This window comes from Lissotriton vulgaris, chromosome 6 (genome assembly GCF_964263255.1).
Source record: "Lissotriton vulgaris chromosome 6, aLisVul1.2, whole genome shotgun sequence".
Lineage (NCBI taxonomy): Eukaryota > Metazoa > Chordata > Amphibia > Caudata > Salamandridae > Lissotriton > Lissotriton vulgaris.
Window position 1 is genome coordinate 594899143 of NC_141694.1, and position 72089 is coordinate 594971231.

The following is a 72089-nucleotide window of genomic DNA, read 5'->3' on the forward strand; positions in this document are numbered from 1 at the left end:
TACTGGCAGTTTGATCAATCAGCGTCCATGTGTTGATGTAGCTATCCAGAAAGCTAAGGATAGAGCATGATTTACGTAGAAAAAAAGCAATAATGTGACTTTCATTGAAAAATAAACCACCATAGCAACAGTGAACTGCAAAATGCAACCAACCTTTGGTGTATGAGATTAAAGTCAAGACTTTAGTGCAAGAGACATCAAGAATTTACACTATCATGGTGCTGTGGTGCTGGTGAAAGAAAATTACAACACAAGGTAATGGGTTTTCGGCGAATGAATAGTCTACAGAATTTTTAGTTGCAACTTGAATGTTTAATAAGGAAGTACAGAGAATCATGTAGTTTCCTGAACATATAGAAGTTTCGCTGTTATGGAAGGGACTATTAGATACAGTGTACAATTTACTGGAAGTTACACTATCACTATAAGCGTGAACCACAGCAGAAATCTCCAGACTGCAAATGGCACTAGATTTTGATACACTTTACTTGTTACAGCTCTTTCTATCACTTTCAGATGTATTACAAATTCACCACAGTCCCCTGTCGCATATATGTAATAGCCAGTTTCTGGCTTCTTCGGGTGCAAAGCATTCTGGTTCAACTCGTGGGGCGAAAGATGTATCATATGTTGACTGATTCGTGCATATTATTGACAGGACCACTCGAAGTATGCGATTACGAGGGCGCAGCTTGTTCCGCATAAGTAGGGATTTGCCACAATTGCCACATAATCCATCATGTGCTGCATAATCTGCTGATTTTAACCCAAAAAAATGTGTTTCTAGATCAACCGGATACAAAGTTAGTAAAAACTTGGTGAAGTGGTTCGCGCAGGCCCTTTTCAAAGGTTAGTTGGTCATCTTTGGGTTGCTATTTTCTGTATTTTGTTGTTAAACTGGTACTAATGAGGAGAAATCTTTGCCCGGACAGTATTACCGTGTGTAAAAACTAGAAAATAATGAAGTAACAGTATCTAAAGAATGTGTTGCATTATGCTGCACAGTTTGCCTTTTCTTGCCTCATAATTTAGTATACCCTGGCACATAAATTGGTGCTCCCTGCTGCATAATTCCAGTGGGCCTGACTATAGATGGCCATATTATGAACATGCATTATTTGTTATGACATTGTTTTGGGTGAAAGAACGACTTTTTGTTTTTAGTTGTGCTTATATAATGTCAAAGCATTAATTGTTAGATATGACTTGATTGATCCACGCATTATAGTTGCAGACTTTGGTGTATACAGTTGGGGCGTTCTTCGAGGCGCACTTGCTAGGTCCCCAAGAGACAACACCCTGAAGCTGTCCGTTGCACTCCAGGGGTCCTCCTGAGTCTCCCTGCAAAAGAAACCCCAACATTTGCCATTAGAGACTGTAATTTGTGTTTCTTTATAAAACAGACATCCCCCGGTGTAAAAACATTTATTGCAGCCTCTTATCGAGGGAGGAATGGTCTAAGAGTGGACTTTTACATTAGAATTAGAATTTTTGGCAAGTTAATCCGTTTTTATAACAACCATTTTTGTTATGCAAAGATTTATGAAAAAATATTGCATTATCATTCAATAACCCACAGAAGGACCACTCAGTAAGGTCTGCAGCTGCCAGAAGATTCTCGCAACATGATAAAATAGCAATAGTTAAAGCATGAGTGGGTTGTATATGTCTCCAGAAGCCTGGGAAAGAAATGTCACACCACGATAAACATTAACTGTCCGTTTTTTTAAAAAACATTACATGTGAAATAAGAATCTAGGCTTCCCAGTGTTCCATAATCTGTTTTATGCCGGCGTGAAGAGTTTCATGTGAATTGTGAATTTTGGAACGCTTCTGTTTCAGCAAAGGGGCATTCCTGTGAGATTCCCTTCAGTAGTCTTGCTGTCGCAGTTCAAACCCAGCAGCTGCCAAGCAGTGCCCTCTCGCGCGCACCAAGCAGTGCCACCTCACGCGCACCAAGCAGTGCCCTCTCACGCGCACCAAGCACTGCCTTCTCACGCGCACCAAGCAGTGCCGCCTCACGCGCACCAAGCAGTGCCCTCTCACGCGCACCAAGCAGTGCCGCCTCACTCGCACCAAGCAGTGCTGCCTCACGCGCACCAAGCAGTGCCGCCTCACGCGCACCGAGCAGTGCCACCTCACGCGCACCAAGCAGTGCCCTCTCACGCGCACCAAGGAGTGCCGCCTCACGCGCCCACACCGTCAAGGAAGCCATAGGCGTTGTAAATCCAGTGGCCTCTGACCTTATGGGAGGGGCGGAAATGTGAAGGGTGTACACGCATTTCCTTGTCTTTCGGGGGAACCACATGAGTAAAGTAGAAGGTGCAACCACAGAATCAATAATAACATCAATAAATAAAACAATAACAACGACAATAATAATAGTAACAATAATAATACTAATAAATAATACCAAAAACATAATAATTATTATGGTTATAATAATAATACTTGACCTTATTATCATAAACATTATTATCCGTTATAAAAATAATAATGGTGCTGGACATATACACAAGTATGTCATAAATTATACACCTTCTGAAGGTGTGTATTATGAATGACTGTCTGTAAGGCAAGTGATATGCCCACTTGAAATACTTTACAGATTTTAGGGATTTGAAAAAGGAAGGCAGACCTGGATTGAAGAGACCTTTTGGGACCACTATTCAAAAAAAAAAAAAGGACCTGATTCACACAGGGTCTTAAAGCACAGACACTAGCCTTTCAAAGTAATTTGATTGTGTTTTGGAAGCTGATGAAGCATTTGCTGCGTCCTGATAGAGGTTGAGTACCTGGGGCCTCATTTATGAGAAATGACGCATCGCTGCGTGAAAGCAGCGATGCCTCACTTCTCAGTGCGCACTCCTTGCGTCATGATTGATGCGTCATATTTATAATATGACGCATCATGTCGCAAGGAGTTACAGATAAGTCAGTATTTCTGACGTATCTGTAGGCTCAAAAGTGACGCATTGCTGGAGTGTGTCACAAAAGTGACGCAACTCCAGCAATGTATACTTTCACATGGGCAAGTCCCATGTTGTTAGTGGCTGCGTCAGTCTTATGCCTGCCATGAAGCAGGCGTAAGATTTTGATGCATTAGTGGCAAGAAATGGCGCAGTGAAATCTTATAGATTTCACTGCATCACTTCCATGACCCTTTCTTGCGTCAAAACGCCCCCCTTGCATACATTATACCTGGCGCAGGTATAATGTGGCGCAGGGGTTTACAAAGTGACGCATCTACCTAGATGCATCACTTTGTAAATATGGCGCAACAAGGCGCATTTTTTACGCCACTGGTGCGTCACAAAAAGTGACGCACCGGTGGCGTAAAAGTGACGCACAGCTTCATAAATGAGGTCCCTGGCGTTTAAGCAAAAGCTGTGCTGCGGCATTCTGTCCCAGCTGTAGATGCTCAGGGGTGTCGGCGGAAAATCCTAAGTACAAAGCATCCGCATAATCTATCAGAGAGTCACCACCAGCAGCAAAAGGGGATAATGAGAGTCATCCGGTAGAAAAGGACACAATCTTATAGAGAATCTTCAGTTGGAGGAAATGATGTGACCTTTGCCAAGTATGTTCCGAAGGAGAGTTCATCATCAAACAAAGCCCCCAGATTTGTAACATTCTTAACAGGCAAAGGTCAAAGGCCCCAGAGAGTCAGGCCACGCTGGAGGAACAGATCTTAGGTGGACTGCTAGAACTATCACCTCGCTTTTATCTGAATTCAGTTTCAGACAGATTCACTCAGCCACACGCTAACAATTGGGGTGGCCGCATTGCGGTTGCCATCTAGCCTGAGAATGATATCACTATTATCTTCATAACACATCCAGGAGGGATGATGCTCCATAATCAGCCCTGCAAGAGGCGTTACATACATGTTGAATAGCATGGGGTTCAGTGGTGATCCCTGCAGAACTTTGCATAAAGTCTCCCTGGCTGAAGAGGAAATGTAAAACAGTCTTTGCTGTGGTCTACTAAAAATTACCAATCCAGTTCAAATCCTCCCACGCACTTCCATCCCTCCAAGTCTGTCAAGTAGTGTGACAAGACACAGTGCTGATGGCTGGATAGAGGGATAAAAGGATGAGCGCGACAACTCTGCCTTGATCCAGGATCAGACCTACTCCCTCTCTCGCTTTGAGGGCAAGCCTCCCTGATGCAATTCAAAACTTGGCTGTTCATGAACGTAGTCGAATAGGCTGCCGTATGTTCCAGGTTCGCTCCTACCGACTTAACAGTGTTCTATTTTTCTGCCTCTTCTTCTCTTTTCTTGCTCTCTCCTTTAGCGCTACGCCATGTATGTGAGCGCTTTATAAGATTATTTTCATTCATTCAAGATCAGTGCCTACTTTGAGCTGGTGATTGCCAGTGGGAGCCACCAGCACTAATTTATGGGGACTAGCACTTATTTTCATGCATCAGAAATTTACAGTGAGCAAGGGACGGAATGGTTGAAGAGAATGATGGAAAAAGCTTCACAAAATGAGAATGCAAGAACTGGCAAGAGCGAGATAAACGGGCAGCCGGCCAAGGGCTTCTGAGAAGAGCTTTAGGCACCAGCACTCATTCTTTTACAAATTAACCACTGTTTAAGATAATCTGCGGTTCATTTTGAACAGAGACAACATCTGCTTTGGTACCAGGAGAGGCAAGGAACCCACTTTTATGGGGTTGAGAAGCAAGTTTGTGGTGATAAACTTCATCAGCTGAGAGTTAATAACCTTCTTTGTGAACTTTGCACAAAAGAGTGAAAGTGAGACGAGACTGGCTGCTGACAACCAAGCGGTCCAAGAAGGGCTTTTCAAATGAGAAAGAGTATAAGCTCTTTTCTTGTTTGCAGGGAGATGACTCGACAGAAGAGAGTAATTAACTAATCTGCAGGCTGAGGAATTGATGACCAGATTTGTAGAATTAAAAATTTAGGCTAGACAGGGCTCAGAAAGAAGTATGAATTACTGATGATCATAGTTTTTGTTGTTTCCTCAAGAGAGACATGACTTAATTTGGTGAGCGCCTGTGCAGGAACTGAAGTCAAATCACAAGGCAGGGAGGCTGAAGATGACTCAACTGAAGAGTTGATAAATAATCAAAATGGTATCGGAAGAAATTAGATAGAGAAATGCAAAAAGCTGGTGAAGGGGTGATCTGCTGCTGCAAATGCAATGTGCTGGAGAAGTCCCCAATGATTCTAAACATTTCACGGGAAGCTCTGCTGCTTTTTAGCAGTCAGGGAGTATAATGCTTCGACGCTGCTTGTCTGACTGGACATTTGCATTTCTGTGGCCAGTCTTACAAGCCATTTTAGCCTCGGAAAGATGATTGTGGTGCCAGTGTCTCTCGACCTACATACAAGCTAGTTTAGTTAGTGTAGCAAATTCGCCATTTCTGCATGGTCACTCCAATTTTATTAGCCTTTTTCTGCACACTATATTTGCTGGCTTTAATACTCTGTGCACTGTACCACTGCTAAACAGAACTAAAGTGTCTGTGCTTCCCCATCTAAATCATGTACTATACATTGGAATTCCCTAATGGGCCTATTTACCCTTTCTGTAAGTCCCTTGTGGTAAACATCGTTTACCACAAAGTTTTTACAATGCAGTATCTTTAGCACGCATCCCTTACAACGCAAGTTCGTTACCACAACTTGCGCTGGAGGGCGCTAAAGGATTAAGAATAGTAAATTTACTATCCCAACACCTTCCCTAGGGTCCACGGGGACTGGTGTTAGAATAGTAAATTATAATATTCGAAATCCGCAGCCCCAACGCAAGTCGTGGCACCGACTTGCGTTGTAAGGGATGCGTGGTAAAGGGATGCGATGTGACGGTATGCGTTGTACCGTCATACATCCGTCCCTTGTTTATGGTGCCTTAGGGGGAACTTATGAGATGAAATGTTAAATGTCAAACTGCTTAGTTTGTAAAATATGACATAATGGTGGAATCAGGTCTACTTGAGCAGAAAAGAAACGTTATAAAAATGTTCTTAGGGCTGCCTGTGCTAGTACTCTGGGCCTAGGAAAAGCCAATGAGTGTTAACTGTTACCGCAGTGCACATTTTTCAGTGGCAATGGGTTGAACTGTCAGTCTTCTCCAGTGAATCTACTCCTTTCCATCACAGAAGGAATCTCTTTGTTTGGTGCACTGAAGTGCCGGACTGCAGCAGTATCTGTTAGCACAGTTGAGGACCAGCACATTGGCGGCGGGCTGTTGTCCATGCTGAGCCCACAGCATATTTGGTGCCTTACGGTGGCAATTTATGGCTAGTCACGTGTTTCCCTCTCACTGGAATGAAAACCCCTGAACCTCACCTCCATGCCCTACTGCCTCCATAAACACAAGTTGTGTGTATGATGCCAGCAGCCATTTTGATAAATTGGGAAGCTTTCCATTCCATATGATAGCTTTGCTGAGCATGCATTCTCCACGTTCCAACTGGCAACCATTTTGTGCTGTTGGGTAATGAATCTGTGCCCAATCTGCCTCAGAAACGTAGTACTTGAGTTTTGGTGACCATCTTTATTTGAGAAGCTGTTCAGGTTTTCTGTGCATTGAGTGTGTTCACAGTGACAGGCACACCTAATAACTGTGATTAGTTTCTAATACAATTTAGCAACTATGGCATTCGTGGCAGCAACTCACCCATGCTAGGCCACACTCATAGTTAAGATACCAGCCCCACACCATATTTACCCGTTTGGGAACTCCTCCACTTAATTTGCCACATTGGAGTTAATCATTTGAGGCATATTTGGAGACATTCAACAGTGACACATTCCCCTCTAAAAAGAAAAAAGCACTATTGATATTCAATCCAAAAAAGAACTGTTCTGGATCGGCGTACATTTTTACCGCATTCACATCTCCTGGAGAGTTTATTGAGGACTTTGTAGCTGCCTTGCATATATGCTTACATCCACATGTAATTATGGAATTCAAGGTTGAATTTATGAATAAACACCTAATTGTATGGACTAATAATACGAAAATCCAGGAAAGACTTCTAGCTACTGCAGATCCCAACTTGGAAACAGCATTGACGATATCTAACCCTCGGAGCAAGGCATGAAGGAAATTAACAAAAGTTCTAAACCTTGAACTGAGGTTCAACTGATCTCTAAACAATCTGATAGACAATCATCTAAGATAGAAAGCGGAAAGGCTCCACAGAAAGTGGTCAATCCAAGCACCAAGTCCACCTGGCACAAGACCAAACTTGTTTTAAGTGCAGCAAGAAAGGCAATTTCGCAGTAGTATGTAAATCAATGTCAGGACAGAAACAGAATAGTTCAACAATGATAAAGTCATTGGAGAATGACTTGTCTGAGGATGATGGCAATTGAATATTAACGCTAACTTCTCCAGGGCATGATGAAACTGTAGGTTTATCTACTATGAATGGGTGTCTCAGAAGTCTACCTCCAGAGTGTAGAATTGCTGCAAATGGAAAGATCAGTAAATTAATGGTGGATTCTGGTTCTCCTTTCACACTTTTGAATGTAAAGGATTTTGAATGGTTTCACAGGATACAATTACGAGCTTCACACATTGAAATATTTCTATATGGGGGAAAGAAAGTATAAGTTAAGGATCAATTTGATGCCACGTTGGAGTTTGAGGGCAGTTCCACCAAGCGAGGCTCTGAATTGTAAGGATGGAATGAACAGGGTGATTTGGACATGGTATTGGATCCAAATCATCCTAATATGGTTATTTAAATGAAAAGAATGTATAATTTAAGCAGTGCATATATCGGTCGAATTGGGGAGTGTGAGTCGGTAAGGACATTTAGGTAAATTGAAGAGTCCCCAACACCACATTATTTGCCCTGGCAGTTGTTCACGTGGTGTGCCAAGTACCTTTGCGACTAAGTCTGAAAGCTGAAATCTGAACGTAGGAAATTGTGTGATCAGGGGATCTTTGAACCTATTGAAGTCTGCAAAATCTGATAAGTCGTTGAGGTTGTGTGTTGACTAAAGGCAACTGAATGCTAATATTTAGGTTGATCACCAACCATTGCCCCATATTAATGAACTGTTGCCAGCCCTTAAAGGGGCGGTGTTTTTTACATCATTGGATGTGTCAACTGCTTACCACCAGGTAGAGTTGTGTCAAGAATCCAAACATCTGACATCTTTTGTCCTGCCTGAAGGTGCGTATCCCTTTTTCCGGATGCCATTGGGATTAACATCTGCTTGAGCTGTTTTTCATGGATTGTTGAGTAAAATGTTCAAAGATTTTCCCATAGTCACATATTTTCAAGATGATATACTGGTGTATGGACAAGATAAATCTGAATAGGACCAAAGACATACTGTGACATACTGAGATCTAGTGGGTTGACATTAAAGAAGGATAACTCCACACTTTCCCCGGATGGGGTAAAACCCAAAGTCAAAATACTGGAAGCAATTGAGAAGGATCCTAAACATCTCAGCAGGGATCAACTTAGGTCTCTTTTGGACTTAATAGAATATTACGTCAAATTTGTGGGACATTTTGCAAGTAGGACAGCATGCTTAAGGGACCTGCTTCAGAAGAATGTAAAGTATATTTACAATAATGAGTGTGACAAGGTGTTTTAGTCAATTAAATAAGACATTGTTATAGCATGCCCTCTGAAGCCATTCGATACTAATGACACATGTATCATTTCCACTGATGCCTGCAATTTGGGCCTTGGGGCCATACTTATGCAGTAGTGGAGTAATGTTGCTAAGGAATCATTGCATTTGCTTCAAGGGCTTTGAGAGGTACATAGACTCTTTATTCCATGATAGTGAAGGAGGCTCTTGGTTTGGGTGGGGTGTGCAGTACTTCAAAGTTTTGTGTGGGGCAGAATGTTTATTCTAAGAATGGACCATAAACCATTGGTAGACCAATTTAGCACTAGTGAGGGTGGAATAGCTACCCCAAGCATTGCCAAATGACAATATACTGCAAGTGTTTCACAACAACTTAGACTATGTGGTTGGTGCCAGGAATGCATTTACTGATTGTTTGTCAAGACTACTATTATGTGAGTCTGAGCTGAAAATAATGTATGATGACTTGGAAAGGGTATGAGTGGTGAGTTCAATCGATGTTACTATGAATGGTGCTCTTCCTGAAGAAGAGTGGATGGAAGCCTTAGCAGTTGACTGAACTGTGTAGGAATTTGTTGCCAGCCATTGGCCTCCTGCTAAAGAAGTTCAGGGGAACTTAATTCCATATTTAAGGGCTTCAGATGAGTTGCCGGTTGTTAATGGTGTTTTGCGCTGGTGTGGATTGTTGGTAGTTCTGTCGGAGTTGCGCAACAAGGTTCTAACTTAAATGTTGGTATTTCTGCCATGAAGCCTAGAATACCTTAAGATTTTTTGTGGCTAGGGGTTGACATGCTGTGGAATGTTTTGTCTGTGAGTGTAGTGTGTGAGTCATGAGTGTTGAGACCCAGGTGACTGGTACAAGTCTTGTTACCCCCATAACCACAGCTAATTTGACATGGCACAAACTGCGCTTTGACATATCGGAAGCATGCAGTTGCATTCTAAAATATGCTGGCATATTAATTGACTATTTTGCTAAGCGGCATGAAATCAAATTTGTGGACAGTGTGAATACTGGTGTAGTAATTGATCTATTTAAAGAAGTGTTTCTGAGAGAAGGGTATCCTTAGGAATTGGTGACCAACAATGGCACCCAGTTGGTGTCGAGGTAAATGGAAGAATTTTCAAAACTGTCTGACATAAAACACATCAGAACGTCTTTATATCATCCCCATTATAATGGTTTGGTGGAAAGAAATAATCGTATTACTAAGAATCAGCTTGCATTTGGCGTTGGTGAATGGTTTGGAAAGGAAGTCTGTGATGAGGTATATGATTTGGGCCATCAGAACCACACCTCATATAGGCACAGATATGTCACCTTTCACTCTATTAAGGGTCAGGGATGTCAGAACGAAATTGAGCAAGAAATAGATATATCAAAAAAGTGTTGATGTTGTGAAGGTTGGTAGTGTTGTGGATATGAGACGTGAAGTGCAAAAGAAATATAGCAGAATAGGCAAATGTTGCAACAGATTGATTGTTAAGGCACCTGGTCATGTTCAGAAAAGATTTTCCAGTTTTGTGGCATCTGTTCAAAAAAGGAAGTGAAGGAACTTGCAATAATTATCAAGGTTGGATAGGTGTGGAACAAGAGCTTCGGTTAATTGGTGCCCGACTCCAAGTCCACCAATGTGCATTAGAAAATGGGTGTGGGAACAGATGAATGTGTTGAAGTTGAATGTGACCAGCACCAACTTAGATTCCACAGAGACGTTTAACTAGTCTTGTGAAGTCTAAGGCTTTTGTTATGAAACTGTTGTGTATCGTTTTTTACGTACATGCGTATGGTACCTGTTGGTTCTCTCTTCGCCTTATGAGATTATGTTTGCAACATGTTTGTATTTACATTTGCCTTTCGTTAATGCTCATTTCACCATTGAGTAGTTGGTTATGTTGATCAACTTAAGTTCATTTTGCATGCATGTCCCTTCCATGTTCCCTATCCCACAATAGGCAATCTTATTCCATTTTTTTTTAAAATTTCCTGTTTTACTTTTAATATTTCTGCTAATTACATTCTTATATGTTTTGATTGTGACGGAAGGGGGTGTGTAGGGTTGCATATGTAGAATGTTGGGTGTTGTGGTAAATAAGCCGTATCTAAAATACAAAATGATCACAATATTGGTAGGTTAATTTCTATTGAGAAAAGGCAATGAAAATAGAAGAGAAAGCAAGTAAAAAGACCCTCATCTACAGTAAAACCTTCTTAGCATATTCCTTGCAGATGGGAAGATCTGTCAAAATGGGACAGATATCTTGTCTGCTGTATTACAAGTGCCATGGGCTGTAATAAACAGTGGCTGAGTTGCACTCTTAACTGTCACAAGTAGAATGGGGGCAGTGCTTTGCTCTCCCTGGCAAATAACAAAACCGGTTAACAATGTTTTATAAGCATGCTGGGTCACAAAGCTAGAACTTGTTTCAGTTTCCAGCAAAATGGCGCTTTTGCAACCTTATGTCTCATTCAAATTAACAATCGACATGAAGTTCTGTACTGTAGGCATGAGCAGGGCGGAATGACTTTCTTACCCCACAGGAGCTCCGTCCTCCCTGCATGAATCCAGCACACACCATGTTGGCTGTGTAGTAGTAGGGATGGGCCTGCTGGCACTGTGTACTGGAGATAATTGGCAGATCCAGACACTGGAGAACCCGGGGATAAACCACTGGAAGAAAAACACAATATTGGAAGAAAATAATTTAGATTCAACGAAAGATACACTAGGAGCAGACCAAATATAAATTTGTGAGGTTTGCAAACTCTGCAACCAGCGTGAAGTGCAAACATTATAACACTTGATCAAAACTGTTCATTCAAATTAATTGCTGAGAGAAATCTTTCTTTAAATAGTTTTTTTGCTGAGGTGTTTATTTAGCAATATCTACTGTATGGGATCTTTTTTCTAGCAGTACACTCTTCGTAACTTACATTTACGGATAAAAAAACAACATGCTTATTGATCAAAATATTTGTGAAGCAACATTGAAGAAAAGTCTTGTTTCATGTATTTTATACCTTTTGTTTCGTTTTTAATGCTCATCCAGTAACTGTTATTGAGCGGAAGAAAGAGAAGTGAAGCAGCACATGCTATATGGCAATTTGTTATTTCTAGAATCCTACACACCTTCTAGGCAACTTCAAGGTCAGAACTTTAGGGACAGGATTGTCATAATCTGGCTATCAAAGGCCAATTTAGGGAGCTTCTGATTTTTTAAAAGTGAAAATGGCTTTATTTCAGCTTTCTCCTGCTGAAAAAATCTATCACTTCAATGCAAGTCAATGGAGAAGTTACTTCCTGCCAGTAGAGTAGCCTGGAGTAAGAGATGCATGAGTTACGGGAGAAGTTGAGAGAGGATCGCATTTTTTCCATCTTGAATACTGTAAACAAATTTAAATATATTCATTGTGGGGAAAGAAGTATCTAGGGCATTGATTCTTAAACTGCGTCCACAGACCACTGGGGCCCATGCCACCTACTCTACTCAGGGGGTTCATGACTACTTAGAAAATAAAATGACATCAGCAGATTAATAAACTATTTAAACACAAAAAAATGTATATGTAAGTTGGAAAATTATAAAGTGTACAGTAAATATGAAGGACTCTGAAATTGGCGGCAAAAAATAGAGCTTTATGAGGTCTTTGGTGGAGGAACTCCATACGAAACAGAGAGACGCTGTTGGTAGCGGTCGCTCCCCCACGCTCCCTGCTCTGATTGGTATCGTTGTGCTGCCATATTACCCTGACCTGCTGCTTTTCAATTCGGCTGGCCCCTGTCCTCATAATCGCTGTAGCGCGATCAGCATTGCATAGTTTAAAAGTGATTTTCTGCGCGTTTTTGCCGACTTTAGCTCTGTACTTACATTTTAGGCTGTTGAAACGCTATTAGTGTGTTATTGTTTTACCTGATTAGCAGAGCGTTTCACTGTTGCGCTTTTGCACACATTGTGTCAATATCCCATTTGTCTTTGTGCCTGTGTGTACTTTCGTTTTCGCTGCCATTTTGTTGTTGTTGTGCCTGAAAGCCCGTCCTCTACAGCCCGCCACGCCTCCCAGCTGAGCCTCCCTCCCCCTGACTCCATAGCCTGCTCCCATACTCGGAAGCGCTGTGATCGTCCCGACGCTGTTGGTAGCGGTCGCTCCCCCACGCTCCCTGCTCTGATTGGTATCGTTGTGCTGCCATACTACCCTGACCTGCTACTTTTCAATTCGGCTGGCCCCTGTCCTCATAATCGCTGTAACGCGATCAGCATTGCATAGTTTAAAAGTGATTTTCTGCACGTTTTTGCCGACTTTAGCTCTGTACTTAAATTTTACGCTGTTGAAACGCTATTTATGTGTTATTGTTTTACCTGATTAGCAAATCGTTTCACTGTTGCGCTTTTGCACACATTGTGTCAATATCCCATTTGTCTTTGTGCCTGTGTGTACTTTAGTTTTCGCTGCCATTTTGTTGTTGTTGTGCCTGGAAGCCCGTCCTCTACAGCCTGCCCTGCCTCCCAGCTGAGCCTCCCTCGCCCCTCCCCCCTACTATCTACATATGACAGATGCTTTTACGCGCAGCGATCGCGCCCCATGCGCTCTGAAGGTGCGCCAAAGGTAAGCCCGTCTGCGCCCGTCCGCGCCTGGACCGCGCCCAGCGCCAGACCCCCTGGTCCACGCAAACCCCACTCCACCCGCATAACGTACAACGCCGCTACCCTCTCTGCCCTTAACCCGGACGCACACCACAATGCTGCAAAGCTACCCCAGGACACACCCATGGACCCTTAACCTGCCAATCCTGCAAGTTCACCTGCATCCGGAACCACACCAATTCCCCCTCCTCAAAAAACAGCTCCGAATCTAACCACCTGAAGTGCATCCTGCTGAACACCCGCTCGGTCCACAAACACGCCACTGAACTCTGGGACCTACTCGACACCACATCGCCGGATGTCGCCTTCCTTACAGAAACTTGGAGCACCCTCATCTACAGACCACCAGGAACCCGCACACAATTCATCAAAGACTTCACTGACTTCATCAGCCCACATGCCCTCACCTCGGAGAACTCCATTCTACTGGGAGACCTCAACTTCCACCTGGAAAAGAAAAACAACAGCAACACCACCACCCTTCTGGACAACCTGGCCAATCTCGGACTCAAACAACTTGTTGACACCCCCACCCACCTTGCCGGACACACGCTCGACCCTATATTCACCTCCAGCAAACACATCTCCTTCGATCACACCACACCTCTCCATTGGACAGACCACAACTGCGTTCACTTCAGCAACAAAAAGACCACGACCCACAACCCCCCACAACCTATTCCTCGAAGAAACTGGAACAAAATCACTACCGACCAACTCCTCACATCGCTAAATCTACACCCCCCGCAATATCATCGGACCCAAACCAAGCTGCCATCAAACTCACACAATGGATCACCCACAGCGCTGATGCATTAGCACTCTTTAAAAACCACCAGACCAAACAAGGTAGCAAAAAGGCACCCTGGTTCAACGATGACCTTAAGAAATCCAAGAAGTTATGTCGTACCCTCGAGAAAACCTGGAGAAAAAACCCAACCTCTAACAACCTGAACACCTTCAAGGACGCCATCCGCAAACACCACCAATTGATCCGATCCACCAAGAAATGAGCATTCAAGGATCGACTCGACAACAACACCCACAACAGCAAGGAACTATTCAACATCGTCAAAGAATTTACCAACCCCACCGCCGGCACCAACAACATCACTCCCTCCCAAGACCTCTGCGACTCTTTATCCCCTTTCTTCCACAACAAAATTGCCGACATTCACGACAGCTTTGAAAACTTTTCCGAAGAACAACCCACTCCAACCACCTTCGAACCAAAACAACTCTCTCACAACCTTTGCGCCTGGAACCCAATCACTACTGAAGAGACCATCCGTCTGATGAACTCCATCCACTCAGGCTCACCAACTGACCCATGCCCCCACCACATCTTCAACAAAGCAAACGCCATCATCGCACCCCATCTCCGTGATGTCATCAACTGCTCCTTCAACTCCGCCACCTTCCCAGAAAGCTGGAAACATGCCGAACTCAGCGCCCTTCTGAAGAAACCCACAGCGGACCCCTCTGAACTAAAGAACTACCGCCCCATCTCGCTCCTCCCCTTCCCTGCCAAAGTCATCGAGAAAGCCGTGAATAGTCAGCTCGCCGCCTTCCTTGAATCCAACAATTCACTCGACCCCTCACAGTCCGGCTTTCGAGCCAAACACAGCACCGAAACCGCCCTCATTGCAGCTACAGACGACATCCGAACGCTACTGGACAACGGAGAAACAGCTGCCCTCATCCTACATGACCTCTCCGCCGCCTTCGACACAGTCTGTCATAACACCCTCATACAACGACTCAGCAACATCGGAATCCAAGGAAAAGCGTTAGACTGGATCATCTCGTTCCTCGCAGGAAGAACCCAGAGAGTCCGACTCCCCCCTTTCAAATCAGAGGCAACGAAAGTCATCTGCGGCGTACCACAAGGATCATCACTCAGTCCCACCCTCTTCAACGTGTACATGAGTCCCCTCGCAACCATCGCGCGACAACACAACCTCAACATCATCTCCTACGCTGACGACACCCAACTAATCCTCTCCCTCACCAAAGACCCCAACACCGCCAAAACCAACCTACACGAAGGAATGAAAGAAGTATCCGAATGGATGAAGAACAGCCGTTTAAAACTAAACTCGGACAAAACGGAAGTCCTCATCTTAGGATCGTCCCCCTCTGCATGGGACGACTCATGGTGGCCACCAGCACTGGGCACAGCACCTATACCTACAGATCACGCACGGAACCTGGGCGTCATCCTAGACTCCTCCCTCTCGATGACCAAACAAGTCAATGCCGTTTCATCATCATGCTTCAACATCCTACGCATGCTCAAAAAAATCTTCCGCTGGATCCCCACCAAAACAAGAAAGACAGTCACCCACGCACTAGTCACTAGCCGACTAGATTATGGAAACACCCTTTACGCCGTAACCACAGCCAAACTACAGAAAAAACTCCAACGCATCCAAAACACCTCAGCCAGACTCATACTGGACATCCCCCGTCAAGCTCACATTTCCGGTCACCTGAAAGATCTCCACTGGCTTCCTGTCAACAAGAGAATAACGTTCCGTCTCCTCACCCACGCACACAAGGCCCTCTACGACCTAGGACCCGAATGCCTCAACAAACGACTGTCCTTCTACACACCCACCCGCCAACTACGTTCATCCAATCAAGCCCTCGCCGCAATTCCGCGCATCAATAAAGTCACCATGGGAGGAAGATCCTTCTCCTTCTTAGCGGCCAAAACCTGGAACTCTCTCCCCACTCTCCTCCGCCTTACTCAGAACCACCTCTCCTTTAGAAAGCAGCTTAAAACCTGGCTATTTGACAAATAATGCACCCTCCCCCAAGCGCCTTGAGACCCTCTGGGTGAGTAGTGCGCTATACAAGTTACTGAACTTGAACTTGAACGACGTGGATGCCTGGGTGGCCCTAGTGGAAAGATTTGCAGCCCCTGCAGATACACCATTAAATGGGGAGAGCACCCAAATGGGAAATTTAGAGGTCCTTTGGCCCTTTGCATTAGGCTGTAATTGGATGTGTACCTTGGATGTTTAACTGTAATGTCACTGGTCGATTGCCTCCTGCAAATATATTATTGTTAATGCAATGGAATACCCCTCCAGTTGCTCGCTTTGTACTGTGAATATTGTAGTAAGGGCTGCACTGATGGTTGTCATTGATATGTTGAAACTGGATAAATAAAGGATAAACTGGATAAATAAAGGATTTTTTTTAAATAGAACCCTATTTACAAAGGAAAATGTACTAGTGTACACTTACTCATGTGTAAATTTACTACTGTAGCTAATAGTAACTTTGCAATTATTTGCTATTCACCATTTCCTAGTATAAAGTTACCTAGGTGCAGATTGACGTATCTCCACCCTGGGTGGAACCTTCTACACCAGAATTTCCGAGTGCAAAGTTACTTCTCATAATGTTTAACACATAGGTGAAGAGTTCCTTCATCATGGCAGAGATCTTCCTATTTTAAAGCATACAGAAAATGATTAAAGTTTGTTATTATTTAAACAAAACTATAAAAAGGTTTTAATATAAAATATGGATGCAAAATGATTGCTTACATTTATTTTCATGATCGAATTAATAAAATAAAATTTTGTCACACATTAACTTAAATGTTTAATATTTAATTAAAATACATTTTATTTGTATATATTATTTTAAGCAATAATTTAAAAAATCCCATTTACAATAACAATTTTATTCGAAGTTAAGATATATTAAACTTTTTAATATTTATCTATATAAATATAGTGAATGATTTTTTTTAACAAACGTTTAACTTTATATGTTTGATATTAAATGTTATACTAATTAATAATCCAAGGCTGAGCTGAAGTATATGTACTACTTTTTTGGGGGAATTTTGGCTATAGTAACTTTAGCAGTGTACTTTGTGAATAGCAATAAAATTACTCTTTTGTGGATCGGGCGTTTGTATTTCAATGTCCTTCCCTAATCCAATTTTTTTTTAAACAGATTTTATTTGATAGATTGAACACATAATGCAGCACCCCGCATTCCGGAGGAAGCCACTAATCATTACAAGGCATCATTGTCATAGCAATCTTTACATAATTTTGTCTGGCAACAATATCAAACTGAACATTGTTAATTTCTCCCCCCTCCCCCCCCCCCCCCCCCCGGAACTCCCCCCTGGTCACACAACACTGTCTCCCATGTTCAGCAAATGACGTCTCAGTCCAGAATTTACATACATCCCATCACACAATCCCCACAGTAGCCTCCCGCTCTACCGGAGATTCCAGCCATAGACCCCTGTAATCAGCTCACCTCTTCCAAATCCGATAGTGCTTACGTGGGCAGCCTCGAGCCACAAAGATCGGCTGCTCTAGCCCCAAGCAGAAATCGAATCCCTTCTTCCACACCAGAACAGAAGGAGCTCGGGGATCTTTCCATGCTTTGGCAATATCCCTCTTAGCAAGGGTCAGGCCTAATACCAACAGATGCCTCTTGTACCTGTTCCCCCCAACTCCATCCATCACATGTAGCAAACCCAATCGCGCTGTATGTGGGAGTTCCCACCCCAGGACATCAGACAGACAGCCCCACACCCCCTCCAGAATCTGGCCAGTGAAGTGCACTCCCACACCGTGTGAAACAATGTTCCTACATCCCCCCCACATCTAAGACAATTCGGGGATGCAATGAGGCCTGCCCTCCACAACCTCTCCCTAGTGTAGTAGATTCTGTGTAAATATTTGAATTGAATAAGCTGCAGTCGCATCGCTATAGCCGCGCTTCTAGGGGCCTCCAGTGCTTCCCGCCAATCCTCCTCCTCCAGCGCCCCAACATCTCCTTCCCATGACTCCCTGAGCTTCTGCAGTGTCGAGGAACAATGTGTGGTTAGAGTCTGATAGATGCGAGATAGCTTTTTGTCACCTAAATCTCCCATGAAGACCTTGGCTTCCAAGGGACTAAATTCCGGAAGGGAATCCAGACCCACTAGGCTTGGTGTAATGGCGTGAAGAAACTGTAGATATTGGAAAAATTGGGACCGGTGCATGCCGTATTCCGTTTGGAGGTCCTGAAAGGATTTAAGTATAGTACCTGACATTACATCCCCTAATCTCGAGATCCCTATATCCCTAATCCAATTTTTTAACCCTCATAAACCTATCCGATTTAGGTGAAGGTATTCCCATTTTCCTGTCAATCCTCCCTCTAATTCCCACAATTAATACAAAGATGTAGACCCATGTGTGTGGACATCTCCACACATGTCAGAGTCCTTTGCACACAAAAGATAGGAGTGGTGGAGTTGGAGGTCTCCGAATGTACATTAGTGAATAGTATTAATTTGTAGTACTACTTCACATAACACAAAGAGCTTCAAATTTGGTAGCCTTAGCTTGATTTTTGGGAACAGCACGAGCCCAGCAAACAGTATCAAGTATGGCTGACTGTGTCATCAAATTAAGTAATGCTATGCACTGACAAAAAGAGAACATCCATTATGAGCAAAAAGTACAAAGATATCTGCTAGAGTCCAACATATTGCTTCATCTTTTAGAAATAAAAACACATTTTGTGCGCTACAACCCTGTCAATAAAATTAAAAGTTCAGCTTTCGTATTTTTTCGTTTGTGAATTGAATCAAATATGTTATATTGTGGGCATTTCTTTTAGATATAGGGCCCGATTATGATGAAACTGTAACCGACCGACCTCCTGTCGTCGGTTACAGACCTGCAAGTAGGATGCGACCGAACCCTGTTCAGTCGCAATCCTGGGAGCATGCGATCCGAACGGAACGCATGCGTGCACTGTTAAATGCAGAGGTGTAGTTCATCCCTGCACCCTGTGGCAGGCACCTCAAAGTGCCTGCCACAGGGTGCAGGGATCAACAGGGGGCACCATAGGTGCCCCTTAGTCTGCCATTTGGCGGCCTTGCACCCATGGGGGCCCTACTGGGGGCCCCCAAATACATCTTCCCACTGCCTTTTAATGGTGAAAAGACTGGCACAAAAAGGCAGTAGGAAACTGCCATCGTACTCCCTCGGCCTGAAAGAGGCGGCCGGGGGGAGTAGTGAAGGGTTTCTGGATGGCGGATGGGCTCTCTGAGACCGCCGTAAACCATCCGGAAAAACCATGGTCGGATTCCCTTCCGACTGAGCTCATCAGTATGGCTCAGTTGAAGCCTTCTTGCCAACATCTGAATCGGGCCCATAGTTGTTTCTATATTTGTGTGTATTCTTTTGTGGTTTAAATCGTAGAGGTTTTTAAGGTTGGAGTCCCAGCTTCCAAAAGAGATTCAGTAGGGGTCATAGAATCTCAAGGGTAAGATTAGCTGGTCTAGAGAAAAGGATGATGCACAGACGGGACTTCAAAGATCTGTAGGATCAGGGCTGCTGCGACTTGTCGTGCAGAGAGTTAGAAGCTCGGCAAAGAGTGGACAAATATGCTTGTGGTTCTGTACACGAAGATCAGATACAGTGACAACCATGGAGTTCTGCATTTTTTTGTACAGTATTTTAACTTGGGTTGTTTCAGAAAGTGACTATGATAATATCTCTCTGTAAGCGTAATGCGAGGAGACCAGATTGGAGAATGGTTTTGAATATGATACAGAATATTTTACTCTTTATGCACTGCATTGACCAATCCAAAGAGGATCAATGATGGGAGCTTTGGGACCACTCCCCATAGGCCAACGCTTGTGGTAGATTGTGCTAGGGATTATAAAATCACATGTTTTACACTGAAAGATCCTGCAGAGGGAGCCAAATCTAACAATGCCTATCTGACCTAAATAGTAGAGTCAGAGGAACTCAGCCATGTGGAAAATAATGTGCATTTCCAGGTCTATTGCCATTAAGCTCCCTCTTCTTTTTCCACTAACCAAGGCCATGCATGCCTCTGTTCTGTCTAGTCCTTCTTCTTTTTCAGTTGCCTATAGAAGTTAAATTCCATTGGCTGAAAGGAATGGACAGGGAGAGGAGCTGAATGCATCATTTGATCAGCCTGTAAGTGGCAGTTATGTTACTTTTTGTCTAGTTTGTGCATGGAAAGTAACTGGGTGATGTGTTAAGCATGGGCCAAAAAAAAAGGGGTCACAAAATGTAAAATGCCCATGCATTTTCCATAGACTTTTTTTTAAAGAGGCACTACCTGAACATAATTACACCAGATTCAGCAGGAAGCTAGGGGGCTGATTACGAGTTTGGCGATCCTCCTGTCACAACGGCCTCACAGACAGGACCGCCAAGCCCGTAGAGCACCTGACTGTTGGATTACAAGTTTAAACCATGGAGGCTGCGGTGTCTGGTGATCTCATGGCGTTGGCCTGTTAGGCTCATAGGAGAGTCTGTACAGCAGATCGCCATTGTGACAGTGCCTGCACGGTGTACCATGTCCTACATGCTACACCGTGTTCAAATGTGGGTGCAATTCCAAGGGGGCATGACATGTGCCCCCCCGCATGCACACACCAGCACAGGAGTGACAGAGGACAGTGTTAGGGTACAGTTAGTTACATGTATGCCACTCTCACAAGAGTCCCTTAAATCCAATTTTAACCCCTTCGATGCGTGTGACAAGGTCAACTCGTCATGGGCGTTACCTGCGCTGTGCGTGTGACGAGTTGACCTTGTCACGTAACGCGGGATTTTTAAAATCTCAGCACCCAGCGGTTAAAAAACAGAACTTTGATTTGCACCAGGGGGCTTTTTTACCCTTGGGATAGCTTGCTCAGCCAGTAACTACAATTTGTGCCCTAAAGTAACTATTACTCGCTCCCTCACCATGTAGTCAAAAGTGAAATTCTTCTGTTTGGCAAAGCGAGAGATCTTTGGACCAACAGTAATTGTCCGCAAGACATTTCTTCTCTACTCTCCATGATGACGACTCCATGCAGTCCCCACAGCATTAACAAGAGGGTTGGTAGTGCCCCTGCCCCTTTTAGCGGCACCACCAGAAATAAAAAAAAATATTAAAGGAGCCCTTGGGCAATATAGGTACCTCCTACAAAGAAACAATGAATAATAAATTACAAGCTCCTGTGGCTTATTTAATATTCCTTTGCAATTCTGTTTGTAACCTGAGTGCCCTGGTACCCACCTGGGGCACAAATACGACCAAAATTATTGGAGCTGCGAGAGGAGCTCTAGTGCCCTGTGGCCCTGGCTGACTCCCCAGCAGGCACCCATATCAAGTGCCTGCAGCAGGGGGCATTGTCTTTCAAAAGTGGATGATCCAAGGCGACCTGGAATTCCCACATTACCAAAATAATTGGGGGCTGTTTGTGGAGCCCCAAAGCCCCTGCGGCCCCTGCAAGCTCTCCAGCCACCACTGAGGTGGGAGGTGGGAGGTGGAATTGTTTTTTTCAAAAGTGTGTGACCCAATACCCACCCAGGGCACCTACATGTTCTTATTCGTTGGGCCCACAGGGGCGCCCCAAGGCTGCCAAAAACCTCTGTGGCTTCCCAGCTAGCAGTCATAGTGGTGCTGGAAGGAGCTGGCTCACTCACTTTGCTCCCACCCAGAATGGGGCAGTTTTTTGCAATGCTCCCGCCCGGATGGGAGTAAAGTTGTGTTATGTGTTCCAGAAGAGTGCGGGCAAGGTATGCCCCCTTCCCCTAAAATTGAAAACGGCCCCAGGGGATGAGGTCCACTAACGTAGATGAGAGTCTTGGGAAGTTGAGCTGCATGACTTCTCCCCTAATAATAAAGCCAACCCCAAAGGAAAGGGTTCCCAGAGCCTAACGGTGGCTTAGTGAGGGGGGGGGGGGCAAATAACCCCTCCTCAAAATAAAGCAATGTGCCACCTCCCTCTCCCACTCCTTAGATCCTCCACAAATTTGTGGCAACACTTAAAAAAAGAATGTTTGGGGCCCAGAGGGGCAACCACCCTGACCTATCTTTTTTAACTTAATTCTAGGACAGGCTACTGAATTCCTGAGTCTTAAAATGGCTGCCCCAACATCTTGGTTGATATGGTGTCATCAAATCAGATGTTATGTTAGGATCTGAAATATTTATACATTTTAAGCCTTATTTTCTCAATAACTACTGAACGAATTTACACCAAAAGCATGCTTTCTGGATCAAGATCTACCCTTCTGCCAAATTTGGTGTAATTCCGTTCAGCAGTTGTTGCGCTATCACTTTTCAATTATCCTATTGAAAAATGAAAGGGGAAAATGAGTTTTGGGACTCCGTTTCTTATTCACTCTCCACTTCACGGATCACCCCAAAACCTTCCAGGATGGAGCTGATGTAGATGAGGCTAGGATATGGTAAACACAGAAATTTTTCCTATTTTCGATGCATCACATAGTGTCCAGTTTCTCTGTCCAGCAACAAGAGGAAATTCAAAATGTTGTAAGGAGAGGAACAATGATTCATCCTCGGACCTCCTCACTCATGAAGAATCATTATAATGACAAATGGGCTTCCTACCTCTGGAAAGCACTTGCACATGGCATTGAAAATAAAAATTCCCTTGGTGTCTCAAGAATATCTCTACTAAGGTGAATACCCAGAAGGCGATTAAAAATTAAAGGTCGATTCCTGGAGAACAATTAATTCTGCGTAGTCTGGTTGACATGGTTCTGTCTATTGGTCCCTGTGGGGTCTGTGGCATTTGTCGGGACCAGCAATTCCTGTTTAGTGCAGCTCTATGCCCCATTAATTCCAGATATCTTTCACTCATATACACATCTTGTGATTACAAGAAGAATTCAGAAATACAATTCATTTTCCTAATGTAGGACCCTATTGATTATCTGTGAAAGGCACCATGGAGGTACACCGTGTGGGGACCCCTTAAAGTCACACATTCTTCAAAGTGAGAACCCTGTATTTGACCTATTCATCAGTCTGTCCATAAATGGGACCCCATTTGTCCCCCCTTTAGAGCCACCAGTAATGACTTTGCCAATGCTTGCTGTACTTGCAACATTATTGATACATGATGTTTTAAATGACATGTTAACAACCTTCTTGGGTAAGTTCTCTGTATCTGTTTACATGAACTTTAGAGAAAGACACCTGAATGAAACCAATCTGGCAAGGACTTATGAGTTGTCTACTATGATACTAAAGCTCATCTAAATTATCAGTGTTGAGAGAGAAAAGGCTAGCATGTTGAAGCATTTACTGGACATTTATCAAAGTTCCTTTGTTTCCCATTTTAAGAAAACAAAGGACACTGAGTGATATAAATGATGTGTAATTAATAACACACTCCCCTCTAAACTTACAACATCAACATTCACCTCTGTGGATGATTGTAGAAAAATGCCCCTTTTTTTGCATGATTGCCCCCATTTTTTGTGAACAAATTGTGCTGTTTTTGTTTAGTCTGTGCTCTTGAACTCAGCTAACCCAAGCCTCATTTCAAGTGTTCTGTCTCCTAAAGCATGTTGCAATTCTCCTGGATCTCTAACCTAAGAGAAAAACGCCTAATCACAAAGACCACGAAGACAATCCATAGCTGCAAGCTCTCCTTCCTCACCCCGAACCACCTACCCAACCACGGGATCACCTCTGTGACCATATACTCGAATGGCACAGTCCTGATCCAAGCCAACAACGCCAATCTGGAGGTTTTTGACCGCCTATTCCCCTCTCTCCTTGCAAATCCTATCACACCTGACCCATACCAGGCACACCAGCCCATCATGATGCTAAACCAAACCACACCACCCCCCAGGCACACACCCTCACCCATACATCCCCCACCCCTCTCAAAGGCCCAGGAAAACATAGTCACTGTCCTACCCAACATCACGACCCACTATACTGAAACACGTTCGGTACAAGACACCCTCCTAGCAGCCCCAGCCCGCTATAAGGCCGGACCTGAGCCCCCCCACACCCAACCTTCTCCTTCCCCTGTCATGAATAACCGCCCGACGCAACACACCCACCGCACCCCCCCCTCCCCAGCCCATGACTCAAACAGGCATCCCAACCCAATCGGACATCCGAAACGACCACAAAACCCAACGTAAACACAACGTCTCCGTAAACCAACTCCCCCTCCCGCAGGAGGCCACACACGACCGCCTCACCCGCATCGAAAACCAAATAAACACTATAATTCATGGTCTGAACCTTATCCTCACCAACCTCGACACCCCCCGCAACACCCACCCAAATTCCCAACCCGCCCCCTAGACTCGCACGCCCCCGCAAGACCAACCGACTCAACACCCCACACCAACTCACACCCCCCCCCCCACCATCCCAGACCTGGAGACCTAGAAGAGCGGCGAAAGCCATGACCTGGGAAAAGTCGCTAGAACTGGCCGCCTCTTACACAACACCTACCACCCTCCCCACCCAGCCCTCCATACAGGTAGTCACTGGTCTCAGATACGAACAACCCATACGCAAACCCCCCAGACCCCCGATCACCCGCATCACCATTCCCACCGAACCCAGGAAAAAAGAATCTCCCCAGACCAACTGCTTGCTCATAAACTGCAGATCCGCCACCAAACACTCGACCGAGCTAGCAGAGACCATCCTCAACCACAGCATAGACCTAGCTTTCATCACTGAGACCTGGCTTGACGAATCCTCCACACCTATCCTAGATGCGCTTGTCCCCCCTGGCTACTCCATCATCAACAAAGATAGGAAGGACCAAAAAAAAGGCGGAGGTGTGGCTATTATCCACAACAACAACCTCGCTGTGGCCGAATGCGACGCCTTCAACTACAACGCCTTCAAATGCCTTACAACCAATATCAAAACCATCGACAACAACCTACTCCAATGCCACCTAATATACCACCCCCCAGGCAACAACGCTATATTCGCAGAACAACTGTCAAACCTCATCGCCAACTGCTCCCTCAAAGAGTCTAACACCATCATTCTAGGGGATCTTAATCTGCACTGGAACAACGAAAATCATCGCCAGGAACGACACAATCTCTATTGAACACATCCTCCCGGTAGATTGGTCGGACCACCAGCTAATCCTATTCCACATCACACAACAGATCCAATCCCTCCCCCCAATCACAGCCGCCAGCACGTGGTCCAGAAATCTATCACACGTCAACTCAAAAGATCTAGAAGAAAAAATAGCCTCCTCCCTGCCAATCCCCACAGAAGGCCTCTCAACTACCGAACTCATCTCACACTACAACACCACCACGTCCGCCATCCTAGACCAACTGGCACCCCTAAAACAAAAAAAACCCAGGAACATCCCATCGAGAACCTGGTTTAACAAGGACATCAACGAGAAAAGGAGACTACTCAGAGCCACAGAACGACATTGGAGAAAGAACCCCTCCCTTAAACGCCACGAGGAACTCCGAGCAATGAGAAGAAGGTACAAAAACCACATCAACAATGAAAAAACAAACTTCTTCTGCAATGCTCTAGAAAAGGCAAAAAACAGACCAAGAGAACTCTTTGATATCATCTAAAAACAAACCTCCAAGCCTTCCACGGTCCATGCTCAACCCTCCAAAACCCTATGTGACAACTTCGTCTCCTTCTTCAATGAAAAAATAGCCAAGATCGAACTATCCCTAAACATCAACCCAGCCCCGACCATCAATATCAACCTAACTACAACATTCACCATCCCTGGAGACACAACCTCTACCGCCTGGTCCTCTTTCGACCCCGTCCATGAAGCCGAGGTCCTCAATCTAATCGCATCCTCCAAACCCTCCTCCCACATCCTGGATCCCATCCCCGCCCAAATGGCCAAAGACTTCAAACTCACCCTTGCTCCACTCTGGTGTAAAATCATCAACAGCTCCCTAAAATCTGGCATCATCCCGGACTGCCTCAAAGTCGGCCAGGTCACTCCCCTCCTAAAGAAACAAGGTCTAGACCCCAACAACCTAAACAATTTCAGACCAGTCTCAAGTCTACCCTTCCTAGCCAAAATCCTAGAAAAGTGCATACTACGCCAACTCAACAACCAGCTCGACAACATCAACCTTCTTGATCAAAACCAATCAGACTTCAGAAAAGGCTACAGCACCGAAACCGCAATCCTGAACATAGTAGACGACATCCGCAACTCCCTTGACTCGGATCAGTGTTGCATACTCATCCTCCTTGACCTGTCAGCGGCGTTTGACACAGTTGACCACAAGCTCCTCATCAAGGCCCTCAAAGAACGAGTAGGTGCGGACGACGTGGTCCTGAAATGGTTTGACTCCTTCTTTCAGAACCGCTTCCAAACAGTAAAAATAAAATCCTTCACATCCAACCCTCTCCCAGTGACCAGAGGGGTCCCCCAAGGATCCGTTCTCTCCCCTCAACTGTTCAACATATACATGGTCCCTCTCACCACCATACTGAAGAAAGCCAACATTCCTTTCCATCTATATGCGGACGACACACAGATCTACATAGAAGCTACTTCCTATAACGACATTCTAAGGCTCAACAACACTCTAAAAGAAATCCAAGACTGGCTAGGATCGAATCACCTCAAACTCAACCAAGGAAAAACCGAGATCCTCCTCATCTCCAACAAAGACAACAACCCCCAAATGACCGAATGGGTGAAAGCCATCGACATTCTCAAAGGAAATCTCACCCTGACCAACTCAGTAAAGTCACTTGGAATCACCCTGGATCATAAACTAACTATGTCTAACCACATCAAGAGCTCCGCGAAAAGCGCCTTCCTTAACCTGAAACTCCTCAATAAAATCAAACCTCACATCCCACAAAAAGATCTCCAACAAGCCACCCAAGCACTGGTCCTGTCCAGACTGGACTATGGGATCGCAACCCTATCCGGCACAGCCAAATCCCACCTAGCGCCACTGAAAACCACCCTCAATGCAGCAGCCAGAATGATATCAGGTGCAAGGAAATTTGACCACATATCCCCCGCACTCAAAGATCTTAAATGGCTCCCAGTGGAAATGCGCGCAAACTTCAGAACAGCCTGCCTAACACACAAAGCCCTACACACAGGGAAACCGGAATATTTAGCCTCCAAGCTCAAGAAAGCGGGTCAATCAAGAAATCTCAGAAGCTCGAACTCCCTACTACTCATCCCCCTGAAAACCCGGAAACAAAAAACCGCCAGCCGCTCATTTGCCGGCAACGCCCCAAAAATTTGGAACTGCATCCCAGTGGACATCAGAACTACCCCCTCCTTTCCAGAATTCAAGAATCGTCAAAAAACCCTCTACCTCAACAGCGCGTTCCCGAACTCTACCTCTAGAGCGCAACATGGAACTCGCACTACCTCGAAAACACTACCTCAAAACCGCCCCCCAGGCGGAAGACCTCTATGCTAATCTATGAACTTATACGAACCCTGTTTATGTTATACTATACTATCTTCGCACCTGTTTTTCCCGGACTAAATGTAAAGCGCTCCGATACCCTCAGGTCTGGCCAGCGCTATAGAAAACTCCAAAAATAAAATAAAATAAATAAATTCTCCTAATAGACATATTTAAGTCCCTAATAAATGGTACCAAGTGTTCCCAGGGCATGTGTGCAAAATGTCACTAGTGGCTTCAGCACATACCTTGCCACCCATTACAGTGTCAGTGCAAACATGACTGCAAGCCTACTATTGCATCTTTGACCTTTTTACATGAACCTTTTTGAATGATCTAAACGTTCCTTTTTAGTATGAATATGTTACGCCTATATAGGCCTTATAAGCCCTAAGGAGCGGTGTGTGGTATTTAAAAGTGGGACGTGTAGAAAATTACTGTCACACATGTCCTTATAGTGAAAAGGCCATAACATCTATTTTCACTGTAGCAAAGCTGGCTTTTCCAAAGCAAAATCCTGGGCTAGAAGAGTACAGTTAATAATACTGATTGTCGTTTGGAAACAGCTAAAAATATAATTCAAAGACTCTTTTTGATAATCGTTTAAATTCAATATAAAGGTGAAATCGAATTTGTGATAACTATTAAGGAAACTGTACTTTTAGACCTTAACCTTTTCTCTGCCCAAAGCCTCCAGAGGACCATTTGCATGAGCTTCAACTGGTGTTTGATAGCCCCCTTGAAGAGGTGCAAAACCTGTTCCCAGGGCAGAAAAAGGTCTAAGGTGTGGCAAGGTGTTTCTGTTTCACTGGCAGGATGACCATCTAGGCTGTCCCCAGGAACCAATTTAATTTTCAGAGACCTACCATGTCACAGGCCAATGTTAGCTGACACATGGGCAGGGTTCTTCTGTGCTCCCCAGTCAGGCGAGCACCAGTACCAGGGAACTTTCACCCCATTGGATAGGGTAGAACAGGAAATCACCTTTATCAACAGGTTTGTGACAGGCATAAACCTGGTATCCCAAATGCCCTCCTGAGAAGATTATTGGATCTATGGAAGATCAGGAGAGGACTGAAACTAATGTTGGAGACTTGAAGATCTGGACCTGATCTCGTTTTTGTTCTGAGGACAAAAAGTGGACTCTGGTGGTCAGTTGGCTGACTACCTGTTAACCTACATGACTACAAAAATCTGCAAGAAGCCCTATTTACTGAGGGGCCCAGCTGACCAGTTCCAACTGGAACTGCCCTGGATCATGCTGGGGGCTTCTGCTAGAGTGAGACTTGATCCCCAAGTGTTGTTCCTGATGTCCTGGGACCTTTGACTTTGTCTAACTGTACTCCTCCTAACCTCCTAAAACACCTGGGACTTAGAAACATTTTGGCTCCAAAGACCTCCAGAGGTCAGGGACAAACCTACCAAGTCAATCCGATAAAGGTGAGTTGTTGCTTGGTAAAAGACTTAGGTTTCTCCTGCTCTGAGCTTTCCCTCAATGGCAAATCGGCTGGACTTTGTGGACAGGGTTTCCCGTCCTGATATAAAAATCCAAGCTCCAAAAACTGTACTACGTCCGAACGTAGAAATCTTCACTGGGTGAAGGTCCAAAAAGTATATGGACCACCTTATGCATGAATTTTTAATTTTTCACACTCTGAGCTTTCCCTCCAAAAGCCAATGGCTTCACTAGGACCTCATTTGATGGCTGTCCAGCTCTGTGGAGCCCCTCTCAGCCACAGTCTAGTGCATTGCCCAGCTGAGGATTTTTTAGTTCCATTTCAGTGGGTAAGATAGAAGGCAACACGTCTGACCGGGTCAAACCTAGTTTCCAAAGCTGTCAACTCTAAATTATGCCTTGATCCTGGTCAAATGCAGCCAGATGACCACGGTTGCCTCTCAATGCTTTTTTGTACTATTTTTATTGACAACTGGAAAGATTCTTATCTCCAGTTCTCCTTATTGTTGTTGTTTTGGTGCGATTTTGTTTAACAGTTTTTTTTGCCAATGATGCTGCGTTACTGGCTTGTACCGAACATTAATACAGAAGCTACTGAGAGACTTACAAAATTATCGCATGTTCAAAAATCTGGTGATTAACACTCAAAAAAATTAATTAATTATAATAAATTCAAGGTGAAATAAAAAAACAAAAATTACAAATCTAAGGCAGGACCCGAGATCATGTTGAATATTATGATTAGTTGGTGATTAGATTTGACGAGAAGTTGTTCTGGGCCAAACAGCTAGTAAAAAGTGAAACAATTACTAGTCAATGTGCCAGTGCTGTTGTACGGTTCTGTAACCAATGCAGATGAAGATCAATTGAACCCGCCCTCTATGTGCAGTGCTATGGCTGTGCTAAGGCTGAAGTTGGACATGCACAATGTCGAAACCCATCTAGCACTTAAACAGACCTTGCATTGAATCCGAATATGGACTAAACCCAAGCTTGCTATTCATTTAAAAGCCCTTGGCAAGGCAGTGGCTCATGCAGACCACCCTGACCGAATGTTATTGCAAGTATTCCAGCTGCTGCAGGTTGTGCAGGAATCTGGGTGATCTATAGTCAGAAAATATTGGGCTTGACGAAGACAGAGCAAAGAGACAAGTTCAGGAGACACTTCCCGGAAACTAAAACCTCTGCCTGGTATGAACTGTACTCGGACCAGTTATTTCCAGAGATAAAAAGATCATTGTACATAAGGTTCAGAAATGGCACACTGCCAACAATGAGTTACGCCAACAGCAGGTCCAACCATCTTCAGCCTCGGCTGCGTGTAACTGCAAACAAGGCTCTGATGAAACTGTTTTACATTTCATGTTCCTTTGCACTAACTCCTTCAAGGCAAGGAGGCTCTACCTTCGCCCCCTTTTTAACAAATATAAAATATGATGTATTGTATCTTAGGGCGAACAAAGCGATACCAAAGGGGATGATGGACGGAGCGCTTGAGCAAATCAAACACTCACCCCCAGTCAACTGATCTGGGTTTAATCCATCATCATTCTTTAGCTCACTTCATCACCCCAGTTCAGACATGGCCTTATGCAAATCGGTCTGACCCTGTGCCTCATGGGAACAGTCCAGCCCGAACTGCCAAGCCATGTCTTCCCTGGACCAGAAACAAGCATCCTGGGACCGGTTTCGGCTTCATAACCTTCATCAGCCAGGCTATTCGGAATCTGAGCGCGTTCGTTTTTTGAATTTTTTTGTGAGAGTAAAAAAGGTAGGTGATATAAAAATTGTCCAGTAAGCTACTCACTATCAAAACTTTATTCTGGAGTGTATGCGCAACTATACAATTCTTATAAGCTGGACACCATACCAGATTAGGTAGGACTCAGGTGTCAAAGCTATTGTAGTGAAAAATAAAAATGGTCTACATGTTTTAACCGCTGTTATGATTATAGGGTTTTCGTCAGGACCAGTGGTGGTAGCCCGGGTGGTATATACTCGCTAAGGTGTACCCAGCCCTTGACTACATGAAAAAACCACCAAATAAAATTCAGTGGGTGGTTGTAGAGGTACTTTTTCCCAGATTCCTAGAAAAAAGCACCTCTAAGGGAAGAAAAACAAGACAAAAGACAAACACACATTTCAGTACATTTGACATAGGACGTGTGCGAAGTGCTCAAAATACAACACCCAAAGTGATAGAGAAATACGATGGGTGTTGATGCTTAGCTCATGAGTCGTCATGCATGGGTTTCATTAGGGTGCAGCGAGGACCATTGGGCTTTAAATAAGGCCAGTGAATAAATATTATAACCTACTTAATTGCGGTGAGTCTGTGCACTCATAACCCACTCACTAGTAGAACGTGAGTTATTGTGAGTGCTAATTACAAGGAAATGCGATCGCTCCCTAATCTTCAATTATACATTCACCGCAAGTTCCAATTTACGTGGGTGTCCATGCGCCCAAAAACGGGCGTGATTAAAAAGTCGCAAAACGGCATACCAACATCCAGTCTAACACACGAGCAAAAAAACTAAAAGGCACGTATAGATTCAGAGAGGGCAAGAAAAAACGCTTACTTGAAGCGCTATTGGAGTGTGCCTCATGTGTGTTGGGTTTTGCACAGACCAGATCCAGCCACGATCTGGATCGGAGAACAGACGAAAGGGGGAGGGAGAGGAGGGCGGGGAAGAGAGGGGGTTAGAATCGGATTCTAGATGCAAAACGGAGCCTACCCGCTACTTTGAAAAAAGTCCAGAGCCTGCCCATCCCGGTAAAGGTAACTTACTTGTGGACAGTCCTAAAAGGCTGTTTCGCCTAACTTGCAAATCCCTAGGCGCCCCGTGTGTGTCAGCCAGGGGCTCCGAAGCAGTGTTTAAGAAGCCGGCATGTTCTGGAGTGACTGAGGGCTTGGCCATATGCCGTGATGTCACCGCGTGCCGAATGGGTGTGGCGCGGTGAACAGTGCGTCCCTGTAGCTATGGAGACTTGGCGCTCGTTGTTACAATAAAACAGGCTCAATAAAGCATCATCGCATTTGGAGAATCAATAATATGGGATCAGCGCTATTCTACGTGGTTAAACCCAACCTTGTCCCTGTAGCTATGAAGACTGGGGGCGTTTGTTGTTAGAATAAAACGGGCTCACTAAAGCCTCTACGTGGTTAAGCCCAACCTTGATCGGGCATAAAAGACCTGTAAAGTGGAAATTAGGGGTTACCTAAATAAATACAGTGGGCCCCAGAGTCCTAGACAGTACGAGGAGGGGGAACACAAAAATCAAAGAAACTCCAGGAAAGTAAAAAAAGGAAAATAAAAAAAGGGGGGGGGGAAAGTACAGAGTAAGGAAAGGGTTGCCACAAAATATTATTGACCAATGGGACTAGGAGTATTCCCGTTATACATACAAATATAAATAAAACTTCCTGTCTTTTTCATGATCATGTATCCGATCTCATTACGTCTCGCCTACGCAGGACGCATGCGCTACATAGGAGGTCCTTTAGCTATCACTTGCTCTTTTTGGAAGCACATACTTGTGCTTGTGGCGGAATACACCTTCAGGGAGCGCGCAGGGGCATGCCACAAGCACAATTATGTGCTTCCAAAAAGAGCAAAAACAGCTGATGCTTTGTGCACGCGCGTTTGGAAGCTTCACCAGCGAGCTAGGCAAATGGCGCGTGGGCACCATAGGCATAACAGGCCCACTTAGTGTGCGCGCTTCTCTATTTCACCATATTGCACATCTGTTTGCTCACCATTCTGCTAGTAATCCGGTGCACAAACATTTTAAAAGTGCATTGCTGGTATCACTTCCACGTGCATGGCTGCCTCTCTGACACTGGTCACTGTCCCAGTCTTACCCACTACCTTCATCCCAGTAAACAGTGCGTCAGGCTCGCGCACTGCGCTCCTCTAACAGCGAACGCGGCAGCTTCACAGACTGCCCCTGCCTCCTGGTACCCTAGGTGTGTCTCCACAGCCACACTTCGGGGTCCGGCCTCGCTGGGTCTTTCTGCCTTTCTGTTAGATACATTCCCTGACCCACTTGTACGAATATCATCACCTACTCACCGCTCGCCTTCGGCCTCTCCTGTGCCAGCTTTGCCCATCTCTGTGCACAATCCCTGTTCTGGCTTCACTGTGAACGCGTTGAGCAATCAGCGCGCCAGCCTCATCAGCCCACTTGCAAAATCTGTCAGCCATGCTCCAGTTGCATACATTATGCCAATCTGATTGTGCCCAACTCACATACCCTGTCATGAATCATAATGCTTCTAAACACTACCAATCAACTGTGAGACAAGGAGTGATAGGGGGATACATTGGTTTGCCAAAATCTCACGAAGTGACTGTGGCGAGCTAGAAGCTAAACAAGTGAAACTTGAGGAGCACTCAGTCCTGTGCAAGCATCAAAAACACAGCAAGGCTTGCCCCGGAAAGAGAAGTGTGAGAGGAGGGCGAAGTACAAACGTCAGTCAGCAGCAAGAAGAGCGCAGATAGGAACAATGTAACCGGCATTAGGACAAAGAAAACAGTCACAAGGCAAGCAGAAACACCCCTCGTATGTGCTTGCATGGATGAGCGCACACACAATAATAAAACACAGTATGAGCACGGGCACGGAGCCCAACCCATGTGCAAGCATCTCGCAGACAGCGCACATGTAGAGCCCGCACACAGAGAACATGCACTGCACAGGGATCTTAAGTGCCGGCTGCCTGGGCTTAAAGAACAATTGCTCATCTAGTATGATGACAAGAGTTCCAAAAGAAACAAGCATTTGCAATGCAATAGGCTGCTTTTTAAAAGTTTGTACAGAGCTCACTGTGTCTGTCTTCTCTCTGTATTTTCCTGAGAATACATCTCCTCATCTGCTATAAAAGTATCCTGCTCAGAAACCGTGAGACTGTCCCTAAAAGCCGCATTTCTGAATCGTCATGGTTTCCTATGTAATCAGTACCTTTTGGAGACAGACCCTGAAGAGAACATAGTTTCATTTTCAGCATTCTTTTTGAAGACATAAAACAAAGATTGTTTTCACATTTAACACACAAATTCCACGTGAAACACCTGCAGCTGAATGAAACGTGTAAACTGCACCTTTGATAGATACATGCATTAAAGTGCATAGCACATTTAACAAGCATTGGCATAGCCAACAGGTCTCACTTTTGGGACCTCTTAAGAATTTAGTTATGCAGCACAATATCCTTGGTGCAACAACATCAACTGCTGCATGGCTAAACTCTTATAAGGACTCAAAGGCGAGATCTATTGGCTATGCCAATGCTTGTTTTTAAAAGAGATGACTGAAGAGAACTGCAATGTTTGACTTCCTAAATATATTTAGAAATACAAATTGGATAGATTAGTTGCGTCAAAAATATTTTTGTCATTTTGGGGCACCACGGCGATTTTTGTTTACATGAGGGGGCGCAGCAATAAAAAGACCACTGCTTGAACTGGTTGCATTTCTGTTCTTCCACAGCTAGACTTTTTACATCACCTCAGGTACCTCGAATTGTCCTATGTCAGGTGTCACGCACAATTTTACATTTATAACTGCAAAACAAAACGACCAAAAACGAGAACGCAAAGCAAAAGGCAACTTACAGCAACTTCCTCGCATCTTCTGAACTTCAAGTTCTACAGTCAGCTTTTAGACATACAGTCAAGCACTGAAGGGCATTGCCCTTTAATTCCAGCATCATTTTGGAATGTGTTGATTGCAAACTGGACAATGACACAGACAAACGTGTATACTATACACCTGATTGTACATGTCGAAATAGTGGATTTGCGCCATTTTACCTGAATCAGGCTGGGTATTTCCCCATCCAGATGTGAGGCACCAGGTGCCAGCTGCTGCACAGCTGGTTGGCAGAGCAATCGGAGAGACGAAGTTGTTGTACTGTGCCGGCTTGGACAGCTTGACCAGCATGATGTCGTTATCTTGAGTCTGGGAGTTGTAGTTCGGATGCTTGATGACTTTAGAGACTTGAATGGCCTGCTCCGTGCTTTCGGTGTAAGTCGTGTCATACTCACCAAGGTAGGCTACCAAGGTGTTGGCTCTAGCAGGGAAAAACGTAAATGGATAATTAGTTAATTAAAAAAAAGATAGAGACAGAGTGGAAGACAAAGCATGGATTGATGGAGGGACAGCTCGTTTAAACCTATTGGTGATGTGCTTTCATGCAATTGTGCAGAAACTGAAGACTGCACATTTCATAAACTTTTGCAACATCAAGTGAACTTATATTACCGCATTTCAAATGTGGTGATGCCCCATCACAGCATAGGAAAGTCACGCCCATACACAAGGGCAAAATCGGTGCTAGCTTTGCAGCTTCAAATGCAGAAATATGGTATTACCACCTCGTGGTGTTACTGAAAATTTCTTGACAGAGACAACACTAGAAAATGTTCAACATAAACAATTTGCAAGACTGTGGCCACACTTAAACGTTAACACTGTTGCGCTCTTTCTTACGACAGGTCATAGACGACCATATGTCTACATCTTGAAGTAGGTATCATAAGAGTCATCCATGTCCCATTCCACCAGGAATAGTCCCAATTAACCAAAGAAAGTTCTAATGAGAACTATGCTGAACTAATCAACTGCTCACCCTTTGGAAAGGCGCACCACATACCCATCTAGGATCTGAGCTTTCACAGCAAAATACCATAGAGCCCATAGAGCCAGGCCACCTGCCATGCACGAGTATTGGTAAAATGAATAGACTATTACACAACTTGCAATCTGCCTCCCGACCTGTAAGGGCACAGAAACCCGACTGCTGATATCAGCAAATAGCTGCTCTTCTCCTTCAATGTTTGCAAAATGCCTATTTTGATTTTATTTCACCTTTCTGTAATGTAATGTAATGTAATGCAAAAGAAATGTATAAAGCGAAGCTAACACCCAGCGGTTTCTTGGCGCTAAAGCAAAAGGTGGTCCATGGGGCAGTAGACCACAAGATCCTCTGTGATCATCCGAGTTTCTAGAAAAGTTGGCTTGGTAATGGGACAATAATTGTATCTGTTCCATTCAGACTACATTCAACAAATTAAATGGAATCATCATCAGCTCTAAAACACATCAAACACAGGGTTCACCAAGACAGTCCGAAGGCCATGGCAGTATTTAACACTTACATGAGACATCTTACTCAGATCATATCCCAATACCGACTGAATTTCCTCTGCATGATTTTGGAAATGCAAACTTACTTACACTAGGGCGATAACACAGATTAAGAAATGGATAGCAACAAGGAGGCAGCCAGAAAATGTAAATACACCTCACTTGAACAATACCTCTTCTCAAACGCTGAGCATCAGGCAAGCAAACCCTACTCTCCTTAAGAAATTTACCATCACGCTTGAATAATCCATCCACCCACCCATCCATACATCCATCCATCCATCCATCCATCCATATGTCCACATATCTATCTATCCAGGCATTCACACACCCGTCCTTTCATATTCCCCATCTTTCCATTTCTCATCTGTCCACTCATTCACCCTATACCCTTGACTCTTTTGCTCCTGTATCCATCCTCTTACCCTTTCATTTATCCACCTTTTTGCTCTTCCATCCTAGCTCTCTTCACCTGCATGAAACAAGCACTAAAATCCTAGCAGGCAGTTTCCTGCCCAAAAGGCAAATGGAAGTATGATCCTCCCCAGGGCACAACAAAATATCTCTTTTGCATCACAGATCGACAAACAGCAGCGTTGATCCTCTTCGACCTCTCAGCAGCCTTCTGCACTATATCCCACCACACACTGATAAAAAGACTCTCCCAGATTGGCATCCAAGGGCATGTGCTCGGATGGATCACTTCCTTCCTCACCATAAGAACGCAGAGGATCCACCTCCCACCTTTCACCTCTGAACCCAAGGACATCAAACATGAGTGAGATCATTGGGCAATGGCCATCATTCAATGGTTCAAGTCGGCATATTTCGACAACTGATATATTGTACAGGAGAAGAGAAACACTCACGGCTGGTAGCAATGGGCGGCTGATACGATCCAGTACTGATTGATCAGAGAACCTCCGCACCAGCGACCTCCATTGCACATGAAGTAGACCTGCCAGGGCACGCTGCCCCTGGCGCAGTTGTAGCCGTTGACTACATCATTGATATCGTCAACCTTTGTCGGGTAGGCAGCTGCAAGCAGAAAGGACGGGTAAGACAACGGGTTCCATAGCTATGGAATCAAATCACTCATAGATTCAGTAACTATCACTGTTACTTATTCACGCTTCCACTCAGGATTAGAAACCGATCCTGAATTGTGCAGTAATGCCAAGCTCACTAAAGACCAAACGCTACTGATGATGCTCGATGTGGCATTATCGCATGAGAGGTTGTATCATGATCAGCTGTGCTGGCTCAGCGCAGCTACTTATGTATTTGCAGTGTCCGATTAAAATACATTCAGCCTGGGGATTTGTTTGAGTTAGTACATGAGCAGCAGACAGCAAAGTGCAGACAAAGAGAGGCAACATTTTTAGTTTTCTCATCATAGAGCTGAGAAGAAAAATACATATCATTGCATTGCCCCCCCCCCCCCCCCCCCCCCATTCAGAAGCATAAACCTGAAGCTGTCCGGTGAAACTGCTCCTGTGCTGCTAGTATCTCCAGAATGTGGTATCACACCATCAAATTACGGGGCATTGTTACTGAGGTTAAAAATGCTGCTGGGCTTACATTTGTAAAAACACTGACAACATAATATTATGGAACACTTTCTTTGATGATGCATTTCCTCAATGAGAGTGGTATATTTTGAAAAACAGAATTGTAAATTATTAATTCTCCCTTCAAATGTGCTATAGTCAAATGAGGTAGAAAGAGCCCTCTGTTAAAACTGTAAATAATAAAACACGCAGGAAACGGTGAGAAAGTTTTAAAAAATACATTTATCGTAAAAAGTAAGAGGGTTGAGAGAGGGGTGACATCCAATGGGCCTTCCACAGTGTTCAAGAGCATTCAGGAAAATAAACCCCCAAAATTAAACGAACAAAGCTACGGCCAAAAGTGTTTTTCAAACTACATTTACAAAGTGGACCCTAAATAATAACAGTACTGCAGAAGTGACACTAACTAGGCATCTGACTTTTAGGTCTGGCCTCTTTTTTTGAGATAGCTTTAGCTGTGTTCCCAGACTATTGTTTTCCCCCAAAAGAAATCGTACGTAATATACATATAAAGAAGAGATTTTGTCAGCTGACTTGACCTATTGGTCTGCTAAATCGCCACACCCATTTTGCTTCCAACCACCACATCATAGGGCATAGGTCTTCAAACTGTGGGATGCAGCCCCCTGTGGGGCTGTGGATGCATTCCCAGGGGAGCACAAATGACGCTCTAAGTACTTGTAAATGAGTATTCCAAGGCTGCCTTAATTTACATGCATGGTCGAAGTGCTTGAAAAGTAGAGAACTGTAATCCATGCCGTGGTGGTGGGGTCAAAGGCTTTCCTAAAAATGTCCAAATATTCTGTGTCTTATTGTTTTTTCACTTTCAGTTAACTGCATATAAAAAACACAAACCATAAAGGCAAGTTAGGCAAGTTAAACTAAACAGCGGTAAATGTATTATTTTATATTATGAAACTGCAGTTGGCTAATGTGAGCGCTGCAGATGTCTTTATGTGGGATCAAAGCGCTAAAGATCTGAATTCGGATTAGTGCAGTGGGGAATAGCGACTAGTGTATTTATAGTGCTGCGAGGTCCCATCCTGTAACAAAAAGCACTGTGAATATGTAAGCCATTATTTTAACATTGTATTATATACAGTATGAGATAGGGTGCCACAAATTGATTTATTGATTAAGATAAAACAAGTGCTTCATGGTATATATTTCAGTAATAGGTAGAATGTCATTGTCCAAATAGGTTTATAGTCCCCGTTAAAAGCGTTTTTCAGAGCTCTGCTGATTACACCCTTACATTTATTCTCAAAAAGAATAACCTTTCTCTCCATAAAAATTCAGCTGACTCCCTCGATTGATGCCTGTGTCCCAAGCAGCCTTTGTATTTGCTGATTAACCAAATGCACACATTTACATTCCTTTTAGGTAGCAGGCGCCCTGGTAAGCAGACCTGTTCCAGCTCTCTTTCCCTTCTTCAGCTTCACAGCACAGGAGACCCCCCAAACCCTCTCCCACCTGCCCTCCCTTCACTTTCACCAAGAGGATTCTCAAGAGCTACATTAACCATGTAGGATCAATTGTTTTTTTAACAAAAAAGTATGTAAAGTTAAAAAAAAAAGCATGGGCATGTTGTTCCTCATAGATCCTACCTCCTTGATCTCTGTCCAGATGACCTTCCAGGTGAATCGAGGGGGGCAATGGCAGAAGGATATCAGCAGAGTCGTATTGAGACCCCGAACCCTGATGGTCCAGACACCTGGGGCCTCAGATTTATGTCCCAGGAGAAACAGAATAAGAGCATGATCTCTGCATAGTGTCAAAGAGATGCCCCGAGTAGGGGGTGCTATGTGGGGTTTATGTTTTTCATTTATAAATGGACAGAGGCAGTTTTCTCAGAGGGGTGATCTGAGGAAGGTGGGGAGAAATTGTGGCTCAGTTCTTTAAAGGACAATCACTGCCATTAGTGCAGAGGATCAGTATCACTGAGGCCAGGGGTGTGAGGGACCCCTGCACCCAAAATGTGGCTGTATTACTGCCTTAGAGTACAGGTAACCTGCAATGTGCAGGGAGCAAGACAAAGAGGCCAAATGTGGGCCTTTAACCAGGTTTTCTTTACACACAGGAGGAAATAGCCAATGCTGGTCCTCGGGCCTAGGGGTAATGGGCCAGTGGAATGGGCAGAGAAACAGCTTGCTTCGCAAGGCTGTCATTTACATTGTTTCCAGAGGTGCAGTGTCACTGGAACCCAGAGGTGTGAGGAACCAACTCAATCCCGATTATGGCTGTTTTACTATCCTTCCTTGCTTCCTTTAGGGCCCACTGCACCTTTTCTGCACCAGGTTTGCTTTGGGCTTTGGACCTATGGCCCAAGGGAGGGGAAAACTGAAGCAGAGGAGACCCATTAGCCGGGCCTCAGAGAGAGATGGCAGAGAGGGAGATGAAGCAATATGGGAGTCCTGTTTGTTTTTTTAATGTATGATGAAACTGCTCTTTGTAAGACAGTAGCTATCGTTAATGAAGTAAGTGCATTGACACTGGTACCCAGATGTTTGAGAGGCCCGCTGCATCACAATTACAATTGTTTTACTTTACAAAAAGGGGCATGGAGTGGGCATGCAGCCTCATTTGCCAGGCTAGCTTTAGGACAGATGGCACCTTTTACTGCAAGGAGGGGGCAACACATGGGATCTCATTTCTTACTGTTCAGGAAAGGGAGTCTGTTGAAAGACAGGAGTGATGGCCAGGTTTCGTGGCCAGATACAGTGAGGAAGGGGGAACAGGCAGAGAGACAGCCTGCTTTTCAGGGCTGCAGCCATGGCTGGCTGTTGGCATGGGTGAGCTGGAACCAGGCCCGGGGCAGCTCATTTAGAAGGGCGCACATGCAGCTGACCTTGTGAGCTTCCTTGAATAATGCTTTCATTCCAGGCTGCCAGTTCAGTCCATTACCCCCAGACTGGCTATACAACCTTGTTTTCTTTATTTTCCGTAGCCTTCCTCTGATCCCCTATATCTCACACCCCATTCCTCATCCCTTCACCGTTCCATGGAACCACTTCCAGTTTAAAAACTAAATAGGCGGTTCAGGTGAAGGGTCAAGAGGCAGATGTGTTTTCACAGGCCAGTCACTGCTCTGAGATATTCAGCAGGACGTTACCTCTGAGCACAAACATGCCCCCCCCCCCCCTCCCTAGAATCACCAATGGAAGGGGCAGATGGGGAGAGGTGGAGGAGGCGGTTCAGGAGGGGTGCCAAATTAATTTTCGCCCAGGGCGCTGTCTGAGGAAATGCCAGCCCTGGCTGTTGCCATCAATAGTGCAGCAGTTGCATTGGGGCCCAGGAGTGTGACGGGCTCATCATAACACCCCTATTAAGAGTCATAGTATTTTTGGTCACTTTCTGGTTTTGTTCTATACATTGTCTCTTTCATAAGTGTTGCAATTATTATAGATTAAAATCTCTAAAAAAGGTTTCACTGATAAGTCCCACCTGGGCTCGCCTCTCCTGTTCCCCCAAATCTTGCCATTCAATTTTGGAGGGGGGCCCGATTTCAAACAATTTTACTTAAGGGGGCTCAGAGCACAAACGTTCAAAGACCTATGGCTTAGGCAATGGCTCAACCCAATAATCCCATTCGCTCCCTTCACTTTGAGGGAATTCACAAAGTTTTAGCAAATCTGTTACACCTTGCCAAAAACATAGTTGCTTTCTCTTCGGTTGCAAAGCTGGTTTAAAATGTGCTTTTTTATTTCACGTTTTTATATTAACTTTAAATGGCTGCTGTATGTTTTGCTAGCAGTCCTTTCAAGTATCAAGGCAACATTGTAGCTAATTGCTTTTGAATAAACGGTTGGCTGGCAATTTATCTTTCTCTCCTTCACATAGAAAAAACAAAAAATGTGTTGCACAATTGAAAAGTTTCTGGTTTACAAAACATCTATAATAAAACCGCTCCATTAATAGATGTTTTTTTTTTAAATCAACAATTTTTGTTACAATTATAATGCAGCCTCGTTCAGGTGATGGTATATTTCCTTTTTGTCTTTTTATTTTTTTGTAGCATGTGCTTGAAATAAAAAAAAAAAAGAAAATTAACCATTGCACCAGATTGCAAAGAAAAGACATACTGCATTTATAAATGGTTGTTTTATGTGTTGGGAAAATGCATGCTTCCTTAATGTGTTCGTTCTTTTGGAGTTCACTGCAGGCATGATCATATATTTGCGGTGTTGCGATGTGTTTGCGACGAAAGAAGGCTTTTGGGGAGAACAATGGAACACGAATTCCTCTGGATAATGAAGTTTGGGCTTGGCAAATGGGAACTGCTTCTTCAACCTCATCTCCATGGAAAATACAATACGTTGACTCTTTTTGTGTACAGCCAACTTGTCCCATCAGGGCTTTCAACCACTTTCAAACTGAAACCGGACACTTATTAAACAAGGGGCAACTCGGGCGATTTTATTTTAACAAGAATTTTCGAGTATCATTTGGAGTTCCCTCCACAAATGTAAACAAGCATTAGTAAAGTCAATTGGTCTGTTCTTGGCCGTCAGTCTTTTAACTTTGTCAGTGCTTGTTTTGTTATGTGGCAGGTTTTGCACAGGCCTACTGTTGGGGAAACTGCTGGGCCCTTGTCAAATCTTTAAAAAATGGCTAAAGGCAAAAATATATTTTGGTCACAAATAGGGCATTTAATGGAACTAATTTGTGTGCAGATGTGCTCCTTGTGAAATGGAATAATGCCATCACTCACAGTGAAGTTAGCCAATGGCTAAGGTGGGCAGACCCATTGCTCCATGCTGGGGGGCGTAGTGGGCGAACAAAAACCTGAATGGCATAATACTATACCAATTGATAAAGAGCGCTAGCTGAAACCTCCATAAGTTTATTCAACGCATACTTTTACCAATATCAAAATGTCTTGGCTAACGCCTTATCTAAAAAAATTCAGCAGTAGATAAAAATGACATGTGAGGCGAAGTGTTCTCGAAAATGGATAGTTTGACCGTCACCAAGTGTTCCGTGGTGTACTTGCATCACTCTTTGAAAGACAACTTGCAGTCTATGTTATCACTTCAAGAAAAGGGATGAAAATAGGCAGGACCAGGAGATGGAACCATGGTATGAAAGAGCTCCAGAGCTGAGCTTGTTAAGCCATACCGTATGCAGCTCCTGCTTAGTTTATGTTGCCTCATAAGAACCTGAACTATCTCCTTTGGTCTGAGATTCCCGAACCCCGAGAATTTACGCACCTACTGATTGTATTTGATAACATGAACTAGTGATTAGTTTAGGTGGAGCTAGTTTCTACCACATAAAGGATGCTTCTGTTACTTGTTACTCCGATAGTTTCCCTTTCTGAGTGACGCTAGAGGTCTGTCCTTTACCGGCTTACTCTCTCTCTCTATGGCCGGCATATATTTATAGAACGTATGGGATACCTAGAACCTCAGGTTCAAGAAGAAAATGAGCCCTGTTACCAAATACACCTCAAACGCAGAGAATAAGGTTCTGTATAAGGATCTAAAGGCCTAAATTCCACACGGATGAGTTTCGCACATTGACACTATTTTCAATGTCTTACCTGCCTGATGCCCCAGTGCCAGAACCACCAGCAGAAAGAGCTTCATCTTGGAGGATTGGTCTTATGCTGTGTCTGCCTACAACTGTTAAAACTGGAAGGGCCTTTTTATACAGTTTTACATCAGGTCTCCTGCGTCAGAGATAACATAGAACTTTCTGCAGAACATGGGCTGTATGCCTTATCTTATCCAAATTCTGATATGGCATTCGGAAATATCTCCTAAAACAAACAGTAAAATGAAAATTGGCCCACATCCCAGAAGTATACAAGTGGAACACAATATATTAGTGTGACTCACTACCTCAGCCGAGGGTTGGCGGGTGACATTGGCAGCAAGAATAGCATGAGTCTGTGGCCTAATGTTTCCAAAAGTTCAAATTGGTGATATCAATGTTAGAATAAACACAGACAGGCAAACAAATGCATAGAAACTCTCCAGCAAGGACAAGCAAGTTTATACTCTTGACCTTTTACTAAAAAGCAAATTCAATTGTTGTTAGAGGTCCACACAAATGTTGTGCCCTCCTTGACTTTAGGATTTTCAAACGTTGAGGAAGATTCTAAAGTCTAACAAAGTCTTAGCAGAAAACTAACAATTGAGCAGATGCAGCTAAAATACAGTTCTATTAGTGAGAATACAGATTACACCATAAATAACCATTCTTTGCAAAAACATACCTTCCTTATGGATATCATGTCCTCACATACTATTGATGGTCACTTTGCTCACATCTAGGGCCATATTAGGGAGAGGAGTTGGCCTAACGGCTAGGGCGGGCGACCTCGAATCTGGGGTACCCGGTTGGAGTCTCGGCAATGATGCTGAACATCCTGTGATTCTGGGCAAAGCACTTAATCTCCCCGTGCCTAACAAAAATGAATGTGCCCTCATGTAATGCAACTGGTGCTATGTAAAGCGCTCTGATACCCGATTCGGGACAAGTTCGCACTATATACAACTCTGTATAAATAAATAAATATCATGAAGAGTTGCGCTTGTGCAGAGCTGAAGGTCTGTTTGTGGGTTCTTGCACTGTGTAAAGTGCATTCATTTAGCATCATATTTATTGAAATAACACAGCTCAGAAACAGAAAGAGACAAACTGTGCTCACAGTTTCCGAACTATACTGTCTAAATATCAGGCACTCATTCAGACAAATGTAGGCACATGAAAACAGATGCTCAGCGCTGTGCTGAGCAAGCGGAGCCCATCCTGATATGGTCCCACGTCAGTTTCATATACTCTGAGGCTTATTAATGGGATTTTGACGAAGGGCAGAGCAGCAAGGCACCTAGCTGCACTGCCCTACGCCAAAGGGACAGTATAGCAATGCACGTATTTAAGCAATACAGAGCATTCCTGTCCTTTCTCCCTGCACTGGCACGATGGTGCAAGACTGCCTCCGTTGCATGCAGGACTTTTTTGTGCAGGAAAGGGCACCTTCCGGCACTAAAACAATCGTATTAGGCGTTTTCCTCTTTCTGTGTGTGTTGCAGAATGCAACACTCATGGAAAGAGGAAAAAACGAAGAGAAATAAACATATTTCTCTACACTACGCATCACCTTAGATGGCATACAGATTTGGTGCTTCCCCAGGTTTGCATCACTTTGGAAATCAGCACCAGCATCAAATTCCATGGGTTTTATGTGGGAAAACCCACCGTAAGGCCCATGGAACGCCTCCCAGGCTCAGAGTAAGGCGATGCTGCACAAATCGCTGTGTCAACTTACTTATGATTTATGATGCCACTCAAAGCCATGCTTTGTGGCTTTGGGTGGCTTCATCAATCAAAATGAGAGCCCTTTGGGCGTGGCTAGCAGCCGAAGAATATGGCCGCTGCCTAGAGAGGCTCTGAGACCCTCTACTTTGCCCAGCCGATCCGATCATTGATCCGGCAGCCTACCCGTCTGGAATTGGAGGCTGAGGTGGCAGAAGGCCCGCAGTATCGGGCGAGCGAATCCAGACTTGATAAGAAGACTCGCTGAGGCACTGGTGGCGATTTATCCTGCAGCGGCCTGACAACGAAGCAGTGAGCTGAGACCTGAAGTTGGGAGCGTATCCGGAGGAGACAAATCAGAGGCTGCGGAAGGCGGGGGCACGGGCGGAGAGCGGCTGGAGGCGGAAGGAGTTAAAGCGGCAAAAACAGCTTACTGGAGTGCGCCTTGTAACTCCTTCAGGCTCCGACTCTAGTGGGAAGAATAAATGAATAAATGAGAATTTGTATAGCGCGGACTAAGCCCAAGGGCATCAAGGTGCTGTAAACAGACAAACCTACAGGCACAACCAGCATTACGTACTCAAGCCCGTCTCGCCGGAAACAACCAGGTTTTGAGGGTCTTACGGAAGATTGAGTGAGCATGTTGACCAGAAAGGGAAACAGGGAGAGACTTCCACGCCTTGGCAGCAGCCTGTGAGAAGGCTCTTCCACCCCATCCCATCTTTTTGTATCTGGGAACCACAAGCAGATTTTTTTTAGCTGACCTGAGGTTCGTAGAAGGAGCGTACCTATGGAGGATATTCTCTATGCCCACTGGGCCTTGTCCATAGTATGCATTGTGGGCGAGGCATAGGGTCTTAAACAAGACTCTACGGTCCACCGGGAGCCAGTGCAGCGAACAGAGAGCAGATGAGGCTGAGTCACGCTTGGGAAGATTCAGCACCAGCCTTGCAGTGGCATTTTGTACCAGCTGAAGGTGGCTCAGCTGACCCTTGTTAATTCCCAGATAAAGGGCATTGCAGTAGTCAGCCTGGCCAATTTTAAGGGCACGACCACCTTTTTACGAGCTTCAAGAGACAAAAACTGGGAAATTTTTCTTATGACTCGAAAAGTCCAAAACAAGTGGCGACTGTTCTGGAGACCTGACGAGACATAGAGAGATAGTCATGGACCACCACTCCAAGATTTTTCCCGTGGGAGACAGGAGTAGGACAGGTACCCAGGGAATTGGGCCACCGCTTGCTCGACCAGATGTCAGAGTTGTCCCCAAAAATCAAGACTTCCGTCTTTTCCCCAATTAATTTAAGGTAAATTTGAACCATCCATGATGAAACAGCTGTCATACAGTCTTTAAAGTTTTGCGCGGAGTCCCTGATCTTTTGAGTAATAGAGACCATGATCTGCGCGTCGTCCGCATAAGACAACACCTCCAGTCTAAATGATTTCACCACTCTTGCCAGCGGGGCCACATAAATATTAAAGAGGGTAGGGCTCAAGGAGGAGCCCTGATGCACTCCGCAGACAAGGGGGGATGACTAAGAGTAAAAATTACCCATTCTAACGATTTGAGACCGCTGACTAAGGAATGATTCAAGAAGGTCCAGGGCCCGACAGCCAACCTATATCCCCTTTAGACGGTCCACCAATCTCAAGGGAGGCAGGGTGTCGAAAGCGCCGGTAAGGTCGAGTAAGATAAGGAGAGTGGTATGCCCTGCATCCACCTTAACTCGAATATTATCCGACACCACGGTGAGAGCAGTCTCCGTACTATGAGCCCGTCTGAACCCATGTTGGGAGTCATCCAGAATCTGGTGGTCCCTCAGGTAATCTCTCAGGTGTGAGTTCAGATGGGATTCAAGGATTTTAGCAGGGAGTGGCAGAAGGTAAATGGGGAGGAAGTTTTTTTAATTTAGGGGATCTAAGGAAGGCTTTTTCAGGATGGGCCTAACCACCGCAGCCTTCCAGATCAAAGGATATTGGCCCGAGGATATGGCTAAGTTCAAGACAGTCGTGAGATGCGGGGTCAAAGCCACCTTGGCCATTTTCACGACTTTGAGAGGACAGGGATCCAAAGGTGACCTGGATTTGATACCTTCAAGCAAGAGATCTACAGTTTCAGGTAATAACATCGGAAAGGCACAAAAACCTGCCAAAGTCATTTTACTGAGAGAACTGTTCAGAAGGGTTTCGGAGGAGGCGTCAGGTGTCTACCTGGCATTAAGACACTCCAGCTGATCATAAATATCAGAGATCTTGGAGCAAAAAAAGGAAGCTAGGCGATCGCAAAGCTCCTGTGAGGGATCCACTTTGTCAGAGTGTTGTAGGAGCCACAAGGGAGTTAAAGATGTTAAAGAGCTTCTTAGGAGTGGTGATATCCCCGGTGATCTTGGAGTAATATCTTTCCTTTTCCTCAATTATGGCTGCTTTGTATGCCTTTAGACATTGCTTGTGTGACTACCTGCCGGAGGCAGCCGGGTACTTCCGCCAATATCTTTCCTTCCTTCTGCACTCTTGTCTCATGTTTCGAAGACGATCAGAGAACCAAGGAGCGGAAGGCGTTTTCCTGGCCGAGTAACACAATTTTTTAGGGGCAAGAGTGTCCATCATAGCAGTAATTTTTTTGGAAAAGGTTTCCCGCAGCCATATCAACGTTATGAAGGACCTCTGCCTTTGCGTGTAATGAGCTTCTGTAGGCAAAGAGGAGGAGCTAATCCCATCTCCCCCCTTAAGGCAGAGGCCACACCAACTACATTAGAAGGGTCCTTTCATGTACAGTGTTTCTTCTTTCAAGATGTGAATTGGAATTGGAATAGGATTTGTAGAGCGCGTGGCTACCCAAGGGCGTCCCAGCGCTGGACTCGAAGGTTGTAGCTAGGAAACTGAAGTGACCTAGGGGAAAAGCTAGGTTTTCAAGAGCCTTCGGAATTTTGACAGGTTGGATTCCCTACGAATGTTCAGGGGGAGCAAGTTCCACAGCTTAGGGGCGTTATAGGAAAAGAGGCGTCCGCCTGATCGCGCCTTCTTGATTCTTGGGACCTAGGCCAAAAGGGGGTGGTCGGATCTTAGATTCCTATTGGCTTTGTGATGTTTAATCAGAGTTTTCAGGATCGGGGGGCCCTTATCCCGGAGAATTTAATGTGTTATGCAGAGAGATTTGAAATTAATTTTCTCTTGGATCGGGAGCCAGTGTAGTGAGTTTAGGGCAGGCTTGGCCGTGCTTCTGTTATTTGTACCTGTTAGCAGTCTAGTTGCAGAGTTCTGGACAAGTTGGAGTTTGTTTATGACTGATTTCGGGGCGCCAAGATAGAGGGCGTTCCATTAATCTAGTTTGGAGAAGATAAGGCCCTGGATGAGTAGTTTTTTGGATTGTGGGGGAAGAAGGGGGAGGATTTTGCGTGTGGTGCGAAGCAGGCCAAATCAGATTCCTGAGGTTTTCCTGGCTTGAGTTTGAAAAGTGAAGTCCTGGTTCAGCCAAATACCTAGGCTTTTTATTTCTTTCTTCGGTGAGGGGGCTTGTCCCATGCAGGTTGGCCACATCAGTTTGGGGGTGAGTTTGGGTTGACTGCCTAGCACTAGGATTTCGGATTTATCTCCGTTAAGTTTGAGGAGGGACTTGCTCATCCAGCTGGAGATTTCTTCGAGGCAGTCGCATAGGTTTCCTGGGGATTGGTCTGTCTGTTTAAGTGAGACGACAAGTTGTGTGTCGTCTGCGTACATGACCAATTTAATGCTAAAAGGGGCTCCAATCTCTTCTAAAGGGGACATGTAAACATTGAAAAGGGTAGGGCTTAGGGAAGAACCCTGAGGGACCCCGCATTGTAGTGGAATGGTGTTATGACCGGATTCTCAGACCAGATAGGACCAGCTCACCAGAGCACCACCAAACCCGGCCAAAACGTAATCACCTCCCTCCTCAGGACCCATCTATCCAGGCACCTGGGTACTTACCTAAGGAAGGGGAACTCGCAATATACAAGCTCATATCATCAGAAACACCACTAAATCTATAGGGATTACTAGGAATACTCACTGATTACTAAGGATGTTCATGCCCTACACCACACTCATACAATATAGTCTCACGGCAACTCAGGCCCAGACCATTCTACCCTGGGGCAGTTCTGATTATATACCATTACACACTGGCCACAACCAGTGCTCCCTCAAGCCACAATCCGGTGGGTATACATACCAGTCTCCTCCCTGGTACTCTCTCTATTTCATATACACACCAGTGTCCCCCCTGGTGCTCACTTACTTACATTACAAGCCGCAATCTTGTGGGTATATGCACCAGTGTCCCTCCTGGTGTTCTCTTACTTACAAGCCACAATCCGGTGGGTATAACGCTGCATCCCAACGACGATCACTTTCCTATGAATACCTTCAGCTCTCTCTCTCTCTATGTTGGGAAGTTTCTCTCACTATTCACTAGGGGATCACTACTACAATATTATGAATAAAGGCCGAATTACTTAGTGTATAACTTATTCTCTTAGCTCAAGGGCTCCTCTCTCCCTAATTATTCAGTTATTACTTACCTGATCAGGGGTAGCATCTGTTCCAGCTGTAACACCTGACTAGAAGAAAAGGTTACCTGCACTATATAAGAATAAGAGGCACACACTGTATGCAAAAGTTTTTCCCTGATTTAAGCGCTCCTACTTCCTTTTGATCCATCAGTTACTATACAGCATCTGGTTAGAAGAAAGGTTAGCTCTATCATAAGAACAACACATGCACACTGGTTCACTAAGAACTGGGGTATCTTAATTACAATATAACACTATACTATAACACATAGCCTGAAAAGTAAAATGGGAATAGACACATACACAGATCTGCGGGGTCTCTGTAAAGCTTTATTACTATACCACATCCACATGTAACTAACAGGGACTGTAAATAGACTGCACACCCACATGTAACTAACACGGACTGTAAATAGACTGCACACCGCTGAAAGAAAAAGGATTAGCAATACAATAGGGACAAGGTTAATGTTTAAAGATAAAGAAGGATATCACCTAATGAGTATGAGGTCTTGCTCTAGCTGTCATCTGGGCTCCTCTCTCGTCTGTGCCTTAGCTCGTCTTAGATCCTCTCCTGCACTCTTGGACACACATCTGCCCTGATCACTCTGCACTGGATTCCTCTCCCCCACGAACTCTCTCCACCTTCCAGCTTCAGCCTAATTGTTTCTGCCGCTCTGATAACCGTTCGCTCCACTAGCTTCTTCACTCTGTCTGATTATCTCAGTTCCAATGTCCAATTCACTCCAGCTGCTCCCACAGATTAATCAACGATATAACTTCAGTCTCTTCCAAAAGGCATCACTTCAGACTCCAGCTGATCACAACTCCTTCTGATAAGTAACTGCTTCTGACTGCTTCCTTCAGTTTCAAACATTATCTCACTTCTCTCTGTTCAAAACACCATCTGCTCACAACTGCTTCTGGCTTCTCTCTCTGGTTCTAGCTCACTGACTGTCTGTCTGTCTTCTCTCTGTTCCAAGCATCTTCTTCTTTCTGTGACTCCAACTGTCTCACAGACAAACTGACTAACTGACTTCTCTCTGTTCCAAGCATCCACTGTATCTTCTTCTCTCCTCTGCTCCAAGTCAACTCCAACTGCTACTAACTCTTTCTGCTCCAATCATCGACTCAACTAACTGACTCCGCCTCTGCACTTCACTAATATGGAATACTCTCTCCTCATGGAAAGTTCCAGCCAGCAGCCTCCTCCCACCGATTCCATGTACTAGGCTCCTTGCGCTAGACGCTCCCACAGTGACCAGCTGCTTGTTTCGTCTAGAGACCTGAGCCCAGAGACACTTTCTGATTAGATTCAGCTCTGGCCGGTTCTCTCCAGTTCGCTTAGGGCGAACAACACCTTATAACTAAATCATCACCTTTACGCTGCAAGCATCTCAGTTCTGCAGGGACAGAAAGCAAAATGGAGTCTCTCTAGTTCTGGGCCTTGTAGGCCTGAGAAGGATGAAATAACACTTAGCTCTGTCAGAGTACATACACAAACCATACCAATATGTAATATAAAGTCAGGACTACCGGATCCACCGTCTACTATAGGTAGGATGATGAAAGGACACATAATTATGTCAAAGCCAATAGGCAATAGATGGATTAGAGTCAAGAATAAGGGATCTATCATCATATTAAGCAGCTATCCTCTAGTATATGATTCTAGGTCTGGAAAAAGGCCTTAAAAGGACCAACACAAGGCAAGAATAGAGATTCAAGATGGTAGCAAGCTTAAAGTCACCATCACTCAAAAATAGAGCCAAAAACCATGTCAGCACAAATGGCTCTGGATAAAGTGTTGCCTTCAGAAACCTGAAATGTTCTATCTTCTAAAAATGACTTGAGCCAGGACAGGGCTGTCCCTGTAACTCCCTTGCTGTTTAGACGGTGGACAAGAATGCGGTGGTCCACCGTATCAAAGGCCGCGCTCAAGTCTAGGAGGATCACTGCTGCGGATCCGCCAGATTCTAGGATCTTTCGCGCTTCTTCTACGACTGCTAGCAGGGCAGTGTCAGTGCCCTGGCCAGGCCGGAAGCCAGTTTGCGAGCAGTGCAGAAGGCCATTCGATTCAAGGAAGGTGGAGAGCTTTTGGTTCACAAATTTCTCTGCCACCTTGCTGATTCCGGGAAGTAAGGAGATGGGCCGGTAGACACACAGAGTGAGTAACAGAGTGGTGGATTTTTCTTCCCAATGTCCAACGGATCCCCCCTTGAGTACCTAAGTTTGGGTCCAGGCTCTGATAGCAAAGGGGCACCAGAAATCCCAAAGGCCTCAACCAGTCCAAGTTGGACAAATACGCATATGCGAAAACGCAGACAGACCCCTCGTCTAAGGATTCTCCTTCTCCAGATGGGGCTAGTGTCGATGACAAACATGAGGTGACTTTACAGGACATTATACCACTCTAAACAAAGTGGATTCGCACATAGGTACTTTGGCGGTGGATCTTACCTTAATTCGCGCTGACCTCAACAAAATGTCCATGAAAGTAACGGAGGTTGAAACTACTACGGCAACACTGACGGCCGATACGACCACCCTTAAATAGCAAGTGCAGCAGCTCATGTCATACAACAAGTCAATGGCGGCAAAGCTGGAGGACCAGGAGGGGCGATTGCGACAAAAAAACATTCGCATTACTGGCGTGCCATAATGGACAGTTGGCCCGGCCCTTGACCTGTTTGTTGAGGACTTAATCACAACCCACCTTCAGCCATAAGGTCTGTCCAACTACTTATGCGTTGAGAGAGCACATCGGGTCCCTGGAGGTAGACCTAAGCCAGGGGCCCCACAACGCCCAATATTAGCCCGCATTTCTAATTTTAGGGACAGAGATGTGATATTGCAAGCTGCCCGTACTGCTCCTCCGATACGGATAGACAATGCCACCATTACAATATTTCCAGACTATACTGCGGCAGTCCCGAAACAACGCAGTGGATTTCTTGAAGTTAAAAGAGTTCTCCGTGACCGGGGAATCAAATACTGTTTGCTTTTTCCGGCCAAATTGTGGTGGAAGCTGAAGGCAAAGCATGGTTCTTCCTGTCACCAGAGGACGTCCAGGAGTGGCAGGAGGGATGGCGTAAGGCCACCCGCACGGGAAGATCAGGTGGAGACGACACTCGAAACAGAAACCACGAGATGGGGGACGAACAGGAATAGGCCTATGTAACGGAACTTGCAATATGCTCAAAGTAAACAGAGACAGAATGAAAGACAGCGATGACTTTGGTGACATCTGCATGTGTAACTGGCCTTCGGTATATGCATGCTGTTACTAGCAGAGACTGCCGAGGTGCTGGTGTACAGGTACAACAGCGAGCAAAACATTTCTGGCTACCTATGAAGGCAGGGACCAACTATGACGAGAACAATGCATCCTTGCATAACTTGACCGATTCTGTGGCATAGATAATGGGAAAGGCAATGATTGTTACAGGTTTGAGGGGGCTCGGGGGGGGGATGTCTTCTCTCACCTCCGCCAAATGGTAAATGGGAAGGGTAATAAGCACTCTGCACAGTTGAGGTGGCGGGTAGTTCTGAGTCCGTCAAGCAGGGAGGCAGGGAGGGGGGTGGAATGGGGGGATGTTCTATTGGTATCTTCTGTTCTCAGTTGCGATTTTTACGAGGGCAAATAGGGCGCACTATTTAGCTGCGACTGCTATTTTGATATGCTATGGAAGTGATCCTATGACAATATATGTTACCCGTGGCGAAGAGGGATGATCTAGGCACAACAAGAGTCTAGTTCACAGACACCCCAGGTATCCCACATAACTCCTTTGTCGTTGATTACTTGGAATGTACATGGGCTAGGAGATAAGATTAAGAGGGGCTTGGTTTTACAATATTTAAAGAGACGTACACCAGCGGTGGCCCTGCTGCAGGAGACCCATTTGGTAGGCTCCGCCTGCAAAGCGATGGACCGCTGGGAGTTTCAAATGGTGGTGCACTCTGAGTTTTCTTCTGGTTCTAGGGGTTTCGGTATTTTAGTGCATAAACACTTTCTCCTAATAATAACGCAAACTCGAACAGAGGACCAGGGTCGATTTGCAGCTATTTCTTGTCAATGGGAAGGGAAAATGTTTAATATAGTGTCAGTGTACATCGGTCCAGCCCCCCACTCAGTGGCCCTCCCAGCACTTAGTGCATTTCTATTGGATCTATCAACAGGGGAAATACTACTTGGTGGGATATTTAATGCTACATTTGACGGCTCCCAGGATCGGCACCCTCCAGAACTGAATGTGGCAGGCACTACACGTATGGAGGAATTTATGGACACCCTTGGCCTTACGGATACATGGAGGTAAAGACATCCAGAAGCACAGCAATACACTTTTCAATCAGGGGTGCACAATAGTCTTTCTCGAATCAATTATTTTTTACAGCTGCAGATAGCTTTGCAAATGTGGTAAGCATTGAGATCCGTCCTAGATGTATTTCGGATCATTCTCCAATAACTTTAACATATACGAACCATCGCAAAGCACGGCAACGTGTCTACCCTGTGTATCCTGGGTATCTGCGTGTCCCTAAAATTTCTAAAAACATTGTTACATCAACACGTAACTACTTTCAGGAAAACACCTCATCAGTTCAGTCCTCTGGTACACTTTGGGAGGCCTATAAAACGGTGATCCGAGGTCAGGCCATCTCCTCTATTGTAGGTCGCAAGATGGAGAAGCAAGCGGAGCTGAACGCTATAGACTCTGAATTGGATAATGCTACTGCTCAGCAAGCACAGAACCCGTCCCCAGAAACATCCAAACCCTACATAATAAGCAATTAAATTTACCAGCGAGAAATGACTAAAGCTCGACTACAGGCTACGCGACACAATGGGATAAGGCAAGTAAACTTTTAGCTTGGCTTGATAGGAAGGAGCGAGTTCAGCAAACAATAGCGCAGTTGCACACCCCGGATGGTTACCTGGCGGCTGCACCGGAGGACATAGTGAATATATTGGCAGGGTATTTCGAAAGGGTGTATGAGTTGCAGACGACCATAGAGACGGATGAGGCTCAAAATTATATTAAAGATATCCATATGTCTAAACTGTCCCCAGAGGCAGCCCTCACACTGGAGGCTGACCTAACGCTCCAGGAACTGCAGATGGCAATCGGCTCCCACCAATCGAGGAAAGCAGTGGGACCTAATGGCTTGCCCATTGAACTATATAAAAGGACTGCTGACATAACTGCCCCATATCTTTTAAGGATGTATCTTGAGAGTCTGGAAGCAGGGGAGCTCCCACGAGATCAGCGAATGGCCACCATAGTGACGATCCCAAACCCTGGTAAGCCCCCAAGGAATGCACTTCCTATTGCCGATATCGTTAAATAATGCAGAAGCCAAAATATTAGCCAACCTTCTAGCAACGTGGCTGGCCCCACATCTTGCGGCCCTAATTCACTCGGATCAGTCTGAGTTTATGCCCCATAGGAGCATAGTGCTCAACTTGCGGCAGCTGCATGGAGTGTTGGCTCGCATGCCTTATATCCAGGAACCGGCGGTCATCCTTTCCCTTGATGCGCGGATGGCTTTCAACATGGTGGAATGGCCATATCTTTTTGCAGTCCTTAGACACTTAGGTTTTGGCCCAAAACTCTGTGCATAGATATAGTCACTATACACTAAACCCCTAGCACATGTAGTGACCAATGGATATATCTCAAGAGATTTCCTGCTGACATGTGGAACCAGCCAAGGATGTCCATTATCCCCATTACTCTTCGTGCTTGGGTTGGAACCGCTGGCAGCATGGATCAGGTAGGAACCAATGATTCAAGGGCTCAGGTGGGCACTGAACTGGGAAGATGGCATCTCCCTATATGCAGATGATGTGTTGTTGTATCTAACATCCCCTAGACGATCCATTTTGGTGTTACTAAACCTTTCGAGATATTCGGTCGGGTGTCTGTTTACACCATTAACTGGTCCAAATCGATTTTATTTATATTACATGGCCCACCACCGTTACTTCCAGAGAATTGCCCGCTGCAGATCACTGAGGTTACCTTCAAATATTTGGGCATTCATGTGACGCCTATACCTGACCAATTTTTTCAGAGAAATCTTAGGCCTCCGATGGAGTGGTTTAGACGAGACACACCGGTCTGGCGCAAATTACCGCTGTCATTGCTGGGAAAGGCAGACCTGTTTAAAATGATGGCGCTCCTACATTTTTTATATGTTTTGGAGAATACCTCATTTTGCGTACCACTGAGCTACTTCAAATCAGTAGCAACAGAAGTCTCTAGTCTGCTATGGGCGAATAAACCTCCGCGCATAGCACAAGATAAGCTAGTCAGTAGCTGGTATGATGGCGGTATAGCCCTTCCCAGTACACAATTGTACTATTGGGCAGCTCAATTTAAAGTAGTTAATTGTTGGATACATGCCCTCCAGACTAACCCAGCATTGCAGGCAGATCGTCAAGGAATGGGAGAGGAAGGGGTCATGTCAGTACTCTACAACAGAAACAGATCCAGACTACTAATTGGGCCGACTGCACACACAGTTAGCATATGGGACACGGCGCATGCCAGGTTAGGATGGCAGGGGGTATTCACGCAAATGACACCACTCTGGAATTCACAACGGCTTGGGAGACTCAGAAATAGTAAAGGCTTTAGTAAATGGGATGCCATAGGCATATTAACGGTGGATGATCTCTGGAGGAAGGTTGAAATGGTCACGTTTGAACACCTAAAGGCCCAGTATGAACTCGCCCCTCGGAGGTCTTCAGGTACACGCAGATCAGGCATGCACTCCAGGCAGTTTTAACTCCAGGCACCATCTTACCAGAAGCTACTCCACTAGAAGATAGATTGTTGACTGAATATATGCCAAAAAGGGCCACCTCCTTCACTTATTGTGAGTTAGTTAACAACTTGCCAGACCTCATGCTGGCACTTAGACAAAAATGGTCTATGGATTTGGGAGAATTTGATGACTCGGATTGGCAAGGGGCACTGTCATCCCCTCGTGAGGGTGCAATACCTTCACAACTAAAGTTGGTACAACTAAAAATACTTCACCGTACATATTCCACTAGAATGACCCTTTACAAAATAGGGACGGCTTCTCATCAGTTCTGTCTGCGAGGTTGTGAGGAGGAAGGTACTTTCTACCATACTATATGGGAGTGCCCGAAGATTATGGCATATTGGGTTAAAATAATGAGGACTGTTTCACTAACTGTGGAGGTGTCTTTGACTCGGAACCAAAATGATGCTTCCTAAATATGTGGGAACCAAATGATCTGAACCACCCAGCGCAGGATTGGGTAACGTTGGGAATGATGTTTGCTAAGCAAAATATTGCAAAGAGGTGGGGCTCAAGAGAGTCACCTAAATTGCAAGAGTGGTGTAAAGACATGGATGAAGCTATGGTGGCGGAGAGGGCGGTGTATGTACATAGAGGATGTCCTCAAAAATGGGGAAGAGTTTGGGAGCCTGGAACAAATTCAGAGGATATCTCTGTGAACCGCCAAGCATGGAAACTGATCAAATGTCCGATTAAAGGGGGTGGGAGGGGGAACCGAAGCTCATGTAAAGGTCTTCATCCCCCCTGCCCCCTCCCCCCACCTCCGGGTTAGAAGCACCATTAGGCCATGGTCCCAGCTGCCACGCTGTTCAGTTAAACACAGAGCTATTTTCCCCTACCCCTCTTGGTCTTCCGGCTTGTCCTCAGGATGTGTTTCTATTGCTTAGTCTCCTTTCGACTATATTAAAATATCCCACAAAGTGACAGTTTAACTATAAATACTCTATGGCAAAGCATGAACAGGATGCTGTTTCCCCGACTCTTCTTGGTCTTCCCACATGCTCTCAGGATGTGTTTTTGTCAATTCGTGTTTTTTTTCTCACTATGTTCAAATATCTCACAAGGCGGCAGTTTAGCTCTTTGGCACAGCATGCCTTGACCACCTGCCTGCAAGTGCAAATGTCCCTACCTCTCTGCCTCAGGACTTCTTTCTGAGTTGAAAATGAGCCTTTGCTCATTGTCACACCTAAATACTTATACTCTTTAATCTTCTCAACAGTTGCTTGGCCAAGTCCCAACGAGGTGTCCCTTCTGCCTTTTTTTGGTTCAGGACCAAAGTCTTAGTCTTGTCTAAGTTGAAGCTGTCAGTTTTTCACTTTAGTTCTTCTTGCGCCGGTCCAAGAATTTCACCTCAAGCGGCACAATACAAATGCCCCAGGCCGTCCCTCTTAATAATGGCCTCAGTTCCAAAATCAACAAAATAGAACCAGAGTCCTGTTTCATTATTCCTAGCTGAAGCATTCAGGCGACCGGCCTGCTTTGAATACTCAAATTCTTTCAAAGTAAATGCTTCGGAACCCCAGGACACTCTGTCAAGAGTGTCAAGGGGCGATGAGAGACAGGGGCTGGGACAGGTGGTGGCACGCCTCACAGCGGACCGCCAGCTCTACCCAAGATCTAACTATGAGGTTTTAAACTGCAGCAAATTAAAACAAGCATTTGCAATGCAATAGGTCTCGCATTAGTAAAGTTTGAGCTATTGGTATTGTAAATGACACATTTTTTATTAATGTTTTGTTTTTGAAAATAGCAAAATTAATAGCTTTGTCATTTACAATGCCAATACTTTTACTTTCGCAAATGTGACACCTATAGCATTTGTAGTGCAATATGTATTGTATTTACGTGACTTACATGTAATGATATTACAAATAACAATGGCTTTTAATTTTTTTAAATAATTAAAACTTAAATAAAAGTTATTGTAATTTATGAAATATTGTAAGAGTTTCATGGCAGCACTTCAATTCATCATTGGCAGTCGCCGCAAAAAAGCAGAAGAGAGAATTATTAGTGAAAGGATTTTGACCCTTTGTCCTGAATTTTTACACTCACCGTCCTGAATTTGCACCAATGCCAGTTGGTCACCCTATTGACGGGTGAAGCGGCCAGCAGTGTGGCCACTGACGGGTGACACGGCCAGCACTGTGGCCACTGACAGGTGACACGCCTCAGTAGGCCTCCTGACAGACGTAAGATACTGCAGTATGTCTCCTGATAGAAGTGAAAGCGCTGAGCATAGCTCCCGCGAGCGGTCCATGGATGTAGCGCTGCTCTGGTGATGTATCGATACGTGTCCCATGAAAACAGAGTACCTATTACCCCCTCCCTGCCCAGTTAACTCTGTGAAGAGCCTTGGTGTTACCATCTCTAGCGACCTTTCGATGCGGCCGCACATCAACGCTGTTACCTCGGCCTGCTTTTACCATCTCCGCAGAATCGGGAAGATCCGAAGGTTCCTATCACCAGAGGCTCTCACCCTTGTTATCATGGCCCTGGTCACCTCACGTTTAGACTATGCCAACTGTCTATACGTGGGGATCCCGGCATACCATCTCCAACGCCTCCAACTGGTGCAAAACCAGGCAGCCAGATTAATTTTTCAGCAGCCCAGACACCAACATGTCACCCCGTTGCTAAAAACCCTACACTGGCTCCCTGTTGCGCAACGCTGCATCTTTAAACTGGGATGCACTATTTTCAAATCTCTTTTTGCCTCTGCTCCTGTCTTTATCTCCCTCTGCTTGTACCCCTATGTTCCTTCTCGACACCTCAGATCCTCTGCTTACAATCTTTTGATCACTCCTAGGTTTAAACGCAAGAAGCACAGTGGTGCCTGTTTCTCCTTTCTTGCCCCGTTCACTTGGAATTCCCTCCCTCTCTCCATCCGGCTCAGCTCCGATTATTCTTCCTTTCGCAAATCCCTGAAAACACATCTGTTCCGCCTTGCCCATGGCTAGCTGCACCCACCCCCTTGTGCCCTTATCCACTGGTCTTTGAGCACCAAGAAACCAATTGGTGTATGTGCGCGGTACCAAACTTTTTTAACATAACATAACATAACATAGAAGAACTTCGTTCTGAATTGCTTGACCTGCGTAACAAAAACTTCTTAGGCAGCAGCGCACGCACTTTGAGCCAAACGAAACCCTGCCAGGGCCACCAGTCGCTGCACCATGCCATGTCAGTATTCATACAAAGCCCACACCAAGTCCGCCCCACACCCTTGACTGAAGCCGGTGCATCTTAGAGGCGTCATTCAGTACCTGTAGGCCAGCGTCATGCACTCGAAGAGCTTGGTGAGGGACGCGTCGATGGACAGGCGGCAGGTGCTGGCCTTGCCAAAGCTGTACGTCTGGCAAGTCTGCTTGTTGACTGTGTCAAAGTCGTAGCCCTTCTTGGGCGGGTGTTCGCTGTGCGGAGACGACACCATGAAGTGGCCGCTGTGGATGATCTGCGCCTCGAAGCTGTCAGGCTTCCTTAGCAGCAGCGCAGGCTCGTCCGTGTCAGAGTCGTCGTCTGGCTCTTGCTTGACTATAACGGGCACACGGCGGTGCAGCGGCAGCTGTCCGCAGTGGGATTGTGGCACGGGGCCCCCTCGGGCCAACATACTGGGCCCGCACCTCGCCTCAACGGAACCAGTTTCAAAGCAATAACTTTTCCCTTTCTTTAACTGAACGGGGTGTCGCGCGCCCCTCCGAGCACAGTGCGCGAGCCCCATCTGCCAGCTCGGCTCCCTCTAACCACACGCCAAAACACAGGCATGGCATGACGTCACGCCCACCAGCCATCCAATCGGGGCGCGCTGACACCTTAAAGAGGCAGAGCAGCTGAGCTCGGCGGCCTATGATTGGAAGACTCAGTGGCGACTCCTTTGGCTGCGAAACTAACTGCAAAATAATACATTCCTGACAGAAGAAAACTTTTTGGCCTTGAGGGTGGCGCATGGCCGGGTTTCTCCTGCAGAGTACGTACAATAAATGCCACAAAGAACCAGCCTCTCACCCCCGCTTTGCCAATGTGGCCTCTCCCCGTTGGTTATTTCGACATCATGAAGTAATGGCAACACGTTGGACGGCTCAGGCGGCGCCCGAGGAAGATGGCAACAGGAGGATGCGGCGCCGCCTGGGGTCTGAGGACGAGGTAGAGAGCCCACCTGATGCACATTTTGAAAAAAGCTGTCGGCATTGTGAAACAAGCATTTACCCGCGAAACCTGGGAGGGCGGGGGCTGCCCGCGCATGTGCGGCATTTCTAACTTTCATTCTGAGAGCCCCGGCCCCTGTTAGAAATGCCGCGCATGCGCGGGCAGCCCCCGCTCTACCAAGTCCGCCAGCTCCAGTCCCGTCGTGAATCGTCTGCCAGCTGCCGTCGTGAAGAACATGGAAAGGGCCGTACATGCCTAAGGGGAGAGGAGCCCGGTGAGTGGGGCTGAGGGTGGGGGTGTACGCGTGTGTGTCTGCGTGTGTCTGTTCGAGTGTGTCTGTGCGTGCGTGCGTCTGTTAAAGGGGGGTGCGTGTATGTATGCAGTGTGTGTGTGTGTCTGTTTAAGGGGGGGGGTACGTGTGTGTATGCAGTGTGTGCCTGTGTATGTGCGCATGCGTGAGTGTGGCTTGGTTTGCGAATGGAAATGAGAGGCACGGCGACGTGCGCGCTCCCGGGGTGAAATCTCCTCTGTCCACATTCCCCCAAAAGTAACAACATAAGCTGTCTCGCCCTAGACGCAAAAGCTTTCGCTTTTGCTTCGTCTAGGCGAGACCTGAAAATATGCCATTGGAGCTAAAATTACCATGGCTGCTGGCACCAGATTTTCCCTGCAATGGATCCTCATTAAAGGATTTAAAGTGTACTCATTCTAATTAGAGGGCTCCGAAAGAGTCCTGTATTCTTATTTTTCATCATTACCTCCCCAAGTCAGAAGTGTGTAATTTGCTCGCCTGCAGCCTTTCTTGAATGTGGTAGCCATTTCTCAAGCTCCTGCTACGGAATCAAATCCGTATCCCCCCTTACCTTAACAGATGGAGCGTTCAAAAGAACCATAACTGATTTAATGAGCCATTCACAGTTTCACTGTACAAGCTGTGTGTACTTACACGTACATTACTTAATCTTTGAGACAAGCATATGCTACTGGCAGGATAAACCAGGTAGCCACACCTGCTGGACTGAGTTGTTGGGAGACTGGTATTGTCATCTGACCAATCTTCACACCCCTCTGGAGCCAGCTGGTGCAACCCACCCACCTGGGGGGCTAGCTGGGGGATAGCGGGGGGACAGCTGCAGTCAAACGGGCACCGGCAGGGCCAGCCGTCTCTGTGGAAGGGAGAAACAGGCCAAGGCACAGCCTGAACAACACACAGGGTTCAGTGACACCCAAGGAACAGTCATTCTGAGCTTCTGCAGAAATGTGATGGGGGAGGATAATGACAGTGTGGCCTGCGGGGGACCAGGCTGCCAGGCAACCTGCCTGGGACCTGGCGCCATTGACCCCTTCTACTATGGTCAGACCACTCTGGGGCACAAGCTGCCAAGGCTGCTTAGCCTTTGGTCTGCTGGGTTGGGGAAGGGCCTCCAACAAGCAGCATGCCCTCAAGTTGAATGGTCCCTGGCAGTGTGGAAGATCTTTGCTTTAAATAACAGCAGAGGCTGGCCAAAGAGTCTATCACTACATAGACCAAGCATGCATAATCGATCGGCGTACACAGCGCTGGTTGAGCCCTCCCCTGGCAGGCCGCCCTGCACAGGGATGCCAGCTTCTCATCCCTACCTGTATCCAGGGAAAGCAGGTTCAGAGGAAAGGTCCATCTGAAAGGGCTGGGAGGCAGGTGTAGAGCCGCGCCCTCAGGGGCCCAGGCGGACAGCCCAGGCACTGGCTTGCCTGCCTCAGAATTGTCAGACCTTAAGGGGGTCCGAGGGATCTTCTCCCTAGTAATATGGAGGAAAAATAATCCCCTTTCATGTAAGCCGTGTCCACTGAGAAACAGAGGGGACCGAAGACGCAAATGTGCTCATCCTCCTGCAGCCCTGACTGCGGAAGGGTAGGCAAATGAGCCCTCATCGGGACTTCCAGGGCATCACAGCCATTTGGTAGCGCCCAGTGGTGGCAGGCATGGATCTGGGGTGGTGGGGCGGGGCAAGGGGTTAAGAGGATGATAAAAAAGAAAAAGCACTTATCTAGTCACCTCTCTCTCCCACATCATCTCTCCTCTGCATCGGCCGAACAGGAAGCAGCCAGGCTCCCCTAAGCGAATCACAATGCTGCAATGCAGTGTTGTGATTGGTCTGAGCGCAATTATTTAGCGCTCATACGTGGACTTGGGGGACTTCATTCAGGCTCTAATGCAGCCTGGGTGGAAACATGCCAAGAGCACATGAATGTTTGGCTGGTCCGAGATGGCCTGCCAAAGTGTCATGCGCACTTCAGTGTGCTCACCACTCTTCCCCTGCCCTGCTCTGCTCTGAGCTGAGCAGCCCTGCACACCCCTATTCTGCAGCAGCAGGAACATGTAAAATGATAATAACGTTAAGTTATTATCATTTTATTTGTACTTTCTTTCACTGCTGCAAAGCAGTGGGGCGTTGCTCCTCCGCTTTAGCGGAGGCGCCGACACTGGTAGTGTCATTGGAAAGTATTGCACGCGACCAGATGGCCGTCAGGGTCACCTGGTTGCACTTTGCCTTAATGAACATGGCTTCTGCTTGTCCTTAAAGGGACAGGGGCTCTGCAACTGTGAGCTCAGAGCCTCACCTGGGCCTCAGGCACAGGGCTTTGAGGGAGGCCCCAATGGGCCTTTGACCTGGGGCTCGAAGGACCTTAACATGCAGGGGGAGTGGGGGGAGGCCTCCTATGCCAGTGGAACCAGGAATTTGGCCATGGGGCAGGCCGGAGGAGGGAGACCAGGGCAGGAGAGCCTGCCCTGGTGCCCGGCACAGGAAAGGCCTCCCCGGGCCTGCAGGACCCTGTCCCTAGCACTTTGCATGTGGTGGGCTGGAGGATGGAGGCTGGGCTAGGGGCACCCACCCCGGGGGCCCAGAATGGAGCTCCTGGACCCAGCCAAGCAGTGGAAGCCTCACCAGGCCCCCGGAACCCTGGTGCTCTGACATGCTGGGGGCCCAAGGATGAGCCCAGGACAGAGGTGGGCAGGTTCTGGGTTAGCTGGTCACTGGCTAAGGCTAGGAGTACCCTGGCCCTAGTCCAAAGGAAGGCTTCCTACCTTTCTCGACATTCGTGCACACTGAGGGACAGAGGGGACCACCGGCACAAACACACCCGACCTCCAAGGGCTCTGCCTGGGAATCCAGTGATCCGCTATTGGCACTTCCAGGGCAGCTGGAATGGCAGTTTCATGTCCCAACCTGCTCTCGGGGAAGGCAGGCTCAGTGGAAAGGCCCAGAGGAAGGTCTGGGAGGCAAGTGTTGACCAGGGCCCCTGGGGGCCCTGCGGTGCGGTCTTTTGATAGCACCTGACTGAGAACTGCTGGACCACAAGAAGGTCTGGAGTACCCTGTCCTTAATAATTCAGAAGAAGGCTATGACCCTTACTTGTATTCCATGCACACAGAGGTACAGAGGAAACAACCAACACAAATGCACTCATTCTCCTAGGGTTCTGCCTCAGCTCGGCTTAATGAAGCATATGAGCCCTCAGCTGGACTTCCGGGCAGCTGGGATGTCCACTTAATGTCCCTGTCTGCTCTCGGGGAAGGCAGTCTCGGAGGAAAGGCCCATCAGGCAGGGCTGGGATTTAGCAGCAGACCCCGGCCCCTGGGGGCCCCAGTGGGGAGGTCTGAGCCCTGCCTTCGCCAGCTCAGAATGATTGGACCTGAAGGGGGTTCAATGTACCCTCTCCCTAGTAAATACACCCTTTCTTTTAATCCGTGTGCACCGAGTGACAGAGGGGACCGAAGGCCCAAATGCACCTGGAGCCCTGGCTAGGATCGAGGTAAGCAAATAAGCCCCCATCAGGACTTCCAGGGCAGACCGGCCATCTGGTCCCCCTTTGGAAAGCATGGCTTGTGACCAAATAACCAGGCTCAGGGGACCCTGTTGCCCGGATGCTCGGAGCCCAAGCTGGGCCAAGGGCATGGGGCTGCGATGAGGGTCCTGACACAGGACCTGCAAGCACCTTATCACGCAGGTGAAGTGGGGGAGGCCTCCCCGGCCTGATAGAACCCTGTCCTGGGCCCATGGCGGTGATGCAGGTCAGAGGATGGAGCCCTGGGGCCCTTGAACTTGGCCAGAGCTCCTGGACCCGGCCACACAGGTTAAGGCTCCCCGGGCCAGGAAAAATGGTCATAACAACTGTTCTACCATTTTTGTTCCTTTAGATTTTGGATCCTGGCTCAGCCAGCACCCAGGGAAACCTAGCTAGCCTAGGGCTATCCCAGGTGGGCTAACCTGGGCGGCACTCACTCCATTTTATTACCCAAAATACATTGCAAACCTCAAACTTTGACTATAAAAAACAAATGTTCCTAACATTGATGTGATGGAAGGTTCTGGGATCTGTAGGAGCCACAAAAACTCCTTCCACCTGGCATTCCCCTAGGTCCCCTGATACAAATGATATAAGAAGCACTTCCCCTGCTTCCCAGGATAAAAAAAAATAAATAAAAATGAAATCCTACTGCTGTATCCAGAAGCAGGAATTCCTGGACATGCGCAGAGGATGTAACAGTTACGTCCTCCGCACACGGCCACTGTGGCGGACGACAAAGCAGTTACGTCCTTGGCACAGAAAGGATTAATGTTTTGGGCAGAGAAAGGGGGAGAGTACCCTGAAAGTGAAACTTACTAGTCATGTGATGGTTGACTGTGGGTCTTAGTTGCTTATCAGGAGGCACACTGACTATGCCATGTTGAAGTGATCATTTAGTAATGGCCTTCAAGAACAGAGCAAAAGGGTCCGGAACAGAAGCTAGTGCTTAGCCTGGTACTGAATCAGTGATCAAGTCTCATGTTTTCATTTGTCTCAAGTGCCAGGATCTCTTTTAAAGTTACAAGGAAAAATCTGAAATCAGAAATACTAATAGGTAGCAATTCTGTATTGACAGTCAGATTAGTGGAAGCTTGTGTATGATCCTATGAAGGTACGTTTAAAACAGCACTCGGTTTAGCACTCATTAATAATTTTTTTTTTTTTAAAACCTTTATTATCAAATGCACATTACACAGCGTCTGCCTACAACCCAATCGGGCCGGCCGCTATGACAATAGACAGAGTTATCAACCACAGTACGTTGCGGATAAAGCCATAAGTCGGTTCATTACGGTGTAGTGGCATAAAACATCATAAAAGGATCACGAAGGTTTCATTTTATAATTTTGATGAAGTTCAACAAACAACAAAAACACTCACATGGTGAAAACAATATCCAGATCATGAGAGGGGGGGCGGAAAGAGGGGAAACCAATATCCAAGAATGAAGCTAGGTCTCCAAGGGGCGGGGAGACGGCAAAAAGGGACGTTAGAAAGGAATGGCAGCTAGTCTAACGGAACGTCAATTACGGGGATGAGGGAATGTTATCAGTGTAATCAAGTGGTGGGGTACAGATGTCTCCACAGTATTCGTTCCATTGTGCCCAGATCCTACCCCATTTCTTGGGACGACCCCGAGCCTCATAGACAGTCTTTTCCCGAAACATGCACCAATCCATGTTATCTTTCCAGGCACTTATTCCAGGTGGTCTGTGGGAGCCCCAGAGTTGCGCTATATCCCTCTTGGCGACCATGTTGCTCAGGATGATCCAAAAGGTCTGAGCGGCCGTACAATCCGTAGGCTCCCACACATTAAGCAGGCAGCGCCTCGCCTCAGGAAGGAGGGGGACCCGGGTGACTCGCCCCATTACATCATGCACCCTAGACCAAAAAGCGGAAATAACCGGACATTCCCACAGAATATGAAGAAAGGTGCCATTCATACCACAGCCACGCCTACACAATCCATCAGTGGAGAGCCCCATCCGGACCAGACGCATACCAGTCATGTAGACTCGGTGGAGGATCTTCAATTGCACAAAACGAAGTCGAGCCGGAATAGCCACCTCCTTGGGGGAGGAAATCGCCATTTGCCAGTCCTCGTCATCCAATTCGAGGCCATCTGCCATCCAGGAGGCCCGAAGTTTCACCAGAAGATCAGCCCTGGTGTTAATGAGCTTTTTATAAATTAAAGAAATCGTACTGTCCGGTACATGGCCGTCCAGAATACGATCTCCAGCGGGGACGACTGGGGGACCTCCGTCCCAGGGGGAAAGGCAGTGAGCAGGGCGTGACGCACCTGAAGATAACGAAAATACTCCTTATCGTCCAGCTGATACTCTACTTTCAGGGCCTCAAAGGACTTTACTGTGCCTCTGGCCCAAAGATCCTCCACCTTGCTAATACCAATCATGTCCCATCTATCAAACCCTTTCGTCCGCCACAGGCTACCCAGCAGCTCAGAATCATACAATGGGGTCATGCGCGTTAATCTATCACTCCAACCTGTAGCCACAGTCGCATCCTTCCATGCACGCACGGCGCATTTCGTAGGTCCGGTCAGGAGTCGGAGTGGTGCCTTCGAGTATAGGGCTCTATTGAAATTGCCGCTCGGCAACAGGAGTTTATCCATAGCAAAAGCGGGAGTGGGCCCTGGGGAATACGTCACCTGGTTAATCGCACTTAATTGTGAGGCCCAGTAATAACGCCTGATGTCCGGCAGAGCAATACCACCATCATACCATGGGAGCGTGAGTTTTGATAGGGAGATACGGGCTCGTCCGTCCCAAAATAACTGCCTCTGAAGGCCCTCAACCTCACGGAAATAACGGGAGGGAACAGGATCAAAAAAAATTTGTAAGGCATATAAAAACCTAGGGAGGGACATCATTTTAAAAAGTGCCGCCGTCCCAGTGGAGATAGGGGCAAGTCACGCCACCGCCACACATCCTGCTTGAGGCGACGAAGAGGAGCATAGAGATTATGGTCATAGCGCACTGAGGAGTCCATAGAAATGAAAATTTCCAAATATTTAAAGCCATCATCTGCCACTTGGATCGGGAATCTACGAGGTAGCGGAGGCAGAATCCCCGCTATAACATAGACACATGATTTGGTCCAATTAATAACGAGCCCGGAGTTCTTCCCAAAGGAGGTGAGAACATCGAAGAGCACGTTGAGGGACTTCTGAGGTGAGGTGAAATAAAGAAGAATATCGTCAGAGTATAGTGAGACGCGATCCTCCAGGTCCGGTGTCCACTGGATCCCCTTAATCGAGGGCTCCCAGCGAAGCCACGCTGCGAGGGGTTCCAATGCCAATGCGAAGAGAAGTGGAGAGAGCGGGCATCCCTGACGGGTGCCACGCCCCAATGCAAATGATCCAAAAACTCTACCGTTTACTACAACTTGGGCCAACGGTTGTTCATATAGGAGCTGCACCCATGCGATACAGCTAGGGCCAAAACCAAACTTGGAAAGGGCCGCCCACAAATATGGCCACTCAATGGTGTCAAAGGCCATCGTGGCATCCAGGGAGGCCACAACAGCAGGTTCAGTAAGATTCTCAGCTCTCGCGAGAACGCTGTGGAGTCTGCGAAGATTGAGAGCTGTATTTCGATGGGGAATAAAACCGGATTGATCCGGATGGATCAAGTCGCAGATCACTGTCAGTAAACGATTAGCAAGGACCTTAGCCAGAATCTTAGGCTCGGCATTGAGCAACGAGATGGGGCGATAAGAGGTGCAGCGGTCACGCGGCTTGCCATCCTTGTAGATGACTACTATGGTAGCCAAACGCTGGTCGTAAGGGAAGAGGCCCGCCTCGAATGCATCAACAAACATAGTGCGCAGATGGGCAGCCATTTTGTCCGATCGCAGCTTGTATAGCTCGATAGGTAAACCATTGGGCTCCATTGCTTTACCTGATCGCAAGGACCTAATGGCAGTGGCGATCTCATCCACCGTGATAGGTGCGTCTAGAGCTAATCTATCCTCCTCCGACACGCTGGGCAGCGCAATATCGCTCAAAAGCAAACAGGAGTCAGCCTCATCTCGGTCACTCACAGATCTGTATACCGTTTGAAAATGGTCCACAAAACATTCAACAATCTCCCCCGGATCAGTCACACACTCACCAGTCTCACGGGTTATTACAGGCACCACACGATTCAGCCTTTCAGCCTTGTCCAACCACGCCAAGAGCTTACTAGCCTTATCACCCACATCATAAAGCCGGCCGAGCTGATTCATACGCATCACTTTAGCAGCGTCAGTTACCAAGGCTCTGTAGTCTGCCTGTTTCAGCGCTAAGGAGTGCAAAAGTGCAGGTGTATCGTCTCCACCCAACTCACTTTCAAGCGTAGTTATTTCCGCCTCAAGAGCTGACACAGTTTCCCTCCTTGCCTTCCTATCAGCCGCAATAAGGGACAACGCGGAACCCCGTATAACGGTTTTGAAAGCCTCCCACAGAGTCGTAGGGGAAGAGACCGATCCCTCATTCTCATCAAAATAACAGTCGATCGCCTTAGCCAGGTTTGAGCGAAGCTGGGGATTCCTAAAGTGCCAAGGATGGATAGGAGAGACCCTACCTCCAGAAAAGCCTCCTACTGAAACCTCAAGTAACAGGGGGGAATGGTCAGAAATACCCCTGGGGAGATGCCGGACCCCACGCACCAAGGAGGTGTTAGCAGTTAGCATCAGAAAGTAATCAATCCTCGAGAGGCTGCCATGAGCACCAGAATGAAAAGTGTACTGAGTTTGTGTGGGGTGCAACATCCGCCAAACATCCACTAACCCAAAGGTCTCAATCAGCTCAGTCAGCCACATCTGGGACAACGGCAGAACCCTAGGGGGTAGCCGGTCACACTCGCCCGATACCACAGAATTGAAGTCCCCACCCATAATCAGGAGACCATCCGGAAGCCCTAGAAGAGTCCTGCCAAGGTCAGCATAAGTGGTAGCTTGGAGTCCCGGGGGAACATAAACAGCAACAATTACAATCAGCCTCCCCTCCCATCTCCCCGAGACAGCAGCATATCGACCCCGGTCATCGAGAGCGACTTCATCTATTTCAAGGGGCAGAGAGGATTTCACCATTATACCACCCCCCGGGAACCGGAGGTAAAGCCAGCGTGTGCCACTAGTCGGTATCCCCGGCGGTCCAGGGCTTTACAAGCATTTCCTATCAAGTGGGTCTCCTGGAGTAAAACCACATCAGGGGAATGACGTCTAATAAATTGGAGCACAATACCACATTTAATCCTGTCACCCAGACCATTAACGTTCCAAGACAGCACTTTCATGTCACCCCCCCCATTCCTGTAAGACCCCCAAACCAACCCCTCCCAGAACCTCAGAGCAAGGATTTATGCAAATGAATAAATACCATGTGAGAAAGAGAACATAGAACACAAAAAAAACAACCAAGACCCCTCCCCCCACCCCCCAACCAGGAACCCGTTACAACACCCCCCACCCTGCACCCCTGCTGACTCATAAGCCACCCCAAACTGCAGTGTGCCTGTCGCCCCTTCAGAAAATCTACACAAAGAACCCCTGAGGAGGAAGGGAGAGACAATCCCATCCCGCCCCACCCCTTGGCCTAACAATGAAGGTGTAGAGAAAATACTCTGCAAATAGTTACGACCCAGAATCGGACCTCAGGACCCAATGTCATTCCTGTGCCGATGCACCTCCGTCCGCGCCTCCGGGGCCCTGCTCTCGGCGTCGTCCTTTGGCAATGAATCCAGCCAGTCACTAACACTGTCCGGTTGATCAAAAAAGAAAGTACGTTCTCTGTATTCGACACGAAGGCGAGCGGGGAACAGCATCGCGTACTTAAGTCCCAAGTCTCTCAGTCGACGTTTCACTCCTAGGAATCCCGATCATTGCCGCTGCACTTGAGGAGTAAAATCAGGGGAAATAGAAATAGAGCTGTTCTCAAATTTCAGCGGGCCGTGCCTGCGAGAGGCCTGAAGGATGGCGTCCCTGTCCCGAAAGTGGAATAGCCTAGCAATAATAGGCCTCGGGGGAGCCCCCGGCTTGGTCTGTCCACCTGGGAAGCGGTACGCACGCTCAACTGCAAAGAACTTACTAAGGCCTGCGGGAGCAAGTTTGGTCACAATTAACTCCTCGACCAGTAAATCGATCGAAGCAGCACCACTGTCCTCCGGTACCCCGACCAGGCGGATGTTGTTCCGTCGGGCCCTGTTATCGTACTCCTCCATACGTCTGGCCAGCAGATCATGCGATGACCGCAGATTACCAATCTCTGATTGAGCTTCCGCCATGTCATTAACCAGACTGGTGGCTTTAAGGTCCAATGCTTTGACCCTCTCATTGGTCTTAGCCAAGTCAGCTCGAATAAGGGTAACATCGACCGCCACCGTGTCTATCTTGGACACAATGGTCTCATACTGCTGACCCATATCTGCCTTGAGTCCTGTAATGGTGGCCATGAGGTCTTGAAGGGACACCTCCGATGTAGCCATCAGGTCCGTCCTCGGGTCCTCAATACTGCCGCCAGCAGCGCTGGGGGAGCCTCGTGGCTGAGTATAACGATCTATTATGTTAGACTGGACTGATCCCCCGCGATTAGTGACTTTTCTGCGCTTCTCCAGCTCGGGTTTCGTCGCCATATTGGAATCAGCACCCCGATGGGTCTTCCCGGTCCCGGTAGAATGGCAGCGACCCGTTGGTCTCCAAAGCAGCACTTTCGCGAAAAATCACAGAATGCCGGCCCAGGGGTATAGTCAGAGCATACAGCTGATTAGACTACCGGAGCCAGGAATGCAGATTGTACCCCAGGTAGTCAGTCCGGAGATAAAATGGAAACCGAAAGTGAAAGTGACAACACCACCGGTTGAGCAGATGCCAGGCGACCGTTGTTATTGAGTTACTGCTCGGCCATCCAGAGCAGCAGAGGCCCCGGTCCCGTCCGGGGCTAGGCCAGAAAACATAGGACGACGTAGAGATGGTTCCCGAAGTCCGATCTCGGCCCTGAAAAGTGCGGCAGCATCAGCACGAGTAGTACTTCAAAAGCCCATCAAAATAACCAGGATATCAGAAGGATAGATCGATGAGGGTGGCGCGGGTCTCGGGAGCTCTCTGCTCACGCGACCATCTTGGATGCCCGCGTCTCATTAATAACTTTTAACAAAAAGACAAGTGTAAGTTTGTTTCAAAATGCCTAAGAAGGGACCTAAAGCAGTGGCATAACAATAGCCCCGACAGCCTCTATGGTGAGGTGGCAGGGCTCCAGGAGGCCCCCACCTGCACTGTGTACATGCAGGCCTGAGAGCTTCTGACCAGGGCCAGAGCATAGAGGGCCCCTCCATGCACTCTGCAGGGGGGTCCGCAGGTTTCATTACTCCACTGACTTGAAGTCATGGAGTCAGATTCTAGGGCCCATCTTAAAGTAGTTGGAGGCGGCCAAACCAAGGCTTCACTCCCAGTGAAAGCCAACTAGATGGTTGCAGCTGGTCTGATAAAGTTCAACTCATAACCAAGAAGCATACAACATTCTGTAGATTCCTAGGGCCATATTTATCAATTCTTCAGGCAATGCAGCAAGACACCTTGCTGCTCTGCATGGAAGGGGGAGGGCTGGAATGTGCCTATCTATCAAGCTATGGCCCATTCCTGCTCTCTCCTTGTGCTGGCAGACTTTTGGCTGCCTAGCTCCAAAAACAGGCACCAGGATGCCTGCGTTGCAGTCAGTATTTTTTGTGTGCAGGTGATGCTGAATTCAGCACATGTAGAACGAGGACAATACAAGGGGAAATAAAGATATTTCTCCTTGTTATGCTATGC

The 72089-nt window shown here is 46.3% G+C and overlaps 1 protein-coding gene across 1 annotated transcript; it reads right to left on the reverse strand.

Annotated features, from left to right (window-relative positions):
- Positions 1-290: 290 nt before the first annotated feature.
- LOC147707751 (trypsin-like) lies at positions 291-43290 on the reverse strand. Its single transcript, XM_086926606.1, has 5 exons — positions 43211-43290; positions 36967-37135; positions 34762-35021; positions 11135-11271; positions 291-1341 (listed from the first exon to the last, which is right to left on the reverse strand). Exons 1-5 carry the CDS (start codon positions 43254-43256, stop codon positions 1189-1191), a joined length of 765 nt encoding a protein of 254 aa, XP_086782732.1. The 5' UTR covers positions 43257-43290; the 3' UTR covers positions 291-1188.
- Positions 43291-72089: the final 28799 nt, after the last annotated feature.

Excerpts from the sequence above, each read along its gene's own strand:
- LOC147707751 (XM_086926606.1), bottom strand. The coding sequence starts at position 43,256 with ATGAAGCTCTTTCTGCTGGTGGTTCTGGCACTGGGGCATCAGGCAG. Across the intron at positions 11,272-34,761 it reads AAATACCCAGCCTGATTCAG|TGGTTTATCCCCGGGTTCTC; the intron begins GTAAAATGGCGC and ends TTTTTCTTCCAG. Across the intron at positions 1,342-11,134 it reads GAGGACGGAGCTCCTGTGGG|GGAGACTCAGGAGGACCCCT; the intron begins GTAAGAAAGTCA and ends TTTCTTTTGCAG.